The sequence below is a fragment of the Chiloscyllium punctatum genome, chromosome 51 (assembly GCF_047496795.1).
Source record: "Chiloscyllium punctatum isolate Juve2018m chromosome 51, sChiPun1.3, whole genome shotgun sequence".
Classification (NCBI taxonomy): Eukaryota; Metazoa; Chordata; class Chondrichthyes; order Orectolobiformes; family Hemiscylliidae; genus Chiloscyllium; species Chiloscyllium punctatum.
In genome coordinates this window covers 10665527-10737615 of record NC_092789.1, presented here as the reverse complement: position 1 = coordinate 10737615, position 72089 = coordinate 10665527, and positions in this window count along the sequence as shown.

Below are 72089 nucleotides of genomic sequence, written 5' to 3'. Positions count from 1 at the left end.
CAGTGTGGACCTCTCAGGCAGAATGACCTGTTTCCACACTGTAAGTATTTGATGATCACTAACCACCACACTAGAATTTGGCCTTGCTCCATTTCACCTTTTCATTTGGTATTGCACTGAAGAATTCAGATGCCATTTCTTCTGTGTGTTTATTTATTATGGACCGCCTAGAGCATAGCTTGGTCTTATTTCTTATACTCAAAGATACCCGCGCCCATCTGAATGAATTTCCATCATTCACCAACGGGTCAATCAGGCAAGATCACGCTGATTACTCCGGCCCAAAAAGACATTGTCATATTGATGGCATGGCGGTCCTTAGGTGTCCTTGACTGCAGGTGCTGGTAGCATGTAGAGCCCTCCAATTAAGAGTGTAATGCGCTGCTGTATCTATTACTCACCTCAACGTTTCCGTTCGCCCTCTCGATGACATTCCAACCTGATTCGGGTGTGTGTGGTGGGTTGGCAACTACCGGGTTCATTGCTAACTGGCTGTTGGTCGGTGCAGCCTGTCTGGATGATGCAGTATGCGTAATAGCACTGTTATTTTTGTTAATGCTCACCTTAGGTTCCCAGAATTCTTTCTTATTTGTCCATTTTTCTTGAAATCCATCAAAAACTTCATGTTTTTGAGAGGACCCTCCAGCCCAATGCCCTCCTTTTGATCCTGTTGTGATGGATCACAACATGAAATGCAAAGACTGCAGGACCATCCCGATTCAATCTAAGCCCAACATACACTGGAGCAACTAAACTGATGCAAATAGAATATGAGAAAACGACACTTTCCAGAGATTAATCAAATACAAAAAAGGTAAACTTTGGTATCCAAATACGCATTGCTCACGTTCCTTCTCGTCCTCACTTGACAGGCGCATTTAGCTGAGTGGCCTTGATGTTCCCAGTGTGAGCCCACACTGCGTATTTGTGAACGAGGACAGTCAATTCTGGTTCTGTAAGATCGAGGCCATCCAGGTATTCGCGTCCCTTCAGGTGTCGGCCTGTCATGAGAATGTGCGAGGTTGGTTCTGGAGATCAGACGATGGTGTTGCATACCATCGTGAGGTCAAACAGAAGTATTGTATCCCAGCTTTTCTTATTCTGCTGCACCGTCTTCCTAATCATCCCTTTTCGGGTGTGTTTCATGCTTTCCACGATCCCACTAAATTGTTTCGTATACAATGTGGAATGTCTGCTTGATACCAAGCATGGTTATCACAATTTTCATGACTCAGCCTTTGAAATGGATTCATCGATCTGACTTGTTACTGCGAGGTAGACCCCATCCTGTAAATATCTGCTCTGTTATGATATATACTGTTGCTTTGGTTGTATTTAAATAACAAGGAAAGCATCGACCCATTTTGTGTAAGTACCTATGATGATCAGAATGCAGATATATCCATTGTCACACGTTGGCGGTGGAACTGTGAAGTGAATTTAAAGTATTGTCCTGGGCCCTCCCACTTCTTCGTTCTCCCCTTTGCGGGTAATTGTCTGTATTGTTTTAGGCGGAGACAAAACAGTTCCCTTCATTATGTGCTGCATCTCGATGCAACTCGGTCACCAACACACAGATTTTAATCGTTTTGTAGTGACCTTTCTTCCCTGGTGCACGAGCCTATAATGATATTTCTGTATAATTTGGTCCTTGTCTTCAGTCGAGGCGACATGCAATCATGATGTTAGAAATAACCTGTCACCTACGTGTAGGAAACGTTTCCATCTGGCAGAGGCATCTGGGTAAACTCTTCCCATAATTTGTTTTTAAGGAATCATCACGGCGTTGTGCTTGTCTAATGTCCTCTATGTTTTTCTGACTTAGACTGACAGCATTGGCTGCTTCCATCTGGCTGTCCACCAGAAAACTCTTACATAAGCCCGTCTTTTGGTGCATTTGTCTGTTCTGCGTTTACATTATGGGATCCCCTGTGATTAGTTCCATCTTTGATTATGCTGTACTTAACCTCCTGTGAAGCCTGCAGATGTTCACTGAGGGGGCTGATGATAGTTGTTTCACATCAGCAAAAACAAAACCTCGAGCTTCCCAAACTGGTAAGCATTCAGTGAAGCGTTTGCATACTTACATACTGTCTGAACATATATCTGCGTGTGAATGTAACAGATCACGGTGGGTGAAGATACTGGCTGATTGATTGGAACAAACGAGTCATTGGCATCCATGTTGATGGCAGGATGATCCTTCGATATCCATTTCTACAGATGCTCAGTGCACGTAGCCTCTTCTAAATAAGGGGGTAAGCGCCCCTTTGACTGGTAAACACCTCGATGTTTCTGATCGAGCTGACTCAGTTCAACCCCAAATTCAGATTCATATTTTCGGTCTTCAACTGTCATGCTGATTACTAACAACCTGTTGGTCGCTGCAGACAGCCTAGATTCTGTGGAATGTTTAATAGCACAGTCACTTTTTTTGTGTGTTGCCGTAGTTTACACAATTCTTTAGTCCTTGTCTAATTTTAATTAAATCTATCATAAACGTTGTATTTTGAACAGCCCATCAGAACATACCTAGAAGGTCCGATGGGAACAAAGAAGAGAAAGCATTGCTCTGAATGTAATTTGTGCCGATATGTTCTGGGAAATTATTATTGAACAATTTCGTAGGTGCCACGTGATAAAGAGTCGAGGAATAGGGAGAGAGAACAGTTAAATGCATGGCTACAGGGATGGTGCATGAGGGAGGGATTCCGGTTTCTGGACAACTGGGGTTCTTTCTGGGGAAGGTGGGACCTCTGTAAACAGGACGGTCTCCACCTGAAACTGAGGTGCACCAGCATCCTTGTGGGGAGGTTTGCTAGTGCTCTTTGGGAGGGATTAAACTAACGCTGCAGGGACACGGGAAACTGGACTGTAGCTTTAGGGTACAGGACCTTGTAGATAGGGTGGTTAGGAACAAGGCATCGATGACGAAGGAGGGTGCCAGTAAACAGGATGGTGGCTTGAAATGTGTATACTTCAATGCCAGAAGTACAAGACATAAGGTAGGTGAACTTGCAGTGTGGGTTGGTAACTGGGACTTCGATGTTGTGGCCATTACAGAGGCGTGGGTAGAACAGGGACAGGAATGGCTATTGCAGGTTCCAGGGTTTCAATGATTTAGTAGGGTCAGAGGTGGGGGTAAAAGAGGGGGAGGTGTGGCATTTCTTGTCAATGATAGTATTACAGTGGTGGAAAGGACGATGGAGGAAGACTTGCCATCTGAGGTAGTTTGGCCTGAGGTTAGAAATAGGAAAGGTGAGGTCACCATGTTAGGAGCTTTCTACAGGCCTCCTAACAGTCCGAGAGACGTAGAGGAAAGTATTGCAAGGATGATTCAGGAGAAGAGTGAAAGTAGTAGGGTGGTTGCTATGGGGGACTTTAACTTCCTAGGTGTTGACTGGGAAAGCTATAGCTCGAGTTCGTTAGATGGGTCGGTGTTTGTCCAATGTGTGCAGGAGTGTTTCGTGACACAATATGTAGACAGGCCAACAAGAGGTGAGGCCACACTGGATTTGGTTCGAGGTAATGAACCAGACCAGGTGTTAGACTTGGAGGTAGGTGAGCTCTTCGGGGACAGTGACCACAACTCGGTGACTTTTACTCTAGTGATGGAGAGGGATAAGTGTGCACTGCAGGGCAGGAGTTATAGCTGGGCGCAGGGAAACTATGATGCGGTGAGGCGTGACTTAGGATGTGTGGATTGGAAAAATAGGCTTCAAAGGAAGGACACAAATGATATGTGGGGCTTGTTCAAGGAGCAGCTATTGGGTGTCCTTGATAAGTATGTACCAGTCAGGCAGGGAGGAAAGGGTCTTGTGAGGGAGCCGTGATTTAATCAGGAATTGGAATGCCTTGAAAAAAGGAAGAGGGCGGCCGATGTAAAGATGAGGCTTGAAGGTTCAGTTAGGGCGATTGAGAGTTATAAGGTAGCCAGGAAGGATCTAAAGAGAGAGCTAGAGTAGCGAGAAGGGGACATGAAAAGTCCTTGGTTGGTAGGATTAGGGAAACCCTAATGCTTTCTATAGGAATGTCAGGAATAAAAGGATGACTAGGGTAGGTATCGGTCCAGTCAAGGATAGTAGTGGGAAGTTGTGCGTGGAGGCAGAGGAGATTGGAGAGACACTAAATCAATACTTTTCGTCAGTATTAACTCAGGAACAGGACATTGTTGCTGATGTGAATATTGAGTCACAAGTGATTAGAATGGATGGCTTTGAGATATGTAGGGAAGAGGTCCGGGGAATACTCGAAAGGGTGAAAATAGATAAGTCCCCTGGGCCTGCTGGCATTTATCCTAGGATCCTCTGGGAAGCTAGGAAGGAGATAGCGGAGCCATTGGCCTTGATTTTTATGTCGTCATTGTCTACAGGAATAGTGCCAGAATACTGGAGGATAGCGAATGTTGTCCCCTTGTTCAAGAAGGGGAGTAGGGACAGCCCTAGAAACTATAGGCCAGTGATTGTCACTTCTGATGTGGGCAATGTCTTAGAGAGAATTGTTAGGGATAAGATTTATGAACATCTGGATCGGAATAATGTGATCAAAGATAGTCAGCATGGTTTTGTGAAGGGCAGGTCGTGCCTTACAAACCTTATTGAGTTCTTCGAGAAGGTGACCAAGGAAGTGGACGAGGGTAAAGCAGTAGCTGTGCTGTATATGGATTTTAGCAAGGCTTTCGATAAGGTACCCCATGGTAGGCTACGGCAGAAATTACAGAGGTATGGCATTGAGGGTGCATTAGAGGCTTGGATTAGGAATTGGCTGGCTGGAAGGAGACAGAGGGTGGTAGTTGATGGTAAAGGTTCATCTTGGAGTGCAGTTACCAGCGGTGTTCCACAAGGATCTGTTTTAGGACCATTGCTGGTTGTCATTTATATAAATGACCTGGAGGAGGGGCTTGACGGCTGGGTGAGCAAGTTTGCGGATGATACGAAAGTCGGTGGAGTGGTGGACAGCGAAGAAGGATGTGGCACGTTACAGAGGGATTTCGATAAGTTGCAGAGCTAGGCAGAAAGGCGGCAAATGTAGTTCAATGTAGCTAAGTGTGAAGTCATTCACTTTGGTAGATGTAATAAGAAGATGGATTAGTGGGCTAATGGTAGGCTACTTGGTAGTGTCGATGATCAGAGGGATCTTGGTGTCCATGTACACAGATCTCTGAAAGTTGCCACCCAGGTCAATAGCGCTGTGAAGAAGGCATATGGCGTACTGGGCTTTATTGGAGAGGAATTGAGTTCCGGAGTCCTGAGGTCATGTTGCTGTTGTATAAGACTCTGGTGCGGCCGTATCTGGAGTATTGTGTACAGGTCTGGTCGCCATACTATAGGAAGGATGTGGAGGCACTGGAACAGGTGCAGAGGAGGTTCACCAGGATGTTGCCTGGCATGGTAGGAAGATCTTATGAGGAAAGGCTGAGGCACTTGGAGCTGTTCTCATTGGAGAAAAGGAGGTTTAGGGGAGATTTGATGAAGGTGTGCAAGATGATTAGGGATTTAGATAGGGTTGACAGTGAGAACTATTTTCCGCGTATGGAGTCAGCTGTTACTAGGGGACACAGCTTTAAATTAAGGGGAGGTTGGTATAGGACAGTTTTTAGGGGTAGATACTTTACGCAGCGGGTTGTGAGTTCATGGAATGCCCTGCCAGTATCAGTGGTGGACTCTCCCTCTTTATGGTCATTCAAGCGGGCATTGGATAAGCATATGGAGATTATTGGGCTAGTGTAGGTTAGGTAGGCTTCAGTCGGCGCAACATCGAGGGCCGAAGGGCCTGTGCTGCGCTGTATTTTTCTATGTTCTATGTTCTATGCTCTGTTCTGTATCTTATTAGTGTTCGACATGAAACGAGTATCTTGTTGCCGTTGTTATTCAGAGTACAAACACTTCGCAAAAATACGCACATTCTCCGATACTCATATCCAGATTTAAAAAAAATATTTGCACTTCCAACAGAGTACATGGTGAAAAAAATATTCTAATCTCAGCAGCTATTTCAAGAAAAAATATGTCAGGACATGGTGTCCTTCGAGAGCGAAGACGCAATTTTTTATGAATGCCTTGAGGGGTATTTGTGTACCGGGGAGCTGGGATGCTTTAGTTCTCCTCAGTAGTGCGGGGATGATTTTAAGAATACATCGCCAGAAGGTTAGAATCTCCTCATTTCAGACGATTTACTCCGAGCTGGCTCGTCACAGCTAGTGTGCTGTGGGAATGTGAACAAAGAACAGTCGGAAGATGAGTGAAAGAACTTGCACAGAAATAGAAAAAAGCTGTGGACATTGAATCTATTAATAACGTGAAAATTGATAGACCACGTTTGAGAGGGAAGTGAAATAAAGTGTTTAATAAACGCATGTAGTTGCCGTGGTGAACACTCTATGTAACTCTGGCTTGGACGTTTCTTTGGAAAATCGTCGTTAATCGACTTGTTACCTCAAACCTACAATTCCATCCAAACTACCAAACGCTCGCTACTTAAGTTCAATGTGAAATTAAGGTTTTGAAATTTCGAATACCTAGCTGGGATGATATCACAGTCATACCATAAACCACTATCTTCATCTTGCACGGCCAAGTCACATTTATTGTGTTACGACAAGGGGATAGGTCCTCTGCTAATTCAAACCAGACACACAGAGAATGTTATCTTGCAGCACAATTTTTTAAATTTCAAGAGACAAAGAACTGTCCCAGATTTCACTTTTTAAAGTAAAAAAAAAGCACTTGTATTCTTTCAGTCCAACAGAGAACATCAAAACGACAACCTGTTTCCAAATTCTTACTTTTAGCCCTTTCTTTACGTGCCATTCCATGGTACTGTTCGGCTGAAAATAAGCCAATTATGACTTAGGAAAATTAACTCTAAAGTTTCAAAATCCAGCTAGCTATCCATTATTCTTGGTAGATTTTCCTCTGTAGATTCTCGTCTGCATTTTCTGCTTGCGTCTTTTCTTCGGTCGCCTGCTGCACAACTTTAATTAGGCACCGATATCTTTCAGCTGACAGTTTGTTTTGTTGGTGCTGTGTGCCATTCTTCCTAACTGTTCAGAACATTCGGCATTATACGTCAAAGCATCGGTTCATTTCATTGGTTTGATGTTATCAAACAATAAAATTCAAATTCGATTGGATTTCATTAACTGGGGCGTAGTTTAATCTGATTGGCCGAAATTCATTTTGTTTTTGTTTCATGTCAACGCAACTCCAGGTATTCGTTTCAAACAAGTCTGACATTTTCAATTGTTTTAACACAGCCTCTGCTTTGAGTCAGTCCTTACGATCTTTCCCTCTGTCTTTACAGTCCACACCTCATAGTTTCGATATAGAGCTGAATGAAACATTTTTAATTTAGCTATTATAGTCGTGCGTATTCTAATACAGAAGTACAGCATTGCATCGAAAATTGTATACAGTTGCCGTACATAATGTCATCTCAGGTGACAAGGCACCCAGAATTGTAAAAACAAATTCCTTTGACAAAAAAGGACATAGAGAAAGGACGGGTTGAAAAGTTAAGTATTAGTTGATACAATATTAGAAAAATAGAGAAATGAGTGCAGTGTTTTAATGACTTTAATTCCAGGTGTTGAATTCAGTTGTTTTAAACAACACTTGTTGCAGTACTAGGTCGTTGAGTCACTTTGAGTTTTCTGGATTAGAAAAAGTGACTTTGGGGCTTGTAAAAGATGACTAAGGCAAACCTGCTGGAAATTACAGTCAAACAAAAGTCAGAGTTGCCTTCAGATTTGAAAAATGGCGACGCAATTACAGCAATTGCTCGATAGTAAAATTTGCTGGAAATGTTAAAGAATCTTTGGAAATGACGAGAATTTAATTGCAGAATGATGCATAAAAAGGAAACAAAACAGTTTTAATGACCGTTTCAAGAAGAGGATAGAGGAGAATATGACTTACCATGGCATAATAAAAAGAAAAGGAAAAATCGCTTTTGCAAAAAAAATAAAAGTATTGGAAGGCCCCAGGAGAACCACTGGAGAGAGAGAGAGAGCATAGAAAGGGGGGAAAAGAGAGAAGAAGGAGGAAAATGAGAGAGGAGAAAGCGAGAGAGAGTTTCAAATTCAGAAATTTGCACTCACACAGCAGAGTACTGAAATCAATGGAGATGAATGTGGAAGGTAGGTTTAGTGAGGAAGATAGAGATATTGTTCAAACCCAAATGTAGTCGCCAAATGCCTTGCAGGGATCTGTATAAATACATCCAAACATTGCATAAAGTTGAAAGCAGAGATGTCGAAGCTATTCTCATTTCAGTTGAAAAGGTGGAGAAAGAAATTAAGTAGCCAGAGGTCACATGAGATTTGTTGATCCAAACAAAGCTGCTCTGTAGATCTGATGATGTATTTGGATCACGATCAGAAGAGGTTTCTGGGGACTATGAGGCAGTAAAGAAATCCATCTGCAGTGTATGTCAGCATGTGACTGAGACCGACAGACAACGTTTGAGGAAGCTATTCAGGGAGTCTATTCAAACCAAAAGTGAGTGTGAAAGTATCAAACAATGTAATTTTGAGAAGTAGATCAGGGAATTAAAGTATGCCAATCATATGGCGCTCTTAGAGAGACGATTAATTTCTAGGATTTCAAAACTTGACTTCCTGAGTTAGAGAGAATCAATGAGAAGAACAGAGATTTAAAAAAGCAAAATTAGCAGCTGAAATGGCCGTTGAATATGAGTTGGTTCATACATCAAGTTTTGGCTTCCAACATCAATTTCAATCCTTGAGGGATAGAAATCTGTGAAGCAGATAGTCGTAAGGGGAAAGTAGATCTCGATGAAAATAATAACGTTAGCTTACCAGATGGTAAAAATCTGACTATGAAGGGTAGACAGAAGTTAAAAATATCTGGTGTTTTCACTGCAATAAATTAGGCCACATAAAGTCACTTTGAATGGGTGGTGAGAAAATGCTGAGGGAAGGCAGATATCGGAAAACAGGATAGTTAGTGAATTTTGTTAAAGTTGAATAGGAAGGCGCAGTTCTTTTTGAAAAGCTGCACCTGACTTTACAGTCTGGTGGGAAGGTTGCTAATGAGGAAGTGCGCGACCTTCTTAACCCATTTGCTTGCAAAGTTTAGGGTTGTTCATAGGCAGGAGCAGCAGGTGAAGTAATTACAGCATTGACAGATACGGGATAATGTTGAAAGATGAGGTCAAGGAATGCAGAACTAGAGAGCATAGGTTTAGAGTGAGAGGGGAATGATATTAAAGAGGCCTAATGGACAACTTTTTCAGATGGTGGTACGTGTATGGAATGATCTGTCGGAGGATGTGGTGGAGGTTGGTACAATTGCAACATTTAAGAAGCATTTGGATGGGTAAATGAATAGTAAGGGTTTGGAGGAAATGGGCTGGGTGCTGGCAGGTGTGACTAGATTGTGTTAGGATATCTGGTCGGCATAGACAATTTGGACCGAAGGGTCTGTTTCCATGCTGTATACCTCTGTGACTCTTTGACTCTATGAGGAGAAATGTAACTCAGAAGGTCAATTACCAGAAAACGGGGAATTCATGGTGAGACAAGAATTGGTTAATTATGTAGAGTGAGGTTGGAGTGACCAGTGAAATGTGGAGAAGTGAAGGAACTCTCAGAACGAGGAATGCAATATCTCCTTGCTAACAATTTTGTTCGGTCAGAGGTAGGACTGCAGCCAACTATGGTTGAAAAGAAAGTGGAAAATCAGGCAACTTCGGTAATATAGAAAATATATACCGTTTTCCATTCCTCACTATATGGTAACAAGGTGACATATCACCAGTTAAATTGGAAGGAGAAATCAGTGCAGAGATAAGGCAGTTAAAGTAGAATTATCAGGATTGTTTTTACTGCTTCAGACAAAACAGAAACAGCTGGAGGAGAACGTGAACATTTTCAGCCCAGGAAAATTTAACTGTTTTGCAGCACAATGATGAAAATCTGATGCAATTTTCGCAAAAAGCATATATCGAAGTGGAATCTGAGTGTATCCCTGAGTGCTTGGATCTTAAAAATGAGGTCTTGTTGAGAAAATGGCGACATCCCATATTCACGCACTTGCAAAATGGGCAGAAGTTCATCACGTTGTATTGTGAGTGGGTTACAGAAAATAGGTGTTGTGATTGGCACTTGAATTAACAGTAGGAGGTCATTTAGGGTGAAGAAAAGCTCGAACTAAAATACAAAAACATTGTTACTGGCCTGGACTGCATAAAGAGGGAGTGAACTTTGCAGCACGTTTTAAATATCAGGTAATTGGACAACTACAGGTAGCAATAAAACCAAAACCTTTAATACCTATTCCTGCATTTGAGGAATGATTTAATTGATTGCGTAGGACGCCTATATAATGGAAAAATGGGAATAAGTATTTGTTAACAATAATGGATGTGTCCACAAAATTCCCAGAGGCCATTCCATTCCACAATAATTCAGCTAAAAGCATTGGAGAGGCGTAGCTCAAATTATTCCCTGGATATTCACAAACCATACAAATACCATCAGATTTAGGATTAAAATTTAAATCAAAATTATTCAAGGTAATTCCGGAAATCTGATGAGTTAAATAATTCAAATCCACTGCAGACCATCATGCATCATCGGGATCGCGAGAAATCTGGCATCAGACATGAACGACAATGTTGAAGTTTTACAGTCAAGACAATCCTGACGATTTAGATAAGGGAATTCGGTTTTAACTTTTTGCCATTAGAGATGTACCAACTGAATCGACCAAGTTCAGACCATTTGAATCAGTTTTTGGTCATGAAGTCAGAGTACATCAAAATTGATTACGAAGAAACTGAAGATACAAAATTCAGACACTACATATTCGGATCATGTGTCAAATGTTGGAGAGTGTTTAAATAGAATGCAAGGCTGCATTTAAAAGTATCACATTATACGATGAAGCAGGAAACAGATAAGAAATCAAAAACTCGTTACTTTTCTAACGGAGATAAACTCTTAGTGTTACACCCAGTGAGGGGTAAACCTTTGAAAGATAAGTGTAGTGGATCTTATCTGATCGAAAGGAGATTGAGTGAGGTGAACTATTTCATTATGATTCCAGACAGGAAGAAATCTCACAAGGAGTGTTATGTGAATATGCTGAAATGCATTCTGACTGGGAAAGAAAACAACAGCAAATGTCTTCCCGGTCACAGCATACAGTGAAGAATCAAGTTCAAAACATTCAAAATTGGACATTCCTCAAATTACTTTGGAAAATGGGGATATTGTCAATAATTGCAATTAATTATTGAGTTACCCTCAAAGGGAAAAACGACACGAACTAAAAGAATTATTGAGTTTGCATGAGATTAACCTGGGAAGTGTAATTATGTAATTATGTAATGTAATAATGTATGATGCAGTAAAAGGTAATCCTGTTCCAATTAAACGGTATCCTTATCGACTTCAACTTCTAAAGTTGTCAAGTGTTCAAAAACAGATTGAACGAATGCTCTAAGGTAACATATTCGTAGTGAGTTGCCATGACTGGAGCATACCCGCAGTGATATTGTCAATACAAGTTGGAACCAGCAGGTTATGTGTAGACTATCACCAAGTCAATTTTGTGGCGAAGGTCTGATTCTTACCCGATCCCCTGTTTGGAAGACTGCGTTGTGGATGTAGGGCAAACAACGTATAATTCCAAGTTGGAATAACTCGGATGAAACTGCCATGTACGTTCACTGGAAAAAGGAAATTTTGCTTCATCATTCGGAACACCGAATCGATTATATAAATTTAAAATCATCTCACTTGAAATGAAAAAATTTCGCACACCACATTTAAAAGAATCACCAATAAAATAATTTCTGAATAATCCAATTGTTTAGTATCGACGACCTGGTGATTTTCGTAACACATTGAAGAAACATTGGCAGCATATATTAGAACTTTTCGATCGACTTCGGGAGGCAGGCTTGGTGATAAACTGATTAAGAGTGAATTCGCCAAAGCGAAAAGGTAGATAGGATACAGTCAGGTGATGGAAAGGGACCAGGCAGACAGTGCAATGGTTGCATGGGGCCGTTCCACTAAATAGCAAGTACACTGATACGAGTAGTATCGGGAGGTCACGAAACAACAGGAAGAAGCGATGGGATAAAGGTCTCCAGCACAGTCCCTGTACGTGTTGCTGAGATAGGAAGGTCGGAGAGTAGGAGAGCATCAGCCATTGGGGACGCCATAGTTAACAGGACAGATAGGAGACTCTGCACGAATGAGAGAGATTCGCGGTTGATGTGTTGTCTTCCAGGTTCCAGCGTGAGTGATGTTTCGGATTGTAATTTCGGAATCATTAGGGGGTAGAGAGAGCAGTCTTACGTCGGGGTTCATAGAGGCACCAAATACATAGGTAGGATAACGGATGGGGATGTAAGGTTGGGGTGCTATTTGTTGTTTGTTACCCTTGCCACGTGCTACAAAGACGAAGAATCGGTTAAAAAGACCAGTTGAACACGTGCCTACAGAGATGATGCAGGAGGGAGGGATTCAGGTACCTGGATAATTGTGGTTTATTCTGTGGCAGGTGGAACCTCTACAAACGGGATTGTCTACACGTGAACCAGAGGCGTACCAATAGCCTGTGATGGTTGGAATTTCGCTCATGGACTTCGGGAGTGTTTAAACTGGTTTGGCGAGGGAATGAGTACTTGAATTGTAGCTCCAGTGTGCAGGAGGTTGAGAGTAGTAAGGGAATAAGTAAGGTATCAAGGTCGCAAGAGTCCACCGGCAGGCAGGAAGTAAGTTGCAAATATGTCTGTGGTCAACGCAGGAGCATGCAGAATACGGTGGATCAACATGCAGCATTGGTTGTTACTTTCGACTTCGATGCTGTGGCCAGTACAGAGACATGGTTAGAGCAGGAAAAGGAAAGGTTTTTGCAGGTTCTGATATTCAGATGTTTCAGTAAGAACAGGGAAGAAGGTAAAAGAGGGGGAGGGGTGACATTGTTAGTGAAGGAAATAATTACAGTGGCAGAAAGGATGTTTGATGAGGACTCGTCTATTGAGGTAGAATGGGCTGTCGTCCGATTTAGGGAAGCGAGGTAACCGTTAGAAGGTTTCTACAGGCATTCGAAAAGTTCCATAGATGAAAAGGAAATAACTGCAACGATAATTCTGGTTAGGAGCGAAAGTAACAGCACAGCTTTTATGGGGGACTTTAACTTTCCAACTCGTAACTGGAACTGCTGTTGGTCGAGTAGTTTAGATGGGTCAGTACTCGTCCAATGCATAGGAGAATTTGTTGATACTATATGTTAATAGTCCACCAAGCGGCTATGTAATATTGGATTTAGTTCTATGCAAAAAAATTAGTCCAAGTCTTAGATTGAGTTGGAGGTGCACACTTTGGTAATAGTGACCAGAATTCGGTTGCACTTATTTTCGTGATGGAAAGGGATAGGTAAATATCGCAGGGCAAGGCTTATAAGTAGATACAAAGACAACTGTGATGCGATTAGGCAAGATTTAGGATGCATAGGATGGAGAAGGAAAATGCAGGGGTTGCGCCCAATTGAAATGTGGAGCTTATTCAAGAAACAGCGACGAGGTGCCCGAGATATGTGTATACCTATGAGGCACGGAGGAAGTGGTCGAGTGAGGGAACCGTGGTTTACAAAGGAAATTGAATCTCTTGTCAAGAGGAGGATGGCGGATTATGTAAAGTTGAGGCGGGAGGGTTCTGCCAGGTAGCTCGTGAGTTCCACGTTAGGCAGGAAGGTCCGAACCAGGGAGAATAGAAGAGCCATAAAGAGGGCATGATAAGTCCTTGGAAGGTAGATCAAGGAAAACTATAAAACTTTCTCTAGGTGTGTCTGGAATTTAAAAGAAAATGAGTGGGGCACGATCAGGCAGTTGTGAGAAGTTGTAAGTGGAGTCCGAGGATATAAGGAAGGCGGTAGATGAACACTTCTCGTTAGTATTTGCGCTGGAAAAAGATAATATTGTTGAGTACAATGTTGAGATACAGTCTGTTAGGCTAGACGGGATTGAGGTTCATGAGGAGGCATATTCGCAATTCTGGAACGTGTGAAAATCAATAAGTCCCTGGGCCGAATGGCATTTATGCTCGGATTCTCTGGGAGCCAGGAGGAGATTACAGAGCCTTCCGCTCTGATGTTTATGGCGTCATCGTCTAATGCATAGTGCCAGACGGCTGGAGGATAGTAAATGTGGTTCCCTTGTTCATGAAGTGGAAGAGAGGCATCCTTGGCAATTAGGGACCATAATTCGGTTGTGGTCCTGGAGATGGAAGGCATTATAAGAGATAGGATTTATAATCATCTAGAAAGGAGTAATTTAATTATGGATATTCAATTCGGGTTTGGGAGGGTAGGTTGTACCTCACAGAGCTTATTGAGTTTTTTGAGACGTTTATCAAGCAGTTAGACGATGGTAAAACGGTTGCCATGGTGAATATGGAGTTCAGTGAAGCGTTTGCAAATGTTACCCACGCCAGGCAATTGCACAAAATACAGATGCATTGCATTGAGTGTGATTCAGTGATTTGGGTCAAGAAATGACCAGCGGATATAAGACGAACTGTGGTGGTTGATAGAAAATGTTCATCCTGGAGTTCAGTTACTTGTGGTCTCCCTCATGGATCTGGTATGGGGCCACTGCCGTTTGTAATTGTCACAAATGACCTGGATGAATGTATGTTGAAGGATCGGTGGGTTACTTTTCGGATGAAACTAAATACAGGGGAGTTGCAGATCGTGCTGAAGGATGTTGCCGGTTACAGATGTTATTAGATAAGCTATAGAGCTGGGCTGAGAGGTGGCCAATGAAGATTGATGCAGAAAAGTGTGAGGAGATTCACTTTGATAATATACTTCGTCGTGTCGATGAGCAGAGAGATCTCGGTGTCTGTGTGCATATATCTATGAACGTTGCAACCCAGTTTGAGAGGTTTGTTAAGAAGGCACACAGTGGATCAGCCTTTATTCGTAGAGGGATTGAGTTCCCTAGCCATGAGATCATGTTGCAGCAATACCACACACTGGTGCCGTCGCCCTTGGAGCATTGCATACAGTTCTGGTCAGTGCATTATAGAAAGCATGTGGAAGCTTTGGAAAGTGTGCATTGGAGATTTACCAGGATGTTGACGAGTATGGACGAAACATCTTATCGGGAAAATGTGGCAGGCTTTGGCTGTTTTCTTTTGAGAGAAGATAGTTAGAGGTGACTTGACAGAGACAGAACAGACGATCAAATGATGGGATATTGGGGAGAGTGGGAGTTGTTTTCCTAGGTTGGAGATGGCTTACACGAGGGGACAACAATTACATTTAGAATTGAGAGAGAGAGGACTGACGTCAGATGTCGGTTCTTCTCCAAGAGAGTAGCAGTGGAACGCCCTGCCTGCAAACTTCGTAGAATCGCCATCATTAAGGGCATTTCAATTGTTGGGTAAACCGATGGATCGTCATGGAATTGGAGATTTTAACTAGAAGTCAGATTAGTTTCACAGGTCGGCGAAAAACCGAGGTCCGAAAGGCCTGTGCTGTGTTATAGCAATCTACGTTCTATGCATGTTCTAAAGCTCACATGATATTCGTGATCCTTGTTATCAAATACGGACAGATCCCACCATGTAATGTGAAAACAAATGTTATTCGGTTTTTCTCATATTCTCGACGAAAAGAACAGAAATATGATTCTTGTGATTGAGTGGGTTTTATTGGAAATTCGTATTGAATTGAGCAGCGCATTGCTCCACTCACTGAACTACTGGGAAAATGCACAACGTTTCAGTGCACGGCAGACTGGGCAAAGGCATTTGACATTCTGGAAGCTGTGTTAACGACTGCTCCAGTATTAGCTAAACTTAATTAGACAAAACCATTCAAGAGGGATATCGATGAGTGTGATGTGAGTATTGGTGCTGTGCTCTCGCAGGAAGATTACGAGAAGATTGAAAGACCTGTCGATATTTCGCCAGGAAAGTGAACATTTACCATCAGAAGTATTCAACAATTGAGAAGGAGACCTTCAACTCGGTATTGACGTTATAGAATCGTGACATTTATTTTGCTGGGAATGTTCCTGTGACAATTACATTTATCGATCAAAACTCATCAAAGGAGAAATTTTAGAATAACCAAATGCAGATTATTAAAATGGACCTTATTATTGTAGCTATTCAATTTCAAGATTTTACGTGGTAATAAGAGACAGCGCAATTTGCGACGCATTATCGAGACTTGGATGAAAATATGGAGGATTTCAGTGGCAGGAGTAAGCAGCAGAAATATCATGTATATGTACTGTAGTATATTAACAAAGTAAGACTGATGGTTTTAAAAGTGAATTCATCTTTGTGAACAGATTTTTTAAGGGGGCTATTGTGGGTACGCTGTCACTTTAAAAGGTTATTTTCCCTCTTTTTTTTCCAAGAGACGTCGTGATAGCTGATATCCCAAAATGTACAGATTAACAATGGCAAGGGAGTTGCCAATTCTCCGAGTCAAATTTTCTCTCTTCTTTATTTTACTTGTAAAAGTGAGAAATTGCTGTTATGGTGAATGGTTCCAAATTTCAGGTGATGATTCCTGCATGACTTTTCAGTCGGAAATTTCGCCTGCCTGAAATAATCTGTGTATGGATTTAACGTTTGGCCACGGGTGTGTTAACGTGATGTTACGTAAATTGGAAAAGCCCCTTCGTTCAGTTGGTTTTCTGGACAATTAACTTTCCAGTAGTTAAGTTATTCTAAATTTCTTTTTCCTTTGTGGGTGTTTCACAGTTAGTGTTTACATAATTTCTGTTGTGCTTAGCAACGAGACGTTTCACCTGTTGCATTTTACCTGGAATGGCAACTTCACTTCTGCATAAAACTAAGAAGTAAGTGTTTGGGTTACATTCTTAAAATATTTTGAGGGTATCCTGGCCTTGACCATGACATTTACTTTTAGTAGGGACTATGAGTTTCTTCCCATTCAGAGCTTACGCATCTAATTCGAAAGCGAGTATTCTTATGCTAAGCGTTTGTGGCCGGCAGAAGAGGCAAATCCTGAACAAAAAATCGATTTCGCATTTGGCTGCCATCAATATTTTAAAAATGGGTTAGTGTTTGATTATTCTTTCCTTGGTGTGAAGTAACAAGCTTGGGCATCCTGATGATAATCTTTCTAGGATTGCTGAATTAGATTCATACTGTTGCGTGTGGAGTTACTGAATGATTAAAGTCACATCATGATATTCAGCCGGACTCACTGTTTATGACATTTCGTAAAGGTTGGAAAATTATTTAAAAGCTTCTTTCAACTGACCTCTGAATTTTGTCTGTGTCCCTGCATAAATCCACGCATTGGTGCATGAATTTAAGAATTGAAGCATTTACGTGCTTTACTTCAGAATAAACTTGGGGTCATTGGGATTGGAACGGATAGAGTAGCTAATGCCTAAACTTCGCACAAGTCGAAAATGTGCAGCGTACGTTCAACACAAAACAGAGTAAACTGCCCAAGATGGCAAAACGGTGGTCTTTCTCCTGCTCTCCATTTCTGTGGCGCATTTATTAATGTCATTGCTATGGCAGCCAAGTCTCTTTCGGTTTCGACTAACTAATATGTCTAACATTCTGTACAGCAAAATAAGGAGACATGGGGTTGAAATGTGAGCAAAACTGTCAAGCAATTTCCTAACACGTGGTGAATGATGGATCGCTGTTATGTAGCTGTACCAGCCTACGTTATTAATGATATTTAAGGCCTCAATTCGGAAGTGAAATGTAATGCTTTTCCAACAGCATAGCACACAGACTATTCCTATAACTATCGCTGCTACATTTTTCTTTTCAGAACTTCTTTTTGTGCTCCTGGTGACAAATTGTTAGGATCTGATCAAAGTTGAAAGCGACAGTCAACCACACAGTGCAGTTTCAAGAAGCATAGATAAGTAGAATTATCATGTGACGTCCCTGCGTGAGGTTTTGTGAACTAGCTAGAAAACAAATTGCCAGAAGTCGACATAAAAACACTGCAAAGGTAATAACAAGGCAATCCATTGTCACCATGTGACATAGAATCATCGAATCATGAAATATACATGACCGCGGGCATACATGGCAACACTAAGTTGACTACATTACTGCCATAATAACGTTCATAACAGACAAACAGAAGTAATAGGCCACATTGGAGTGAATGATATTGGTATGAAGACATGCAACAAAAATCTGGTAGTTCGGTCTAAAAAGAAGGAACTCTTGGGTAATAATGTCAGGATTACTTTCCATACTACGTGTAAATGAGGCTAGGACTTGAGAAATAGTATATTGAATACGTGGTTAATTTGGTGGCATGTGTGTTTCGGGCGGGGCAAGCTTAATGAATGCAGATCCTTGAGATATCTTCCAGAGATGGTGGGATGTAGAATCATCGAATCACGAAATGTACAGCATGCAAACAGATCTTTCCGTCCAATCCACCCATGCCACGCAGATATTCTAAAATAATTTAGTCCCATTTGCAAGCTTTTGCTCCATATCCCTCGAAACTCTTTCGATTCAGGCATTCATCTAGATGTCTCTTAAATGTTGTTATTTCATCAGCCTCCACCGTTTCCCTGGAAGCTAATTCTGTGCACACAGGAACCTTTGCGCCAAAAGGTTGACACGTAAGTCCCTTTCAAACAGAACGCAGAAAATAGAACAATACAGCTCAGTACAGGTCTTTCGGACCTCGATGTTGCACCGATCTGTGGAAACAATCCGAAGTCTCTTTGTCACACACTAGTCCATTTTCAAACATATGTTTATCCAATGGCCATTTGAAAGCCATTACATTTGGCGAGGGTTCTACTGTCGTAGGCGGTGCGTTCCACTTCCATAATGCGCTCGAAGTAAATACAATAGCTCTAACATCTCTCCCATATCTACTGACCATCAATTAAAAGCTATGTTCCCTCGTGTTCGCCACCATAATTCGAGGAAAATGGCTCTCATTGTCCTAACTATTTAACCCTCTGATTATCTTTTATGTTTCACGTGTCAAACGTCTTATTCTCAATAAAACGCCATCAGGTGCCTCAGCAATTTCCTCGAAAGACCTTTCGACCATACCAGACAACATCCTCGTAAATCTCCTCTGAACCGTTTCCATCGCTTCCACGTCCTTCCTGCGGTGACCAGACATGAACAACATACTCTAAGTGCGGCTGCACCAGTGTTTTATCAGAGTTGCAGCATGACCTCCAGGCTGCGAAACTCAAACCCTCGTTCAAATACGGCTAACACACCATATGACTAATTAACAACCGTCTAAATCTGTGTTGCAACTTTCAGAGATCTATGTACATCGAAACCGAAATCGTTCTACGCATCTGCACTGACAATAATCTTACCATTAGCTCAGTACTCTATCTTCTTGTCACACCTACTAAAGTGAATCACCTCATACATTTCCGCTTAATATTTCTCCTCTGACACTATTCCTGTGCCCTCACTTTCTGGAGTCTCTCAAAACAGCGAAAGGGCTTTGCCTATTTACACTAACCATACTCCGTTTGATTTTATCAAACTCTATAAGGAATCCTCTCAGCCCCCAATACTTGGAGAAAAAACAAAAACGGTACCAGCCCTTTTATCCTCTACCTGTAGCTGAAGACCTCCAATCTGGTAACATCCTTGTAAATTGTATCTGATCCCTTTTAGGTTTCACAAAATCTTTCCGGTAGCAGGGAGAATTGGAGGGAGAATGTTGCAAGCAACATTTCAATACTGGCCGATCCAATGTCCTTTACATCCAAAACATGAGCTTCCAATTCCTGTGCACAATGGTGTGAACAACAAATGATAACGTACGAAATGCCTTGTGCAATATCCTATCGACCTGAGACTACACTTGCAAGAAATTTAAAACATGCGCTCCAAGTCCTCTTTGGTCAGCAACGCTCCTCAGGACCTTAATGTTACGTTTATATGTCCTGCCCTGTTTTACCTTTCCAAAATGCAGCACTTCACAACTATATAATTGAAACTGCACCTTTACGAGAAGGACTGATTGAAACTAAACTGGATTGGCACGAAAATCCTGGGAGTGAAGTTTGATAGCTGCACTCGTGAGTGTTTAAGTTCCAGTGCTAGTGAGGGATAGGTCGCAACCAGACCAGCAGGTCAGAAAGTATGAAGACTGCATTAATGTTTCGAGAGCGTATCACAGCTGTTTTGAGGGAGATATCCTTTGAATGATTTTGCTGAGAGTCAATGTCATCAAACTCCCACTATTGTGGGAACAGTGACCATAATTTCCGCAGATTTTAAATTCTTGTGAAGAAGGACAACATTCGATATCGGCTGGAGTTGTTAAATTAGGGGCAAGGTTAACTGTAATCGAATTAGGCAAGAATCAGATATTGTGGGTTGAGAATAGACTGTTTGAGTGTAAATCAACATCTGACTTCCTGGACTCCTTTACACATCAACGGCTTCGAGTGCTGGACTGACATGTTCCTGTGGAAACGATGGACAAGAATGGCATGACTCTGGAACCTTTGATGACAGGTTTTCAAACTCATCAGATAAGGGAGCACTTACCCAATGTGTGGGCAATCAAGAACAACAGACCAGGTTTTGAAGAATATATTGAACCTAGGAAGGAAGAAAAACCGGGAGGTTCGTGGGTAAAATGAGTCCATGAAATATCCTTGGCCAACAAAGATAAAGGGTTTCCTAAGGCAATTCAGCAGTGTGCAATGTGCATAGCATCTACTGTAATGCAATATCTACTCATTAATAGAATAGATATTTGGACAGTCAAAAGTGAGTACGCTGTGTGGTGTGTGCAGTAATACAAAGTTAAAAAGCACACAACATCAGGTGATAATCCAACATATTCATTTGGGTGCACTCGTTTTCGGAGCGCTGCTCCTTCATCAAGTCTCTGTGGAGTATAAGATTATAAGGCACAGGATTTACAACAAACATTTACAGTGTGATTAAGCTGAAATTATATATTGAAAAATTACCAGAATTATTTTTGAGTTTCTCAGTTTTTAGAAAGAACAGGTTGGTTTCATTTCTTTCATATATAAATCGCAGAACCTCTTTATAATGTACTCCACTACACTTCACTGCACCCTACTGCACTGCACACACACTGACACAGACAGATATACGCACACAGATACACACACAGAGACGCTACAATGACAGACGCACACTCATACAGACGCACACACAGACAGACACACACTCACAGACAGGCGCTCAAATGAAAACACACACGGGCAGACCGACACCCCTTCATACAGACACCCCTACAAACAAATCTGCAGACATACTCTCACACAGATCCTGTCTGATATGCATGGTCTCTCTCATACACTCACATTTACACTCTTCTGTAACATGCACGCATGCACTTCATCACAGTCTTATACCCCTTCGCACTCACAGCCGCACAAGTAGACACACGCTCTTTCACAGACACTCATCAACGCCCCACCCAACAGACACACCCACATCCACACATGCACACACATAATTATGTGGCATAAATTTGTATTTGCAAAATTACATTTGTTTTGCTCAAAAACTGCATGAACCCATTTGCGATTCTGTAAATTTGTTTTGAGATTAGAATCAGTCTGAACATTCTGGAAGAGACAGTCTCACAAAGGGCACCTCACAGCTTAAATGTCCAGCTGGTCCGAGATGGTTCCAACTGTTAAAGTTCGGTTGCGAATGTAACTTTAAAACAGTTCTGCAATTTACATATGAAAGAACTAAAACCAACACGTTCACTCCAAAAGATGAGAATCGTAAGAAATAATCTTAAGACCTTATGTTCCACAACCACCTGATGAAGGAGCAGCGCTCTGAAATCTATTTCTTCGAAATAAACCTGTTGGACTATTAATTGGTTTTGCATGATTTTTAACTTTGCACACCCCAGTCCAATGCCGGCATCTCCAAAATATGGCAGTAATGCAATGTCCACTGTTTGGCATGGCTTCTTACCATTATACAGACTGCAATAAAACAATGCTAATAGTAACACAAAGTTAAAAATCACGCAATACCAGGTTAAAGTCCAACAGGTTTAATTTGAATCGCACGAGCTTTCGGAGCGCCGCTCCTTCACCAGATGGTCCTAGAGGACACATTTGTAAGGCACACAATGTATCACAAAAGTTCACAGTGTGATGTAAATGAAATTATACATTGAAAAATACATTGATTGTCTATGGAGTCTTTCATCTGTTCTAATACCATGATAGTCTCAATTCTTTCATGTGTAAATCACAACTTTTTTAAAAAAGTTGCGTTCTCAGGTGAACTGTAAGAATTGGTGTCTGCTAGACAATACATTGAAGGTGTTATCCACCTGTGTTTTCTGTCTGCCAAGACGTTTAAATTGAGTCTAATAAGAAAAGTGAGATAACAGAGTTTTACATGAAGCCATGCAGTTTTTGAACAAAGTACAATGTAACTCTGCAAGAACAAATTCACGTCACAAACTTGTGTGTGTATGTGTGCATATGTGTTTTGTGTGTGTGTGTGTGTGTGTCTGCCTCTCTGGGTTGGTGTGTTGTGAATATGAGAGAGAGTGCATATGTGTGTGTATGTAAGTGTTGCGTGTCTGCAGTCTGAGTGAATGCATATGAGTGTGGGAGTTTGGGACTGAGCTATCAGCTAATCAGTGGAACTTAGCTATCAGTGGCCGATTAGAGGCTGAGAGCTAGGTTCCATACCGATAAAGAGGGCCTCAACCGCGGGTCCTTGCGTTCATGTCACACAACAGGTGACCACCAGTGCACAATACACACACACAGGCACTCCAACACACACACGCACATATACACACAACACACACACAAATACAGGCACTCTTACATACACACATACACACGGGCACACATATACACAGACACGCACAGACACACACAGTTACATATCCACTCCCACACTCACACATGCATCCTTTCAGTGGCTTAGACCACCCTACACTCATGCACAACATGTACACTCTCTCTTACAAACACTCAGAACCCCCACCCCAGACACATACGTCCACACTCATACATGTATCCCCTCACAGACGTACGACACTCCACACTCACATACACACATATACAATCTCTCTCACATTCACAAACCCCAACCCAGATTGACAGACACACATAGACATACACACACACACATGCATACATATACATACACGTTTGTGGAGTGTTGTCCCGTGATATTTGAACACTCAGCATTGTGTAACCTGTATGGTCTACAGTAAAGCAATGCTAACAGCTTGGGATGACTGTAATTTCATCACGCTGCACTTGCAGAGTCTGTATTGTGTGCGGTAATACAATTTCTCCAATGTGGGAATCCAGATATTTGGATAATCATCATTTAGCAATATTCACATTGCCTACAGAGTCATAATGTCTGCAGTGTGTGGATTTAATATTTGGGCATTCATCTGCGTGCAGCCTGTGTATTTAACACATAATAAGAAAGTGGAACGTTTCCAGTCTTTTCAGTGGAACATTGCAGTCTTTGTGGAGCCCTCAGGTTCTGAATAGAGCACTGTGGCCGTTCGGATCCGGTCTATGAGGCAAATATTTAACAACTGGCCCGACTGCTAAAAGAATCAGAGATTGTTCCACTTGCATCCCTGACAAAGAAGTGGTCCCGTCAATTATGTTGGCCTCCTGGTGTTTAACCTCGTTTTGTAACCATGGGAAGAAATTACTTGACCACTGATTCTCAAACAAAGGTTTCGTCATAAAGAGTCAACAATAACAGGAAAAGTACTGAGAGCTCTTGCGGTTTGAAGGAAGAATGAGTTCTGATCTTCTGACCTTTGACCAAGAGGTGTGAGTTCATATACCATACCTCCACATGGAACCTAGGACACATAAAGCCAAATTTGAAATCATGCCAATGTTTGTTTTAATTTTCAGATGAGAAAATAGTTGCTGTTTGTTGATGCCATGAATGGCATGCGTGAAAGCAGCAACAGACTGAGTCTGGACTTAAACCCAAGAAATGATGCAATTAGGATTTTCAATGTGGCAGGGAGATTATGCGTACAACACCACTTCTCTTTTTCTGAAGGTTCGGCTAAAACTTTCCATGCTGAATGCATATATGCTTCCAACGCTGCATGGCATGACTGCTTCTAAGCCCTTCGCATTGCAGGTTGCAGTCAATCAAGCTTGGAATCAAGTGACTTTTTTTTCAAACTCGGTCTTCACACAGTTCCAATTGGAATATTTCTACAGGGGCCTGAAGCTTCCCAACTTCAAATATCACACGGAATCGAACTTGAAGTTTCCCCCACCAGCATTCCACTGCACCCTCCCACACTGTGAACTGACAACAAAACATAACCCTTCACTAGACCAGCCGTTACGCTGTTGGTAACATTGGAACTGCCTGTGTGCAAAATGGTTGACTTCTACCCCCACCGCCCCGACCAACAAAACACTGACAGCAGACAATAGGAAATGCATGTGAGTCCACCACTCTGAGACGTCATGGGATTCTGGATGGTACAGCCAGATATTCATTACAATTCAGCACCTTTCCCAATATATAAATTTCCCAGCAGCTTACTCTACTTCCCAACTCCCACCCCACCCTCACTCTCCTTTTATGTTTACTTTTGGTTTTACTATTTCATAGCCTCTACTTGATTATTCTGTCAGAGTCTCCCTTTGTTTTCTCTCTCTATCCCATTTTCCTCTTCCTCAATATTTCTCACTCTCTCCCTTTCCGCTTGCCAATTATTTTCCCTGTTTGCCTATGTTTCTGTCTCACTATCTGCAAAAATTATTTCAGATTTTCACATTTCTACTATTGCTCTGCATCGATTTTTAAGTTAATGGTGCAGAGCGATGCCAGAAATTACTTTGATTTATTTTGATTTTATTTGTCACATGCCCCAAAGGACACCGAAACGTTTTGTGTTGCCTGCAGTATGTCAGATCCTAACACAAAAAGACACAAGGGTGATTAAACAGATTGAGAAATATGACGTTTCAGCTGTAATAGTGTCCAGAAAGCAACGTCAACTAAAGATTTCAAGTTTGTAATTTCCATTCAGAACTCTGACAACAGCGGGAATAAGATGCTCTTGAACCTTTCAGTATGTGTCTTTAAGCATTTGTACCTTCAGTTATTCTTTTCGCCAATTGAGGGAATCGAGAATGACAGGGCATCAATTTAAGCTTTGAGGGGACAGGATAACTAGGAACCTGAGGCACCTCTTTTACAAAGCGTGTGCTGCGCATATGGAATAAGCTGACAGTGGAAGTACACATTTGTACAAATGCAGGATAGGAACGATCTTGAAGGATATGCAACAAGTTCAAGGAAATGCGGCTTGTGTGGATGAACATTTTGGTCGGCATGGACCAGATTGGGCCAAAGGGCCTGTCTTTGTGCTGTGGGAATCCCTGACTTTATATGACTGTGAAAGGTTGGAAGAAATTATAACTGGAGGTTGTGGGGGGTGCTTTAAAGATATTGGCTGCTTTTCCGCGGCAAAAAAATTAAGTGTAGGTGGAGTCAATGGATTGAAAGTTGGCTTGAGTGTTGATCTAGACAGTGATCACAGCTTTCAGTAATTTCGTCCAGTCTTCGGGTGAGCAGTTGCCGTGTCAAGGTCCGACGCAAACAAGCAAAATAATTTGTCATGTGCATCTATGAAAGGTGGTCGCAGTTCAATGAAAGTTAGAATTTCTTGCCAAATGAATAGCTTCACCACGTCCCAAATCGTACACGAGTTTTCCTTTTCTTTTCGAATAGCTTTATCTGGCATTGTCTCTCTTTTCATACCATTGCAGGTCCCACCTTCTCGAGCCTTCCCATTGCCTGAGATATGCTGAGTTTCAGGTCAAACCACTATCATTCTCTTCCAGTAGTTACAGGATTCTTGTGAGTTGCTGTTGCTTTTTTCAGTGTTTACTTCAGAAGAGGAGCTAGTCGCCATCCGACGTGACTCACTTTAGCAAGCTGCTGGGATTCGATGCAATTATTGTTTCGGCAAACTCAGATCATTGCTCAAAGAAACAGCAGAGAAATAATAGCCAAACCGTCCTTCTAGAATGCCTTGGTTTTGTGTTTGGAAGGTGTTGTCTAAGGAGTTTTCTTGAATATCTGAAGTAAACAAAAATTACTTCTGCTGAACGTCTGTTAGGGTGGAGTGAATACTTGTTGATGTGATGGCGATCAGTTGCGCTGTTTATCTTGGATGGCCTTGACCTTATTGAGTGTTATTGTAAATGTACTTTTCCAGGGACTTGCAAATCATTCCATCAGACTCCTGAAATTGACTTGTTGATGGTGGACAGGATACAGGGCGTCAGGAGGTGGGCGACTCACTGTAGGATTCCTCGGCTCTGACCTGCCATAACATTCAATGTTGTGATTTTCTGGTCAACGTTACCACCCTGCACTCCCTACCCCGCAACTTATATTGGCAGTATGGGACTCAGTGATTGTGGTGCCATTGAATATGATGGGACAATCATTTGTTTCTTTCTTGTTGCATAGTCAGCGTTTGATAGTTGGTTGGCTTAAAAATGATTTTGCAAGGCCCAGCTAAGTCTGGATATTTTCAAGAAATTTTAGAGATTTGGACACATCAGTTCTCTAGTTCTTCTGATGCTTCCAGACCTGTTGTGCTTTTCCACCACAACACTGACTATCAGCAACTGGTTGTGGGGTTTGATTGTAAAACTCTTCAGAGGATTACATTTACCCAAACCCTGACCATCCGATGTCTGGAGGAAGAAATCCTCACCTTTCAACCTGAGACACTGGAACCGCACTGGTTGAATGCGGATTTCACACGTTTCTTCATTTCCCTTTTCCCCCACCCACCTTATGCAAGTCCCAAGCCTTCAACGCAGCACCCCCTTCTCGATCTGACCACATTCTTTCCGAGTTATCGACTCCACCCTCCTATGCTACGGGTCACCTTTTCCCCACCTTCATCTGCCTGTTGCATTCTCAGCTACCTTTCCCCCAGCCACACTCCCGTCCTATTTGTCTCTCAGCCCCTTGGCCAACAAGCCTCATTAGGCATGAAGGTCTTACTCCCAAAACGTCGGTCTCCCTGTTCCTCGGATGCAGTTTGCCTTTCCACTACCACACTCTCGACGCTGATCTCCAGCACCTGCATTCTGACCTTTCTCCCATAACTAGTTAGGATTGGAGAACTGCAGCATGAAAGGCCATTGGAGCAGAGCGAGTATGGAAAATGCCTAATAGTTGGCAGAAGGATTGCAGGGTGACAAGGACTAATAAAGGCAGAAATTCCCGCGAGCATCTTCCTTCAACCCAATTAATCAATCGTGTGAATGCTGACTGTGTTTTGAGCCGATGTAATGGGTGGGACAGTGGTTAGCACTGCTGCCTCACAGGGCGAGGGTCCCGGGTTCAATTCCCGCCTCGGGCAACTGTCTGTGTGGAGTTTGCAAATTCTCCCCGTGTCTTTGTGGGCAACCTCCCACAGTCCAAAAATCTGCAGATTAGGTGAATTGTCCATGCTAAATTGCCCGTAGTGTTGGGGGAAAGGGGAAATGAAGGGAAATGGGTCTGGGTGGGTTGCTCTTCAGAGGGCTGGTGTGGACATGTTGGGCCGAAGGGCCTGTTTCCACACTGTAGGGAAACCAATCTCGTGGGCGGCAGGGTGACACAGTGGTTCGCACTGCTGCCTCACAGCGCCAGAGACCCGGGTTCAATTCCCGCCTCAGGCGACTGCCTGTGTGGAGTTTGCACGTTCTCCCCGTGTTTCCTCCGGGTCCTCCGGTTTTCTCCCACAGTCCAAAGATATGCAGGTCAGGTGAATTGGCCATGCTAAATTGCCTGTAGTGTTAGGCTAGGGGTATGGGTGGGTTGCGCTTCGGCGGGTCGGTGTGGACTTGTTGGGCCGAAGGGTCTGTTTCCACACTGTAAGTAATCTAAATCTAAGTAATCTGATCCGTTGGGTGTGGGATGACGGAGCACCTTTTTCCGGGCGTTGTTTCACGCGCCTGTGCGGCTCCCACAATTTATCTTGCATGTATTTATTCCAGCTTCAGCAAAACGGTCCCTCATCTGTGAGAAGGTAAAAAGATAAAAACTGCTCCTCGGATGCTGCCTGAACTGCTGTGCTTTTCAAGCACCATTCTCATCTCATCCCTGATATGTGCTTGGTGCTTAATATCGTCTTCATTTAAACAATGCCGATGGGAAACAGAGATTGAACTAAATATCCAGGTCGTGAGGTTATCAATAACGTTTAAGTTCACTTTTGCTTTTCATTCATTGGTGCGACCTGTGTCCCTGTTCGAGGGTGTGCATTCTCTGCCCAGACCTAACTGTCTTTGACAAGGTGGTGGTGAGCTAAATTCCTGTACCACTGTAATCTCATCTTCAGTATTTCTTGGTCCACAGCGTTCCATAGACGCCCAGGTTTGAAGCTGTTCACTTCGTTTGAAATAACTTTTAGCGACGTCGAGAGCACCACCGAATTGCCTCTTTGGGCTGCACAGCAACTGCTAAAATGAACGTGCACCGATTCTTAGAATGCAGCTTGCGATCATAAATTTCCCTCATCTATTCGGTTTACAGACCTATCACGAATGGGAAAGATACAGAGAGAGAGAGAGAAATAGAGAGAGACAGAGAGAGAGAGAGACAGATAGACAGAAAGACAGAGAGAGAAGGAGAAAGAGCGAAAGCGAGAGAGAGAGCGAGAGAGAGAGAGAGGGAGAGTGAGAATGGACAATGATAGTGCAGGTTTGTAATGTTAATATTACTTCAACAGGAATTCGTTGCCTGCACAAAGTCTGATAAAGTGTGATGTAAAATCATCTCAGCCTCTGCTCATCCAGCAAATTTCCCTGAGCTCTCTCGATGAACCTTTCCAACTGTTGCCATATTTTAGGCAGTGTAGATTTCATTTTCCATACGGCCTCTTCTGTACTGCATGTTTTCTTTCATTCTGCGTTTCCATCTCGGTTTCTCATCTTTTCTTAAATTTACTTCTGTCCCGAACTTTCTCGTTATTCTCTGTCTTTTTCCGTCTTCACTCCTTTCTGTCTTTCTTCTTCTCCTTCCTATCTGTCTCTATTGTTCCCACTCAATCTGTAGCTCTGCCTTACTTGATTTCACCTCCTGTCTCTTGTCTCTCACTCTCTGCTTTCCTTCTGTCTCTTTCTCCCACTGTCTCTCCAAGTGTTCCACTGTTCTTTTCTATTGATATCATTCCAATTGTTTGCGTTATTCCCACTCTGTTCTCGTTCTTTCCTCACCATCTGTGTCCTGCTTCATCCTATCCCTATGCGTCTCTGTCTCACCCTGCATTATTATTTTTTCACATTCTTAAACAGTGTTGATTTTTTGTTGGTTTGTTGAATAAATTCTTCCAAATGGCTCTGTCTTCTCGCTGGTCACCACGCAGTTTTTCCATAGGTTGCATGAAATGATCTGTCACTGAATATGATGCAGCAGCGCAGTGTTGATCAGTAGGGAAAAAGCAAAGATCTGAATGGTTGAATATCCGATCATCAGATTAAATCCTAAATATTGTAAAATAATGTGTGTTGATTTTGTAGATAACACATAAACAGAAGCGTCACACAGTCAAACTTTGTGTCTGTCATCGATGGGAAACTGCAGACTTTGTTTCAAGGGCTGTGGTCGATTTTCAGTGAATCTTGTATTTTTAATTCTTCCCAGTTAACCCAGTCTTGGCCATGAAGTTGAATGTATTGCAGCCTCCTTTTGCGTTCCGGCATCCTCTATATATTTGGAGTTTACAGTCTGAGCTGGATGTGAACATAACGAAGAGAGTGATCGTGTAATAGAGGTTTACAAGTATGGGATCCGTGTAATAAACGCACGTCTGAGGATATTAGGACGTGGCACATTTCTCCTTGCACAGGACAAGAATGAAAGGCTTCAAACCAATGATGATGTTAATTAGAGGTGATCAAGAGAGACTGTTTCTCGCTCTTAGACAAACAGAGAACCAAGCTGTGTGGAGTCGGGCATATATTTCAAGTCTCTTAAAAAGCAATACTCCAGATGAAGAAGTTATTTCTTTCTCAAAACACGGAGATTTATTCTTGAATTGCTGCCTGGATGTAAGTTGGAGACAGATTCCATTGAGGTACTCAAAAGGGGCATTTAGTGGAGACTTGAGCAGAATGGATATACAACGTTCGAGCAAAACCAAGGGGATTGCCATTCAGTCATGAGGCACCTTCAAAGATCAACTTGGAACAGTTTGGATTGAGTGGCATCCTGCTGCACCCGAGTGTTTTGTGATTTCGTGGGCCATACGCCAAACATACAGCAAGCTGTGGACTAAAAGCAGAATGCAAGAGCAACTGCCCTTCACAGCATGGTCGTCTTTGTCTGGGTGTGGCTTCAAGGATCGGTCGGGACAATGGAGACCACGGGATCCAATGATTACAAATGCATTTGTCACAGAGCAATGCAGTAGTCACTCTGGAGGTCTGATCATTTTACCACAGGATGTCCATAGAATTGTGCCCTCGGCCCAGTTGCATTCATATCCTTCCTCAATGACCTTGAATGCTAGATGTTTGAAATGTCACACATGTTTAACACAGGTGAAATCGAGCAAACTCAGATGAGTAAGCATTTCTCTTGTTTCCCGGATTCTGCCTGAGCTGCTGTGCTATTCCAAAGGAACGCGCTTGACTCTAATCTCCAGCATCATCAGTCTATACTTTCGCCTACTCTCATAAATTGCAGACGTATTCGCTTGACATGAATAATGTGAAGACTGATGGGAGCCAACATGCAGATTAAGTTAAAATATACACAAGATGAAAATTAAACAAGATCTGACAGTCTACATTGCTTTATCAAGGGCAGGCCATGCCTGACAAAGCTGATTCAGGTATTTGATGATGTTACAAAGTCAGTATATGTGGGAGTACTGTAAGCGATGTTTTTGTTGAAGTTTCAGAATGTTTTTGCTGCCCTTTTAGTTGATAAGTTGATTAGCAAATTGTAAATCTTTATCATTGATTGGTCATTGGCAGCATGGATTAGAAATTGCGAAAAGATTGGAATCAGAGGGTAAGGGAGGTAGTCATGTGTCAGATTGGAGACAAGCGGAAGTGTCGCTGCCAGGGGATGACTTTCTGAATCCTTGCTATTTTGTCTTACTTTGAAGAATCATTCCGAGATAGCTAATGAGGGTAAAATCCCTCAGTTTTGAAATGACATTGATGAGAGTCAATAGTGAATTGTAAGGATACTAAACGCCTTCAGAGTGACATTAAAATAGTAAAATTCACGCAGCGTGTATAAGTTTCTCCAGGTGATTTTAAAAAAAAATTCAGTTCGTAAACTATCACTGCAACATGCCGGAGTGGGTGCAATACTTAATGAAAAAGTGTTCTGCTGGAAATGGACAGCGTGTCAGGCCGTATCCGTGGAGCAGTGATGTCGTCGTTTTGGACATTCGCCCTTCAGCAGGAATTCCTAATGAAGGGCTTATGCCCGAACCGTCGAATCCCCTGCTCCTCTGATGCTGCTTGACCGGCTGTGCCTTTCGAGAACCACAATCTTCGTCTCTGGTCTCCAGCATCTGAGTGCTCAGTTTCTGCTGGATGCAATAACTGCCAAACGCGTGTATTCATTAACTGAAAATACTGTGTGCTCTTATAAATGAAAGCTGGGTTTGGATCATCTCAGTATCGCTTCAAGGAGATCAGCTGAATATGTGGGGAGCACAGCTCTTGGTGTTTGTGCTTCTGGTGCTGGAACAGCCCATCGAGTCTGAATGTGGATTAAGAGGACGTATGACCAATGGGGGTAAGTAAGCCTTTCGGTTTTCAATTTGACGAGCCACTCCGAGAGATGGGAGGCATTGACGGAACTGAAAAGGCATTCAGGTGAACCAGGGATCTCCCTCAATTTAATTCTTCTTGCAATTCGCAGTTCTCAAAAAGGTCTGAGCCTGAATGAAGCACTCTCAGTTTGTGCTGCGAAATGTCACAAAAATAATCTCATTTGTGCGCATTACTTCAGCTACCAAGCAATGCTCTCCTTTTATCTTTAACCTTCTATGTACATCTAAGTTTTTGTTACTAAGGATGGTTCTGGTCTGAGAGTTCATTCTTTATGCTAAACCGAGAGCACAGAGCTTCGTATCTGGCTCCTCCTCCCATGGCCAAATCTCAGAGGAATGACAGTGTGCATTCCCTGTCTGCATTCTCGATAGCAGACCACAGTAGACTACGGTCCACTGACCATGTCGCTACCTCTCCTCATAGAACATGCTGGGAGTGCATCGTTGAGACCCGACCTCTATCGTCCCTGCCCAGTCCACACTCGGAGCACAGTGAACTTTTCCTGTCAAATCTTGCTTTTCCCAAACACACTTGGAGCACCTTGCATAAAGCCTGTCGACTTATACTCTGGAATTGTTTTCCTTTCAGGGGAGACGTTTGGGTGCGAGAGATTGACTGGGACCTGTAGAAAAACGTTTTGTCAGAGAAATGAGTCCATCGTCCCTAACAGATGTTTCTGGGGTTATAAATGCTGCGTGGTCAAATGATGAAAACAACTGGGGAGTTGTTACTTTCGACTGTGACGTCAACAACTTGTCCAACTACGGACAGATAGTCTGAGTCTTCATAACATTACATTTTCTTCGATCTGTATTAATTAAAATCACTTAATTTATCACTAACTCGTCTCAACGTTGTATTTTGATATTTCAGTGGTGGGGAGCTGTCTCAGTGCTCGCAATTGGGCAGACGCTTGCTCCTTCAGCAATGATACTTCCAATTGTACCATGTCTTCAGCACAAACATTCCAATATTGCAGGAACCCCACAGCGCGAACCCTCTAATAGTGTGTAGATCCCTCAGCAGTAACGCTCTAACAGGCCGGCACTCCCTCAGAACTGACCCTCTTTCAGAACAGCGCTCTTCCGGCACTGGCAATTAGTTGAGATGAATATTCTGGAGACAATTGAGCTTTGATTGCATAGTTTCTGGTTGATAACCTTCAACTGCGGAGGTTGGAGCACTTTGGAATTTTCTGCGTAGATATGCAAAGGATTGAGAGTGGTTAAGGTGTGGAGGGATTTGCTCGTGATTGAAGTGGTGCAATTCGTTAGGACAGCTGAGAAGAGCGGGTAAACTATTTCGTACTGTGACCAAAGAACCAGAGCATGTTGGGACAGGATTCATTAAGTGAATAGAAAATATAATGAACAAGAGCACAGTCGTTTGGGGCAGCAAGGTGGTTCATTCTTTCGCTGTGCTGCATCACATTACAAGGCATACGGGTTCGATAGCAGACTTGGGCGACTGTCTGTGTGGATTTTGCATATTCTTACCATATCTCTGTGGGTTTCCTCTGGGTGCTCCTGTTATCTCCCACAATGCAAAGATTGCATGCCAGGTGATTTGGTCGTCTAAGTTGCCCATAGTCTGCAGCGATGTATAGATTAGTCAGGGCTAAATACAGAAAAACAGGGCAGTTGATTGGGTTGGGTGAATAACTCTTCAGAGGGCCGGGTGGACTTGATGGGCGGAAGGCTTGTTTCCACACTGCAGGGAATCTGTACAATAAAAGTCAGAAAATAATCAGTTTTTCAAAGAATTGAGTTTTCTACTGGATTGGAGTCTCGTTGACTCTCATTTGCCTTAATATCCTGAATTCCAAACACTCAATCAAATTAATGCCTTACTTTGAAGGGTAATCACTTTCAACTCACGACTTGTACTTCTTATTTGTCGAAGTTTGGATCAAAGCTGTCATGATTTTAAGGCTAATAATCAAGGCGAGTACTTCTGGATTGATAAAAACTCTTGCTTTCTACATTGTACTCCTTCAGAAAGCAAGAATTACTTCTAGTTTGGTTCTGAGGCAAAATCCCATGACAAGATTTCACATCTTAGATATTTTATGGAGAAGATTCACAGTTGAATCAGCAACATTTGTATTTTGCAGCAACCACCAAAACTGGGTGGGGATTTGAAGGGCTCAGAGACATAAATAAAAGTGGGCGGTTGGAGTGGGGTAAGTTAATTTGAAAGATGATAGGTGAATGTAGGTTTGGGTTTATCGTGACAGGTCGTTGGAAAGGATGCAATGGATAGGTGGAAAGGAAGATGAACAGGTACATCATGTCAATATGGCAGCGCCAAGTTGTCGCATTCGGTTCGGGTTCAGGTGGAGGAACGGCAGCTTTGCAAACTATTGAAGTTGATGTTTACCTTGTGTGGCGGAAAGGTCCCAATGTAGAGGACAAGACGTTCTTCTTTCAGTTGTCTGGTGGTTTGAATTTCGTGGTGGGGGAGGCCCTGAATTTGATTGTCTTTGGAGTAGTGTGAGGGTGAGATGACAGGGTTGGCCACTGTGCAGTGGGTTTCGTTGGTATATGTGCTCCTGAGATGTTTCCAGAAAATCTCCAGGGTTTGCAGTCCTGTACCCAATGTAAAGAAAACCACATCGAGAGCAACGGACACAGTAGATGTAGTGGGTAAACGTTCGGAAAAATCTCAGATGAATTTGACAATTTATTTGTGGCCTTGAACAGTGCTAAAGGGTAAAGGCTAACAACTTTTTAGGCGGTAAGTGAAGGTTCCAAGTGTGGAGGGTGGGTAGATGCGGTGCGTGGACCCAACATGTGAGTTGCAGAGAAAATGGTATATGTATAACACAGGCAGTGGTGGGGAGGGAAGTATACTTCTGCTGGTGAGTGATAATTTTAGTTGGCAGAGATTCTAAACGGACCTTACAGACTACATTTTCACACAGATGGTGGTGCGTGTCGGAAATGAGGAGCTACAGGAAGTGATGGGGGCTGTTAAAATTATAATATTCAAAAGGTATCTTGATAGGTACCAGAATCGGAGGGATTTAGAGGGAGGTGGACCCATTGATGGCAAATAGTATTAGATTAACTTAAGTTATCTAGTTGTCACGGACGAGTTGGAACGAAGGGACTTTTGCTTTGTTACGCATCTCTATGATTTTCTGACTCTGTGTGAAGTCATTGATTTTGGCAGGTCGATGCAATAGGAATTAATGCAGTAACTGGCAGGACCCTGAGGAGCATTGATTTGCAGACAAATAGAGGGATGCAAATCTATTGCTGCCTGAAAGTCGGAAAAAACGATTACGTCGTAAAAAAGATGTGTGGAGTGGTAGTCTTCATTAGTCAGGACATTGACTGTAAAAGTTAGCAAATCTTTCGGCAGCTTGTGAAACATTTTGTTCCGTGACACTTGTAGCATTGTGGACACTTTCCGTTTTCCGCAGCACAGGACGCCTTTGGAGATGTCGCACAAAAGATTTATTAGGATGTTGCCTGGGTTAGAGTGGATTTGCCATGAGTAGAATTTCAATAAATTTTTCACGGTCGATTTAGAGGTTAAGTCGTGCATTCACAGAGGTCGATAAAATTATGAGTGGCATGACCAGAGTGAATTGCACGACCATCTTCACGGGTTGAAATATCAGAAACCAGGTCGAAGATGAGAAGGATAACTTTAACGTAGATATGAGAGGCAAAATTATTTTTCATGCAAATGGTGGCAACTGTCTGTAACACGCTGCCAGCTTGTGAGGAAGCGTTAAAACAGATACGACAGCAACGTTTCAATGCAATGTGGGGAGAAACATGAGTACACAGAAAATAAAAGCTTTCTGACCATGTTCAGACGAATTAGATCAGTTTAGAAACATATTGTATGTCTGCACAGACAGGATGAGTCAAAGGGTCTGTTCTTTTGCGGTATTGGTCTATGTTTGAAATCATAATGGAGGAACTTGTCGATGAGACTGGGACAGCAAGAAGATCAGCGGTCGATTAGAGTGTGAGAAAGAGAGGGAGAGGTTGAGGAAGGAGAGCGTAGCGGAACTATGAATAATGAATGAGTGAGAGTGAGAGGAGAGCTAATGGACGTTTCAGATGAAGTGATGAACGGAGCAAGCCTTCACCAGCACGTATTAGAGCACTGGCATCTTTCAGAGAATTGGTGACATGTTGGTGACTTGCATTGAAAGCTATAAAAGAGGCATTATGACCAGATATTTGTACATCTCAAGGATTGACCAGTCTTTTCTTAAATATGATAAAATAATCACCCTCTCCACATGTCTATATGAGTGGAACATGCAAGGTGGATTCAATGTTGTTACTCGAAATGACAGATTAGGCTGCCACAATGCTCAGGGTAGAATACTGTTGGAACCCTAATCCGATCAGTTCTATATCTGATCCCCACTGTTCGATGTGGTCATGTCGTCAGCCGTTTATGTTGACCAAAGCAAATTCCGATCTGTGCCGTTCACTCGCTCAAAACATTCTATCTCTGGAATTCTATTAACAGGCAGTCGGATTGGCTGGCTGAGGGAGGGTACTTGTTGGAAACTCAGCAAGAGGACTCCATTCCCAGGTCGGGATGTACTTAGTGAGATCACGCAGGGTTAGACGCCAAATTTGAGGACGTCCAGGGCCAGTCACTTTTGACCGTGGTCACCACTGCGACATCATCTCTGGCGTTTTTGTTCTTCCAGTGGGGCAAGGATATACAGGGAATGCTCCTGATCGAACATGTGATTTGGCGGGAAGCAATGATTCTGTAATCCTGTCTGTGTTTGATGTATAAGATGTCATGATGCTTTTGCCTTTTCCGAACTCCCCCTCTCCTTCAGTCGGTATGAACAGACAAAACAGTCACAATGAAAAATGAGTAACGGACAATGTGCTGCAAGCAATGCTTGAAGTTTTAATGCCACAAGTCAGAAGGTAATGCTTCAGCGATGACGAAATTGATCCACTGTAGCTGAACCTGAACAACAAGGAATACAGTTAGTGTCAGTCCCAGCTTCAGAGGGAGTATATGTGGGACAATTCCCAGTCACTCAATCATTACTTTTTAGAGCAGCATAACACTTCGGGGCAATACACAACGATGGAAACGTCTCCTGCATCATAGCGATTTGCACTGCACACTCCTCTGATATATTCAAAAGAGGAGAATCCTTCTATGGAATAGAAAGGGAGAGATTATTGACGCAACAGTCGAGACAGACCAACCCTGACGTCTGCTATCACTGACACACACACAAACCAGAATGCTGTGTAATATTCCAATATTCCCGTTGTCATGCAACTGAAGGATAAGCAGAAGGGAATCATTGCACCACAGTAAAGTAACGGCACAAGCAGACAGAACGTTCATCCCCACATCTTTGTAGTGGTCGAAAGATAAAGTTACCCATTCTAGTTCAACGTTCCAGGACCTGGTGTATATTGTTGCAGTTTCCAGAGTTACCCGTACAGATTCAAGTTCCAATCGTGTACTCTCTCTCGACCAATGATTCGCTCCCTGTAATTTGCTATCAAATTTCCACAACAAACCTCCGGCTGTGTTCAAACCAGTGAGTAATAGAACTTAGTGTTCAATCCTTATTTTCTCGACTACATGCTCATCCAGGGAACAATACAAAACGAAAAATCCAGCATGTCAACTTTTCAAAGTTGATCTAACCGACCTGGCATAGTCGGTTTCGGGAGTGAAGCATCGTCTTCTCTCAGAAAGGCAATGCTGGTTTGAGACCCAACCACCCACCCCGTCGCCCACAACCACCACCCCCCCCGCCATCACTACCACATCATCGCCACCTCCCAGCATATTATTCCGCGTTATTCCATGCGACAGATTGTGATCATTCTGCTAATTCGCTCAAGTACATTCCCCTCGACAGTGTCAGCAAGGTCCATAATCGACAGCAAAAGAAAAGGCCTTTTGGCTCAACGCATCCTCCCAACTGCCTCACTATTCAAATCGTATTTTCCAGCGTTTGGCACACTTTATTGCATGCATATTTGAATATTTCTTTATGGCTTGAGGGATTTGCTCTCCCTAACGTAGACGACCTGATTTTCTCATCCCCACCATTCTCTGAACAAAAACGTTTTTCCTCACATCTAACATAAACTTTCTGCTGCTTACGTGAATATTATGCTTCCTATTCATTGTACCGCCAATGATGGGGCAATGCGTCCTTCCTGCCTCTCATAAATTTGTCCACCTCAATCACTTCCACTCTCAATCTCCTTCACTGAAAAGGAAACAAGCCGAATCTGTTGAAACGCTCTTCAACACTCGAGCCCAAAGCAATATCCTGGCCAATCCCCAGAACCACTGCATCTTCTCCAATAAAATTTCATATCTCATACGATGAGAATGTCAGAACTGCACACAATATAATCATTTGAGAATATCGTACAGGAAAACTTCACCATTCAGCATCCGAGGGGCAAACATGATGCTTGGGCACAAGCCCTCCATCAGGCACATGCTCACTATGGACTGAGGATTATTTGATGCTGTTCAAACATCACCTTTGTTTAACTTTGCACCTCAGCTAATAATGCCAAGTAAAATATGTAACTTCTTAAACAGTTGATCTGCCTGTCCGTATATCTTATGAAGTCAGTTACTGTGTCCTCCCATTTCCTTGTGATCGTTGATGCTTCTGCAGGGACACCCCAATCTTTTACTATGACCTTGTCTTGTTGGGCCTACCCAAGTGCATGCACTCGCACTTATTTGGCAGAACCCCGTTTGTCACTAATCAGCCCACTAAATCCATATTAGAGTCATTGAAATGAGAGAGAGTAGTATCTTGAATTACGAATGGCCTTCATCTGCTCTTCCATGATCCGATTCAGATAAGCATCCACGCTTAAAAAAAGCCTAGCAATATTCATTCTAAAACAGGCATCAGCTAGGCCAGAACCAGAAACCCCAGGAGAATATACATTGCACTTCGCATTTTCTCTTCCAACTCCTCAAAGTCGCCATGAGCAGACACGATGCTCTTTTTAAGGAGTCAGTGCCAATCCGCACATATTATTCATTCTCAGAGAAAATGGATTGATTCCATCTCCTAAATCTCAAAGTTAACGCGTGTTAAGCATTTTCTTCACCAACTCGTATACCTGCAAAACCACTTTCAAGTAACCATGTCACTGAACTCCTGGGTCTCTCTGTTCGGCAACATTCCCCAGACTTCCCATCAACAGTGTAAGTTCTATCCTTGTTTGGCTTACCAAAATTCAATGTATTGAATCTATCTACATTGACCTCCATTGGCCACAACGAAAACTGTGTTGTGAAGCTGGTGGACACATGGTACTCTAATGATGGCAGTAAAAAGACCTGAAGCAGCTTTCGAACGAGTCGTTGTGTTTTTTTTTTAATCTTTTTATGGGTGTGTTTTGCTCTGTTCAATGTACACCTGCTGCACAATACACACGACAAAGATTGAATAAGTAATCTGAGGAGATTTTGAAGTTGAATATAAAGCTGTTGGTCAATGTCCAAGGACACCTCAGTCCCTGCAGCTCACTGAAGAGTGGCAGACAGGACGGAGACTTTCAGCAATTCTGTTCCTCTTCAGAGGTGAATGTTTAGCGAAAGTGCCCGTCGACTCGGTTTTGCTGTCAAATTGACACGACCAAGGCGGAGCGAGCCCCGACCTTGCATGTAAATGTATTGATGACAGAAGTCTCTTGCTGTTCATATGCGGACAGTTTGTATCGCAATTGCAGTCACGAAAACGCTGAGAAGTTCAAAGCTGAGATTTAGGAACACACGAGCTCCCTCATTGGTTTTCAGGTGCTGTTACAGTTCATTAGTGATGACAATGGAGTAGCGATTGAATCTCTCTGCTTTGAAGATCATGCCATATCCAATTAACAATGTACACAATCGTTCATTGAATATGTGTTGTGCCATTCTGCATCTAAGTCGGTAAAATGTGGGGCTGGAATAAAGCACCGCAGGTCTGGCAGATCTGAGGAGCAAACGAGTCCCCGTTATTAGGAGGACCTGATGCAGGACCCTTCATTCTGTCACCAAGGTCTATCCTGACTCTTTATCAGATACAGGTTGCTATGTGTCTTACCACCATGCTTGTGTGATTGTGCAAATCCCTTCCAAACCAAAGGTGTCACTCTCATGTTTGAAACTTTTCTGAAATTGTGATTATGCAGTTTAACATCTTCTTTAATGATTCACTCAAAGAAAAAAAAATTGCACACCGCGCCCGCAAATGATCTCTCCATAGGCACTTCTTATTTCACACCTACCTCATGCCACCGGGTGACATTTAAAAGTACATGATTTCCAATTCATCCATGGACTCATCCCACTTTAATCTCGTTCAGTTGGAAATTCCTATGAGATACCTGAGGTCCTTTAATAGCCATCCTCCTGAACCATTGTGACATAATGCAGGATATAATAAGAAAGGAAAATTGAATCCTGAATTTACTGCAAATGGACTGAAATATATTAAGGCACATTGTTATTACAATTAAACAGACGTCATGAGACCACAATCTTGTCCAGTTTGGTTACTTTTCTTGAGGAAAGATTTGGTGGCACTGGAGGCAGTTCAGAGGACGTTCATCAAGTTGCTTCAACACATGATAAAGATGTAATGAAAGGAGTGCAAGCAACTTTGACTTGAAATAGAACCTCATGATGGAGTACAGAAGGGTGAGTGTTTATCTGATTGAGGCACTTTTAGGAGAAAGGCAATTGATAAGGTGGACATTGAGCAAATTATTCTTTGTTGTGGGATAGTTTCGACCAAGAGAACTGGGTTACAGAGTCAAAAGAGATAGTTTGAAAGCTGAGATGAGAAATAACTGCTTCTTTCAGAGCATTGTGAGTGGTATGAGCTCACTTCCGCAGAATGCAGTTGGGGGAATCTAGAATTAGAAGGTGTACTCGATTTAGAATTAGAATTAGAATTGGAATTTTTGTAAAGTGTGCTCAAACACAGAGAGAGAAAGAAGCAAAGTGAGAAGTGTGTATTGTCCACATTCCCGGCGCCCATCTTAGATACAGAGGTGTCTCATGACAAATCCTAAAAATTATGCAGAAAGGGAAGGAAATGTAATTAAAAGTCAACATGAAAGCCTTAAAAAAGCACAATTAAGAAATACTGTCGAAAGGTCAACATTGAATATCAAGGAGCAGTGATACTACTATCTCTGATTCAAGGTCAGAAGTGTGGCACGAGAAAATCACAGCAGGTCAGGCAGATCAGATGAGGAGGAGAGTCGATGTTCAGCGATAAACCCTTCATCAGAAATGTGATATTCCTGATGAAGGGACTTTACCTGAAACGTCAACATTTTTGTTCTTCTTTTGGTGCCTGACATGCGAAGATTTTGAGCTGCACACTACTTGACACTGATCTCCAGCATCTGCAGTCCTCACTTTCTCTCTTATTGCAGGAGCTTACTTCCTGGCACTAGTGCAGGGCAAAAGTCACTTGCCACCTGTCAGCTCAAGCTTGTGTACTCTCTAAATATTCTTGTGGTGAATATGGACTCTTCAGTAACTGAGGAGTCATGGATGGGTGCTTAATATCGTACAATCATTGGCGAACGCCAGCATTTCCTTTGAGGTGACAAATTGTTGGAGGGTGTCCTTTTTGGGTAAGGAAGTCAACCCTGCAAGAGAGATTTTAAGGAACATCTTCTGTTAGAGGTTAGTATGGTGTTTATTACCACAGACGACTATGCGGTTCATTCATGAATATGGGTGTTCAATTAATAAGGGGAGGAAGTGTCTTGGGAAAAGAAAAGGAAGTGGAGTGAAGGATGATCAGATCGGCCATGATCTGTTTCAATGTCGGGAAAGGCTCAATCAACTCTATGGTCTAATTCCCCCTCTGCCTCTTCCGGTCATATGGGAAGAAATTGAAAACTAAAACGTTCTGCTATTGTTCACATATAAAATATACTAAAAATATTGACTTGTCAATGATAAATCTTAAAATACTGGAGACAAGTGCACAGAGACTTGACAAAACACTACCTTCAAAGTACAGCAGGAATGAGGATGGGAAGAATTCAGCAATTAATTTGGCTGCTGAAAGCACAGTTGCTCAGGGTAGTTCTCATCATGTTCAGGGAATACCGATGCTGAGGAGCATACTTGCCAAAAAGTGTTTTTCAGGCAGCGAGCGATTGCAGAGATACAGAGGGTGTGATGGACTGAAGGGATATCGCACCGTGATGTAATAAAACCAGCTATCACAGGCAAGCACTTATGGAATAGCAGGAGCATTTGAGGACTCAGAATGGCCTCATTCGTTCTCCCACCTCATTTTCGACCTTTTTTTTGCATATCTCAAGAGACAAAATTCTGAATTCTTTTGTGCATATTTTGGAAATCGAAGCAAATGCCAAAGGAGAAACTGAGCAGATGTGGCATAATCTATGGAGAGACAGAGAGAGAGATCAAAACAGCGTCCATGTTCAGGCCAATCTGACTTACATCAGAGTTTCTTCAGAATTTGAACTCGAAACGCGAACAAGTTTGTCTTGCACTTGGGAAGCTGCCAGACGATCTTGGGATTTTCCAGCATTCTGAGTGCTCTCCTTTCACTTTTAACTGTGTCCACACCTCCTATCGTAACCCACAGTTACTCGAGTCTATGAGCAGTGAAGCGCTCTGTCACCATCAGTGACTTATTTCAGCATATACAGAATTTTCCTGCCTTATTTTCTCACCTCAATCCTTGGGCATCCAGGGAACTTTGGATAGCTTTAGATAGCCCATATTTATTTCTCTTTAGTCGGTACACAGACACCACCCTACTCGTCTCTTTTTTGAAATGTGTTCAATTTCATCCATAGTTTTACCATTACAATGCATTTCCAATCGATGTAATCCTGTTCAACTTAAAGATCTCTATATATCTCCACATTTCCAATCAAAGGTCGTAATTATTGACAGACGATTATCGTTTTCCAGCTTCAGATTGAACCTTAGCATGTTATGCTCGCTGTTTCCAAAATGTTCCCGGCCTGTGACTTTTCCATGTTGATCTGCTTAAATTCCAAAGCCCCGATCCAGTATGTCTCCCTTGCTCGTTGGATTCGAAATCTGCTGCTTTAGAAGGTTCTGCTGCACATCTTGCAGAAATTACTCCCCTTCTCACACCACGCGTTGTTTTCTCCGGGTGTTGCCTCGGATAATTAAAATTACCAACAAGCTCAACTCAACCAATCTTGCAGGTTTCCAAATTCTTCCTCCAAATGTGATGTTCCACGTCCTACCCATTGTTTGGAGGACTGTAATAAATACACAAAATAAACCACCGTCCCCTTTTTGGTGATCACCTCAGGTCCATTACAACATCATAAGCCTTGTTTTGGGCAGGCATGGTGGCTCAGTAATTAGCACTGCTGCCTCACAGCACTGGAATCTCAAGTTCGATTGCCGCCTCAGGCGAATCTCTGTGTGGAGTCTGCACATTATCACCATGTCTGCATGGGGTTCCTCTGGGTGCTTGGGTTTCCTCCCACAGTCTGAAGGTATGCTGGTCTCATGAATTGGCAATGCTAAATTGCCCATCGTCCGAGGAGCATTAGTCAGGGGTAAATGTAGGATAGGCGAATGGCTCTGGGTAGGTTACTCTTCGGATGCTGGTTGTTGTTTCATTGGGTGAAATTGCTTGTTTTGTGTACTGTAGGTGATCTCAGCTAATCTGTTGAAAACTCCACTCCCCATTCCCACTGCACGAAAAATAGTCCTAACCTGTATAGTCTCTTACCATGTGTCAGTCCTGCCAACCTGCCAATCGGTCTGCCAAATCTTCATTACTCTCCATGTATAAGCAGAACATCCTCCTCACTTTAAATGCTCAATATTAATTGCCAAACTGCAGGTGTCATGTAATCGTGGTCAGTACAGAGGGATCACTACATCCTAAGTGGGCCAATCTGAATAAATGTTATGCTGCCAGATGGTCTGTCCAAAAACAGAGTAAGTGGCGGATATTCCATCCGAAAGACGGCACTTATGGTGATTGAGTCACGGCTGAGGGAGCATCACACTACAATCTGCAAGCACGGGAAAGGTATATACGATTGCGGGAACGGCTGTAGATGTCATAACATGGACATTAGTCAGGCGTCTGATAAAGTTACCCATGATACACTGATGGAGAAGATGAAGGCGCATGGATTCCAGGGTGTTCTAGCGGGATGGAGAGTGAACTGGCTGGACAACAGGAAACAGAGAGTAGCAGTGGAAGGGAGTTTCTCAAAATAAGACCATATGACCATGATACATAGGAGTGGAAGTAAGGCCTTTCGGCCCATCGAGTCCTCTCCGCCATTTAATCATGGCTGATGGGCCTTTCAACTCCGCTTCCCCGCATTCTCCCCGTAGCCCTTAATTTCTTGTGACATCAAGAATTTATCAATCTCTGCCTTGAAGACATTTAGCGTCACAGCCTCCTCTGCACTCCGTGGCAATGAATTCCACAGACCCACCACTCTCTGGCTGAAGAAATATCCCCGTATTTCTGTTCTGAATTGACCCCCTCTAATTCTAAGGCTCTGTTCACGGGTCCTAATCTCCTCGCCTAATGGAAACAATTTCCGAGCGTCCACCCTTTCCAAGACAGATATTATCTTGTGAGTTTCTATTAGATCTCGCCCTAACCTTACAAACTCGAATGAATACAATCCCAGGATCCTCAGCCGTTCCTCGTATGTTAGACCTACCATTCCAGGGATCATCTGTGTGAAACTCCACTGGACACGCTCCAGTGCCAGTATGTCGTTCCTGAGGTGTGGGGACCAAAACTGGACACAGCACTTCAAATGGGGCCTAACCAAAGTTTTATAAAGTCTCAGTAGCACATCGCTGCTTTTGTATTCCAACTCTCTTGAGATAAATGACAACATTGCATTCGCTTTTTTATCACGGATTCAACCTGCATGTTTACCTTTAGAGATTCCTTGACGAGCACTCCCAGATCCCTTTGTACATTGGCTTTATGAATTTACTCACCTTTGATAAAGTAGTCCATGCTTGTATTCTTTTTTCCAAAGTGCAAGACCTCGCATTTGCTCACATTGAATTTCAACAGCCATTTCCCAGAACACTCTCCCAAACTGTCTAGATCCTTCTGCAGCCTCCCCACTTCCTCAGTACTACCTGCCTGTCCACCGAACTTCGAATAATCGGCAGACTTCGCTAGAATGCCCCCAGTCTCTTCATCCAGATCATTAATTATATAAAGTGAATAGCTGCATCCCAAACACTGAACCCTGCGGGACACCATTTGTCACGAGCTGCCATTCCGAAAAAGAACCTTTTATCCCAACTCTCTGCCTTCTGTCAGACAGCCAATCCTCAATCCATGCCAGTAGCTCACCTCGACTTACTCAGCAGCCTCCCGTGTGGCACCTTATCTAAGGCCTTTTGGAAGTCTTGATAGACCACATCCACTGGGTCACCCTGTTCTAACCTACTTGTCACCTCTTCAAAGAATTCTAACAGGTTTGTCAGTTACGACCTCCCCTTACTAAATCCATGTCGACCTGTTCTAATCAGACCCTGCTCTTCCAAGAATTTTGAAACCTCATCCTTATCGATGGATTCTAGAATTTTACCAACAACCGAGGTTAGGCTAATTGGCCTATAATTTTCCATCTTTTGTCTTGATCCTTTCTTGAACAAGGGAATTACAACAGCGATCTTCCAATCATCCGGGACTTTCCCTGACTCCGGTGACTTTTGAAAGATCTCAACCAACGCTTCCGCTATTTCTTCAGCCACCTCCCTCAGAACACTAGGATTTAGCCCATCGGGCCCAGGAGATTTATCAATTTTCAGACCTTTTAGCTTTTCTAGCACTTTCTCTTTTGTAATGGCAACCATACTCAACTCAGCCGCCGACTCCCTTTAATTGTTGGGACATTACTCATGTCTTCCACTGTGAAGACTGACGCAAAGTACTTATTAAGTTCTCCAGCTATTTCCTTATCTCCCATCACTAGCCTTCCAGCATCACTTTGAAGTGGCCCAATGTCAACTTTTGCCTGTAGTTTGTTTCTTATGTATTGAAAGAAACTTTTGCTATCATTTCTAATATTACTCGCTAGCCTACCTTCATATTTGATGCTGTCCTTTCTTGTTTCGCTCTTTGTTATCCTCTGTTTTTGTAACCTTCCCAATCTTATGATTTCCTAGTGCTCTTGGCCACTGTATAGGATCCCTCTTTTTCTTTGACACATTTCTTGACTTCCTTTGTCAGCCATGGCTGTCTAAAAACTCCCCGGATAATCTTCCTTTTCATAGGGCTGAACCTCTGTACTGTGTCTTCAATTATATCCACAAACTCCTGCCAGTTTGTCTTCTACTGTCTTCCCCGCTAGGCTCTGCTTCCAGTCGATTTTCGACAGTTCCTCTCTCATGCCCTCATAATTGCCTTTATTTAACTGTAACACCATGACATCCGATTTTGCTTTCTCTCTTTCAAACTGCTGACTGAACTCTACCATATTATGATCGCTGCTTCCTAAGTGTTCTCTTACTTTAAGATCATTTATAGCACTAGGTCCAGAGTATCCTGCTCCCTTGTGGGCTCCATGACAAGCTGTTCCAAAAAACCATCCGGTAAGCATTCCATGAATTTCCTTTCTTTGGATCCACTGGCAACATTATTTACCCAGTCCAACTACACATTGAAGTCCCCCATGAACACCATGATCTTGCCTTTCTGACATGCCTTCTCTATTTCCCAGTACATGTTGCGCCCCTGGTCCTGACCACTGTTAGGAGATCTGTACATAACTCCTACTATGGTTTTTTGCCTTTGTAGTTCCTCAATTCCACCCACACAGTCTCCACATCAGCCGACCCCATGTCCTTTCGTGCTATAGATTTAATTTTATTCTTAACTAACAAGGCCACCCCGCCCCCTATGCCCACCTCCCTGTTTTTTCGATAAGTTGTAAATATTTGGATGATTAACTGCCAGTCCTGAACCCCATGCAACCACGTTTCTGTGATGCCTATCACATCATAATCATTCACGATGATCTGTGTCGTTAGTTCATCTACTTTTTTACGAATGCTATGAGCATTCATGTAAAGGGCCTTAATGCTAACTTTCTTATCATTAGAGATATTGTAAGTCATAAGATATCCTAAGTTATCCTTCCTTTTTGCTGCATTCCTAGTCTGCCTCAAGCTTAAATCCACCTGCACACATGCTATCCTGCTGCTTATCTTTCCATTTAACTCCATACTCCCTGTCGCTTTCACTTTTCGCTCCCCGCAACTGAGAACTTTAAAGTCCTACTGACCACCCTATTTATCCTCTTCGCTAGAACATTGGTACCAGAACGGTTCAGGTGGAGACCTGTGACCTTCGGTATTCGATAACCATCCATGCTGGGACATCTATTGTTTGTGATATATATAAATAATTTGGAGAAATGTATTTGTTGCCAAATTAGCAAGTTGCAGATGACACTAAGTTTGGTGGAGTAGCAGTTTGTGAAGTGGACTATCGAAAATACAGCTGAATATAGATAGATTGGACAGATGGCGAAAAGAAAATGTCAGGTATAGTTGAATGCAAGTAAATGCGACGTGATGCATTCTGAAAGATCCAATCCAAGAGCAAACTATGCTGTAAACAGAAACGTCCTGGGGAAAAGTTATGTACAGAGAGACTTGAGTGTTCAGGTCCATTATTCCCAGAAGGTGTCAACGCGGGTCAGCAAAGTGGTCAAGAAAGCATACGGCATCCTTTCGTGCATTAGATAAGGGACTGAGTACAAAGGTTGGTAGGTCATGTTATGGTTGCATGGGACGTGTGTTCGACCTCATTTGAAATCATGCATACATTTCTGGTCGCCATCTTACTAAAAGAATATATGGATGTTTTGGAGAGTGTGCAGTGAAGATTCACCAGAATGTTACCGGGCGTAGAGGAAACTTGGTAAAAAGAGAGATGGTTTAGAATTATTTTCATTGCAAAGAAGAAGGTTGGGAGGAGACACTATGCGGTCTAAAAAATCATGAGATTTAGAAAAGGTGGACAGCAAGAAGCATTTTCTCAGAATGCAGATCTCAATTATTCGGTGTCAGGAGTTCAAAGTAAGGAGGGGAAAGGTTTAGGCCAGCTATGCAAGGAAAGTTCTCTATGCAGAGAGTGGTGGGTGCATGGAACGCTTTGCCAATGGAGGTGGGAGAGGCGGGATCGATAGCGCAATTTACGATGCATGAAGGGACACGGAGCAAAGAAATGCAGATCTTTAGAAGATAGGCATCACAATTAGATATCGAAATTCGATCAGTGCACGTTGAGCAAGGTCAAAGGACCTTTTCCTTGGCTGTAAATTTCTTTGCTCGTTGTTCTTGGCGCCTTGCGATTGAGGGCTCTCTGCATTGTCGGCTGGTCAGTCCTTCAGGATTGGACATTGTTCCTAGTATGTTAGACCTAGTATTCCGGGGATCATCCGTGTGAATCTCCGCTGGACATGCTCCAGTGCCAGTATGCCTTTCCTGATGTGTGGTGACCAAAACTGGATACAGTACTCCAAATGGGGCTGAACCAGAGCTTTAGAAAGTCTCAGTAGCACAACGGTGCCTTTATGATCCAACCCTCTTGAGATAAATGACAACATTGCATTCGCTTTCTTAATCACGGACTCAACCTGCATGTTTACCTTTAGAGAATCCTCGACGAGCACTCCCAGATCCCTTTGTACTTTGGTTTTATGAATTTTCTCACCGTTTAGAAAGTAGTCCATGCTTGTATTCTTTTTTCCAAAGTGCAAGACCTCGAATTTGCTCACAATAAACTATTTGAACATCTGAATGAGACAGAGCGATCACACAATAAAAACAAGAAGAATCATAGTTATACTGAATGCGAGAGCAAGTATTCCCGCCTTGGCATTTATTGCGAAATGCTGGACTCAGCGTCATTCCAGAAGGGGATACTTACAGCATCCTTGCATTATCTGTTTCATTTCCAAGTTTAGTCTCAATTGGATGCGAATCACAGGGGTTTGAAGGCGTACATTGATACCGAACGTCTCAATGTCCAAATGCAGGAAAACCCACACAACGTTGACGTTTGGTCTGACGAATTGCAAAGGGACTTTTGTGCCGTGCGATCTTCAGAGAAAACAGAATCTCCAACAGAATTAAATCAAATCATGACACCTAAGTAATTGATGATGTTTCCAGCGGTCAGTGGCACATGATCAATATCCTGGAGGTGACAATTCATTGCTCGCTCTCAACAAGTCACAGCATAAATCTGAGGGCGCCATTAGCTTTGGCATCAATATTCAAAGTGCATTGCTCAGTCCAGAATTGAAAATCCATGAAACATTGACTCTCATCAACATCTCCAAACAGGGACAGCAACGAGGGTTCACCAATTTCTGTGGCAGTTCATTCCATATGGACAACACCGTCTGCGTGAAAAAGTTGTCCCTTCGGTTACATTTATATTTTTCCCCTCTCAGCCTTAAGCTGTGCCCTCTATTTCTGGATCCCTCTCCCCACCCCTTGTCTATCCTCTCCATGCCACTTGTGATTTTATAAACCATGACAAGTTCACCACTCAGCCTCCAAATTTCCAGGAAAAAAAACGCCGCAACCTGTTCATCCTCTCCCTATTGCTCAAACCCTCCGACCTTGGCACATCCTTGCTAATCTTTTCTGAAACCTTTAAATTTTCACAACATCTTTCCGTTTGGAAGATGACAAAAATTACTTGCAATATTCCAAACCTTGCCTAACCAATATCCTGTACAGCCACAACATGACCTCTCAACTCCAATACTCAATGCTTTGACCAATAAAGGAAAGCCCTTTTCACTATCCTGTCTACTTGGTGCTCGACTTATTCGGAGCTATGAACCTGCACTCCAAGGTCTCTTTGTTCAGCAACACTCCCTCGGACCTTACCATTAAGTGTACTACTCTTGCTCTGATATGTTTTCCCAAAATGCAGCCCTTCGCATTTTCTGAATTAATCTCAATTTGTCACTCCTCAACTCATTGGCCCGGCTCAACAAGATCCTGTTGTACTCTCAGGTAATCTTCTTCGCTGTCCACTACACCTCCAATTTTGATGTTCGCTACAAAATTACTAATTAGAACTCCCATATTCATTTCCAAATAATTTATACAATAATGAAAAGGAGTTGTGCCTGCACGGATCCTTTTTTCACTCCTCTGGTCACGAGACCTCCAGTCTGAAAAGCAACCCTCCACCACCACCGTCTTCGAACCAGTTCTGTATCCAAATGACTAGTTTTCCATATATGCCATGAGGTCTAACCTTGCTAACCAATCTCCCATGGGGAAACTTGTCGAACGCCTTACTGAAGTCCATACAGATCACGTCCAATGCACTGGGATATCAATCCTCTTTGTTACTTCTTCAAAAACCTCAATTATGTTTGCGAGACATGATTTCCCACGCACAAACCCAAGCTGACTATCCATAACCAGTCCTTGCTTTTAAAATGCATGTAAATATTGTGTCAACCACTAATGCCAAACTCACTGGAATAAGGTTCTCTGGCTTCTTTCCACCACCTTGCTTAAACAGTGGCACCACGTTAGCCAAGCTCTGGTCTTCCAGCACCTCACCTGTGACTATCGACGATACAAATATCTCAGCAAGGGGCTCAGCAATCACTTCCCTGGCTTCTCAGATTTCTCTGGTGACCTATCCACCATTATGCATTTCAAGACATCCAGCACCTCCTCCTCTGCAATATGGACATTTTTCAAGATTGTACCATCTATTTCCCCACATTCCATGTCTTTCTCCACAATGAAAGCTGATTCAAAACATGTGTTTCATGTCTCCCCATCTCCTGCGGCTCCAAACGAAGACTGCCTTGCTGATCTTTGAAGGGCCATCTTCTCTCCACAGTCACCCTTTTGTCTTTAATGTGTTTATTGAAACCTTCTGGAATATCCTTAATCCTATTTTCCAAAGCCATTTCTCTCATCATTGACCATTCCCTGTACCTACCTCCTTTTCCTTTCACCCTAATAGGAATATACTGCCACTGGACTCTCGATATCTCATTTCTGAAGGCTTCCCATTTTCCAGCTTTCCCCTTTACCTGTGAACATCTACGATCCCCCACCCCACCTCTTACAAAAGACTTTTGAAAGTTCTTGCCTAACACCGTCAAAATTGCCCTTCCCCCAATTTAGGCCTTCAGCTCTCAGATCCTGTCCAACCTTTTCATTAACTACTTTAAAACTAATTGGAATTATGGTCGCTGGACTCAAAGTGCTAATCCAATGACACCTCAGTCATGTCTGCCTAATTTCTCATGTACAGGTCAGGTTTTGCTCCTTGTATCTTACGAACAGCCACATACTGAATCTGAAGGATTTCATGTACACACGTAACAAATTCCTCTCCATCAGAACCCTTAACACTATGGCAGTGCCAGTCTATGTTTGTAAAGTTAAAATCCCTAACATAACTATCCTGCATTTCTCACAGAAAAGTGAATTTTCCTTCCAAATTTGTTTCTGAATTTCCCACTGACTATTAGTGGGTCTATATTGAATCCCAATAAGGTGATCACCTCTTTCTTAGTTCTCAGTTCCAGCTAAATAATGGCCCTGGATGTATTCCCATGAGTATCCTAAGTACAGCAAGTAATACTATCCTTTATAAACATTGCTACGTTTCCCACACCCCCGCCATCCCGCACCTGCCTTGACCCCCTTCCCATCCTTCCGACAGTATTTGTATTCTGGAACATCGAGCTGCCAGTCTTATACACCCCCGGGTCACATTTATGAGATGGATATGCTATCCCAGTGCTATATTCCTCATCATGTGCTGATTTCATCTGCCTTCTCTTCTCGGCCTCTTGCATTGAAGTAAGTCAGTTTAATTTATCAGTCCTAAATTGTTCTTTTTTTGATTTCTTCCTGCTCTGACTGGTTGACTTGCTTCCTTTCTCAACTACACCAGTCTTAGATTAATCTCTTTCCTCACTATCTCCCTAGGTCCCCCCAAGCCGCCCCCATGCAAGTCCTTAAAGGAGTGGGAGGGGGAGTTGAAGTCTTCAGCCACAAATCTTTCAGCCACGTCCTGAAGCAGACTCGCTACCACAGCCACATCATCTTCCTCAGTGCCTGCCTACTGATACCGCATGGACTCCTGAAACCACACAGTGGCTGGACATTTCAACTCCCCCTCCCACTCCGCCAAGGACCTGCAGATCTTGACCCTCCTCCACTTCCAAACCCGAAACACCCGACGCCTAGAGCAATAATGCCTCATCTTCCGCCTTGGGACTTAATGCGGATTTCACTAGTTTCTCCCGCCACCATGTTACCATTTCCCCAAGCTTCCAACTTGGCACTGCCCTCTTGTCCTGTCCATCGTCTTTCCCATCTATCCACTCCACCCTCCTCTCCAACCTATCACCTTCTCCCCCACCTTCATCTACCTTTCACATTCTCACCCACCTTCCTCCAGCCTCAACATCCTCCCATTTATCTCTCAGCCCCCAGCCCACAAACCTCGCTCTTGAGAAAGGGCTTATGTCTGACACGTCGCTTCTCCCGGTCCTCGGATGCTGCCTGACCAGCTGTACTTTTCCAGCTCCACACTCTTGACCCTGAACTCCACCATTTGCTATCCTCACTTTTTCCTGGTGGATGTTATATTCGCATGGTATTTCCAAATATGTACAGTCTGACCAAAAATGGCATAGTTCAACCTGATATTAATCTAATGCCTCATCACATTGCCAGCTCTTGCCTGGAAATCACCCTTTTTTAATTGCAAACATTATGAAATGACGTAATTGTGTTAGCCAGGCAAACGAGTGCGCCAAACTGACCGAGTAAAGGATGACACAAACACACGCAGGCATTGCTCGAAAAGCTCGGCCGGTCTGGTAATATGAGTGTAGAGAAATCAAAGTTCAAAATTTCGGGTCGAGTGACCCTCCCTCAGAACAGTAACCGATGTCAATGTCTTTTACAGAGTGGGAGACATGGATCTCATTTTCTAGATAATGTTCCCTTCCCTGGATTCACGTTCTGAACGTGCAATTCTTGCAAGTCAGCAGTTTAACCCCAAATCAGAAAAGAACAGAAAAACAATAAAATGCTCCCAGATGATTTCCCACAGGAGGATGGTTCAGTCTTGTTGAAGCTCCATCTTCATTCAGTGAGAGATGAGGAGGAGCAGCACCTTCTCTGGGCACCAATCAGCAAATTCATTGTCCAACTTCCGCATTCAGATAACAGCGGAGCGTTGATTGCCTGGCAGCCCAGCTTACTTCTGTCCTCCATGGATTCCCATTGGCCAACGGTGATGCTCGTCAATGGAGGGAGCAAACTAGCTCCTGCGTGAGCGCGATTCTGATGTTTAGCTAAATCAATCTATTTCTTTGTTTGTAACTAAATCAATTTATTGAGGTTGTCCACCCCAGCATTTCCACATTATTCCTTTGTACAACCTGTTAAACCTCTGTGTACAATCATCCAGATCAATGAATCGAGGAGCAGTCTCGTTTGAAGGTAATGGATGCTCAGGTTTTTTTCCAGAGTGGATTCACTACAGTGTGGAAACTGGCACTTCAGCCTAACAAGACCACACTGTCCCTCCGAAGATTAACCCACCCAGATTCAATTCACTCTGACTAAAGGACTGAACACTACGGACAACATATCATGGCCAATTCACCTGAGCTGCACATTTTTGAACTGTGGGAGGAAACCCACGCAGACACAGGGAGAACGTGCAAGCTCCACACAGACAGTCGCCTGAGGCTGGATTTGAACCAAGGTCCCTGGTGCTGTGAGACAGCAGTGCTAACTAGTGAGCCAAGACAGATGTGGAAACAAATGTTTATTTTTGATCAGACATTAATCTCAGTTTAATCCTGGGGTTAGTATTGGGGAGCATATTTTAATTAAGTGGAGAGGAGCGTTTTTGTACTTTATGTCTGTTAGACTGGTTCCTGGATACATACAAGATAATTCATGGTGCCTTTTTTAATGTCTTTCTGTCTCTCGCACTGTCGCTCAAGCAGATTTCTGCTTCACAACTCAGAGCTCATCCAAGCACTTTTGAACTGCTGGATCTCAGCTTCCTCGTGTACGGGGCAAACCAGGATTAATCTTTGTGCAATTACTTAGCTTACTTACAGTTTTTGAAACAGGTCCTTCCACCCAACAAGTCCACACTGACCCGCCTAAGCGCAATCCACCCAGATCCATTCCCCTACATTTACCTCTTCACCGAACACTACGGGCAATTTAGCATGGCCAATTCACCAAGCCTGCACATTTTTGAATTGTGGGAGGAAACCGGAACTCCCTGAGGAAACCCACGCAGACACGGGGAGAATGTGCAAACTCCACACAGAGTCGCCTTATTAGTGTTCTCCATCTCTCTATCTCTCTCCATTGCGGTCTCTGATGCTAATGCTGAAGGAATCTCACTGACACACTACGGAAGGAACTTGAGATTGAGTAGCAGGCGTCTGCAATGTAAGCCTGACCCACCCTTTAATACGACTGTGACTGATCACACCTCAGCCTTAACTCCACTTGTCAATCAGTTAGTAATGAACACTCTGTCTGTGTCCTCTTTTCAATTTAATCAATGAACTGACATCTAACACACTGTGAGAAATGAATTCCATTGTTTCAAAACCAGTTGAAGGAATAATTCCTCCTCATCATACTTTTAAATCTAATGCCTCTTAGCCTTTTTTTCTTATATCCTCTCACGGTACATGGACGTGGCAGACTCAGCGGGAATAAATTCCCAGTTCCTTGTTGCTCCTGAGAATGTGGGTGAGCTGCCTACTTGAACTGCTGCAGTCCATGTGCTGTGGCTTAACCCAAAATGCCCTTGTGGTGGGAATTCCAGGAGTTTAACCCAGTGACGCTGAAGGAATGGCTGACATATTTCCAGGGTGGTACCTCGCTTGGAGGGGAACTTGCAGGGGGTGGGGCTCCCATGCATCTGCTGCTCTAATCCTTCCAGATGGAAGGGGTCATGAATTTGGAAGGTACTGTCTGAGGATCGTTGGTGACTTTCTGCAGTACGTTTGTAGATTGTTCCCACTGCTGTTTCTGAATGTCCGTGGTGGCGGGTGTGGATGTGGTACCAATTAAGCAGGCCTGGTCATTGTCAAGTTTAAGTGATGTTGGAGCTGCAGCCATCCAGGCAAGTGGGGCATCACACTCCCTGACAGACAACAGCAAAACACAACTGATGTGATCTGTGTTTGTCTCTCACTCCCTCAGAGTCTTTCAATTTCCCTTTATGTCTATCAGTTGCCAAATCTCTTGACTCTCTCTTTCACTTGTTCAATTTCTATCCCTCGCTCTCTGCTGTCTTGATCTCTCTCACAGATTCTCTCTCTGGATAAATGCGAGCTCTTGTATTTTGGTACAACAAGCAAGGGTAGGTCTTGTAAAATTAATAGTGGGACTGAAGGCAGTGTTGCAGAACAGAGAGATCGATAAGTTCACGTTCATTGTTCATTAAAGTCTGTGTCACAGATGGACAGGATGGTTAGAAAAGGTGTTTGGCACGCTTGTTTTCATTGGTTAGTCCTTTCTGTTTAAGGGTTAGGATATTATATTGAGATTTTACAGAATATTGGTGAGGCCTCTTTTGGAATACCGTTTCCTGTTCTGGTCGCCCAGTTACAGGAAGGATGTTAGCAAGGTGAAGGGGGATCAGAACTGATTTACCAGGATTGTGCTCGGTATGGAACATTTGAGTCATCAGGATAAGCTGGGACATTTGTCACGGGAGCATAGGAGGTTGAGAGGGGTGACCTGACTTAAGTTTGTAAAATAACGAGAGGCCTAGATCGTGTTAATGGTTCGTTAAGGTGTGGAATTTCAAGACTAGTGGGCACATTTTTAAGGAGCGAAATATAAAGCAGACATCAGAAACATTTTTCTTACACTGAGGGTGGTTCACATGTGGATTGAACTTCCCATTGAAGTGGTGGATGTGGGTGCAATTACAACATTTAGAAGACATTTGAATGGACATACGAAAAGAAAGGTTTGGAGGTATAAGGGACTGCAGCAGGCAGGTGGGACTAGTTTAGTTTGGGATTATGTTTTGTATAGACTGGATGGACTGATCGATCTGTTTCAGTCCTCTCTGTCTATCTGTCCATCTCTCTCTCTCTCTCTTTCCATAGCTGTCTTTCTGTCTCATGTCTCTCTCTGTCTTCCTATAGGAACAACAGTGTTGATCTGAACTGTGATTTCAAGCTGCCATTTCCTGGCCCGAGGTGACTTGGGCTGGAGTCCAGGTGCCCAGGCTGTGTCTGTCCATACCCATTCCTCTTTGGCGAAGATGTACCAGACTAGCGTACAGGGTGCAATGAGGTGTAAACTTCAGCTAATCCCTGACTGTCACATCACACAGCTAATCACACATGGCGCACCAGGAGCTGTGAACACGCAGCTTTATGATCTCTCTCGCTCTATCCCTGCTCCGTTTCAATCACTCAGTGTCTCTCTTTCTTGTGGTCCCTGTTTGTATCCCACCTTCTCGCTCTGTCTGTCTTGATCTCTGTCACAGTCCCGCTTCATTTTTCTCACTGACCTTCTCTCTTTCTCTCCCAATGGCTGATTTTCTCTATCTCCCCCCTCTCCCCTTCAGTCTTATGGTTTGTCACTGCCATCGAACTGCCCTCTTACTCAGTGGCTCTCAATCCTTTCTGTCTCTCGAATGTTCTGTCCATCCTTCGCTCTATCTCTATTTCACAATCTTTATCCCTTGAGCAACAACAACGTCATACTTTGCATACCATTAGCTCTCCTGAAAAAAACTTTTTCATTCTTCATTTCCCACCTTCTCTCCATGAAAGGTCATTCATGACGAAATCATTCAGTGACATTTCAACAGACCCTCAGTGAGTAAAGTGATCTGTCTACTGCAATACCACCTTCGCCATCTGTCTCTCTTTCGACTTCACCATTCATCCCTGCACTCTACTCCCGTTCACAGAAGGAGGAAAGGACAATGTAAATAACTCACCGTGACACTCGTCCCTGAGATCATCCTCCACCAATTTATTCTCTTTGCTGAATCTTGAGAAAAAGTATTCGTTTCGGATCTCACCAACCTCTTCTGATTCCAACCATGTATTCCACCCATGATCCTTGAGTTGCCCAACCTTTTCCCTGGCTACATTCTTGCTTTTTGCACTATCTTAAAAAACGCTCAATTCTCCTTCATCCTGTTCGATAATGACCTTTCATGACCCCTTTTAGTCCTTCTAATTCCATGTTTATGTTATTTCCCAGTTTCCTTACACACTTCATTGGCTTCATCAGTTTCCATCGTCGTCGACCATACAAATGCTTCCTTCTCTTACTGTCTAAGGTCTTAATATCCCTGGTCATTGGAGGTTCATGTAACTTGCCATTCATATCCCTCATTCTCCCAGGAATGTGCCACTCGTGAAATCTTGTCAACTGCTGTTTGAAATAATCCAACATGTCCGATGTAGTTTTACCCTCAAATACCTGCCTCCAATCAAAATTTTCCAGTTCCTGCCTAATATTTCTATAGTTTGCCTTCCTTCAATTTAAGAGTACTGCTGTTATCGCTATCCGTTAACATCTGAGAGTCGTAGAGATGAACAGCATGGAAACAGAACCTTCGGTCCAAAACGTCTATGCCGACCAGATATTCCAACCTAATCTAGTACCACCTGCCAGAACTCGGACAATGTTTCTCCAAACCCTTCCCATTCTTATACCAGTCTAAATGTCTCTTAAATATCACAATTGTACCAGCCTCCATCACTTCCTCTGGCACCTCATTCCATACAAGTACCACATACTGCGTAAAAAAGTTGCCCATCAGGTCTCTTCCATATCTTTCCCCTCTCACCTTAAACCTATGCCCTCTAATTCTGGATTCCCCGACCCCAGGGAAAAGACTTTGCCTATTTTTCCTATCCATGACCCTCATAATTTTGTAATCGTCTAAAGGCTCCGACACTTCAGGGAAAACAGCCGCAGCCTGTCCAGCCTCTCTACGTAGCTCAAATCCTCCAACTCTGGCAACATACTTGTAAATCTTTCCTGAACCCTTTCACGTTTCACAACATCTTTCCGATAGGAAGGAGACCAGGAAGGAGACCAGATTTGCACGCAATATTCCAAGAGTGACCTAACCACTGTCCTGGAGAGACACAACATGATCTCCCAACACCTGTACTCGGTACTCTGACCAATAAAGGAAAGCATACCAAATGCCTTCTTCACTCCCTCATCTACCTGCGACTCCGCTTTCAAGGAGCTGTGAACCTGCACTCCAAGGCCTCTTTGTTCAGCAACACTCCCAGGACCTTACCATGAAGTGTGTAAGTCTGCTAAGATTTACTTTCCTAAAATGCTGAACCTTGCATTCAACTGAATTAAACTCCATCTGCCATTTCTCTGCCGATTGGCCCCTTTAGAACATAGAACTATGAACAATACATCACAGAACAGGCACTGCTCCACGTATGTACCTCAATTTTCTGTTACCATATGCATGTGTAATAGTCTCTGAAATGTCCCCAATGACCCTGATTCCACAACTGCTGCTGGCAACGCATTCCATACTCTCACAACTCTCTGGGTAAGGAACCCGCCCCTGACATCCCTTCTGTACCTTCCTCCAACCAGCTTAAAACTGTGTCCCCTCGTATTAGTCATTTCTGCCCTGGGAAATAGTCACTGGCTATCGACTGTATCTGTGCCTCTCATTATCTTGTATACGTCAATTAGGTCCCCTCTCCTCCTCCTTTTCTCCAATGAGAAAAGACCGAGCTCAGTTAACCTCTCTTCATAAGATTAGCCCTCCAGTCCAGGCACCATCCTAGTAAACCTCGTCTGAACCCTCTCCAAAGCATCCAAATCTTTCCAAAATAGGGCGACCACAACTGGATGCATTATTGCAAGTGCAGACTCACGAATGTTTTATAGAGCTGCAACAAAATCTCACGACTCTTAAACTCAATCCCCTGTTAATGAAAGTCAAAACACCGTATGCTTTCTTAACAACCCTATCCACTTGGGTGGCCATTTTAAGGGAAATATGTACCTGCACACCACGATCCCTCTGTTCCACCACACCACCAAGAACCCTATCCTTAATCCTGTACTCAGCTTTCAAGTTCGATCTTCCAAAATGCATCACTTCGCATTTATCCAGGTTGACCTCCATCTGCCACATCTCAGCCAATCTCTGCATCCTGTCAATGTCCCGCTGAAGCCTACGACAGCTCTCTGTATTGTCAACGACACCTCCAACCTTTGTGTCGTCTGCAAAGTTGTTGACCCATCCTTCAATCCCCTCATCCAAGTCATTAATAAAAATTACCAACAGTAGAGGTCCAAGGACAGAGCCCTGTGGAACACCACTCACAACAGCCTTCCAGGCAGCATATTTTCCTTCTATTACCACTCGCTGTCTTTTGTTGTCCAGCCAATTCTGTATCCAAACAGCTAAATTCCACTTTATCCCATTCCTCCTAACATTCTGAATGAGCCTACCATGGGGAACCTTATCAAATGCCTTGCTGAAGTCCATATACACCACATCCGCAGCTCGACCCTCATCAACGTTTCTAGTCACATCCTGAAAGAACTCGATCAGCTTTGTGAGGCATGAACTGCCCCTCACAAAGCCGTGTAAACTGCATTTAATCAAGCCATGCTCGTCCAGATGGTCATAAATCCTATCCCTCAGAGTCATTTCTAACACCTTGAAGAAGACAGACGTGAGACTTACTGGTCTGTCGTTGCCGGGGATTTCCCTGTTTCCTTTCCTGAAGAGAGGAATTACAATTTCCTCTCTCCAGTCCTCAGGTACGAATCCAGTGGAGAGCGAGGATGCAAAGATCTTCGCAAGTGGCGAATCAATTGCATTTCTCGTTTCCCAAAACAGCCGAGGACAAATCTGGTCCGGGCCTGGCGACTTGTTAATCTTAATGTTTGACAAAATGTTCAGTACGTCAGCTTACTCTATCTCTATCCATTGCAGCATGCAGGCTTGCTCTTCAAAGGTTTCATTCGTACAAAGTTCCTTTCTTTCATAAAGACAGAAGCAAAACACTCATTTACTGCTTCCCCTACCTCCTCAGACTCCACACACAAATTCCCTATGCTGTACCTGAATGGCCCGACTCTTTCTTTGACCATTCTCTTATTCCTCACGTCAGTGTAAAATGCCTTTGTGTTCTCCGAATCCGTTCTGCCAAGCCTTTCTCGTGCCCCCTGCTGGCTCTCCTCAGACCACTTTTGAGCTCCTTCTTCGCCTCTCTGTAATCCTGCAGAGCTGCGCTTGACCCTAGCTTCCTCCACCTTATGTAAGCTACCTTCTTCCTTTTGAGGAGAAGCTCCACTGCTCTCGTCATCCAAGGTTCCTTTATCTTACCACTTCTTGCCTGTCTTAGAGGGACATATTTATTCATCACTTGCAACAACTGCTTCTTAAACAGTCACCACATGTCTATTGTGCCGTTACCATGGAACAATTGCTCCCAATCCATGTTTCCTATCTCATATATCATTGCCTCATAGTTTCCTCTTCCCAAATTAAATATCCTCCCATTTTGCCTCATCCTCGCCTTCTCCATAGCTATGTAAAATGTGAGGCAGTTGTGGTCATTATCACCAAATTCTCTCCCACCACAAGATCTGATATCTGCCCCGACTCATTTCCGAGCACCAAGTCTGGAATGGCCTCTCCCCTCGTCGGCCTGCCAACGTACTGAGTTAGGAAACTCTCCTGAACACACCTTACATAAACAGCTCCTTCCAAACCATCTGCACGTAGGAAGTTCCGATCAATATTGGGAAAGTTAGAATCACCCATTACAACAACCCTACTACGTCCACACTTTTCCACAATCTGCCGACCTATGCTTTCTGTCATCTCCCTGCTGCTATTGTGGGCCTGTAGTAAACCCCTAACGAGGTGACCGCTCCCTTTCTGCTCCTAATTTCCACCCATACTGACTCGGTAGGCAGATCTTCCTCGACAATGGAAGCTTCTGTTGCTGTGATAACCTCTCTGATCAGTAGTGCTACACCCCCTCCTCTTACACCACCACCCCCATCATTTTTAAATGTTCTAAACCCTGGAACATCCAGCAAACTTTCCTGCCCCTGAGAAACCCATGTCTCTGTTATGGCCACAACATCAGACCTCCAGGTACTGGTCCGTGCTCTAAGTTCATCACTTTTATTCCTGATTCTCCTTGCGTTAAAGCAAACACACTTTGACTGATCCCTTGGTTCATTCCCAGGAAAATCCTTCCCAGTAGCTGGTCTTGCTCTTGCTGTTGCCTTGTCTGGATCAACTCTCACCTCCGGTATACAGCTCAGGTTCCCACCCCACTGCCATACTAGTTTAAACACTCTCGAACTGCTCGAGCGAACCTTCCACCCAGGACATTGGTCCCCTTCCAGTTCAGATGCAACCCGTCCTTCTTGTACAGGTCCCAACCTTCCCCATTCGGCATCCCAATTATCTACATACCTGAAGCCCTCCCTCCTACACCAGCTGCGCAGCCACGTGTTAAGCTGTGTCCGCTCTCTATTCCTCGCGTCGATATCTCGTGGCACTGGTAGTAAACTAGAGAACACTAATCTGTTCGTCCTGCTTTACAGTTTCCATCCTAACTTCTTGAAATCACTTTTTATATCCTCGATCCTTTTCCTGGCTATATCATTAGTGCCAATATGTAACACGATTTCTGGCTGTTCGCCCTTCCCTTTTAGAAGCTTATACACCCGATCGGAAACGTCCTTAACCCTGGTACCAGGGAGGCCACATACCTTCCGGGAATCCCGATCCTGACCACAAAATCTCCTGTCGATTCCCCTAACTATCGAGTCCCCTACCACAAGTAGTTTTCTATTCTGCTCCCTTTCCTTCTTTGCCACAATATCAGGCTCAGTGTCAGAGAACTGACTGGTATGGCTTTCCTCTGGTAGGTCATCCCCCCAGCAGTGTCCAAAACGGTATACTTATTGCTGAGGGGATTTTCCACAGGGTATCTCTGCACTGTCTGTCTGTCCCCTTTCCTCCCATTAACTGTAACCCATCTATCCTTGTCCTGAGCCTTAGGAGTGACCAACTCCCGGTAACTCCTCTCAGTTACCCCTTCAGCCTCCCGAATAATCCGTAGTTCCATGCTTTGTGATTTCACGTTTCATATTCCTGAGTTTTAAGTAATTAATCTTGCACTGCTCTTGCTTCTTTCAATCTGCACTTCAGTATTTATATTACACCGGGAATTGTATCTTCACCAGGAACTATATGTTTCTCCTCCACACACCTTGCAAAGCATTGCAGAGACATGCCATTACTCGATCTAAGGCCGAGCACTCATTTTACCAATTTCACCCGGTGTATGGCGGTTCGAGCACCAGGCAGGGAAGTGAAGCCCTCAGGCTCCATTTCCAGCCAAGCATCAAAATTAACAATTTCATCCAGTGTGGGACTTTTGGAGACCCAGACAGGGAGGTTTAGACGTAGGTCCCATCTCAGGCTCATTTTTGTTGATCCTTCATGGACTCTGGGACTGAGACCCCCCACATGTATGGACGTCCACAGCAGGAACCTTCCAGGTTCCACCTTGGCTTTGTACCACCGAGAATACCAATCTCATTCCGAACCAGAGAGAGTAAAAAGACGATTCTGTTTTGAAGTAAGCCAAGTGACTCATTCCAGTATGCATTATCTGCCAGTTTTCTTGACTTTTCCTTCCGGGACTGACCAAGACCCACAATTTAGTGAAACGAACATCTAGGTATCATCTTGGGGATTTGACCTTACAGAATGCTGTGAAACTAAGGACCTTCACACTCACAGCTAAAAGCAAGTGCACACAGAGCAGGAGAGTCCCAGGCTCCATTCTAGGGCCCTTTACTAAATCGATCTCTCATTCGATGATGTGGGATGAATTGGGACCCGCAGTGCTAAGAAGTTTAGGCCTAAGATCCAGTTCCTTTGCGTAGAACTTCCAGTTGTTCTAGAGTTAGCTGAACTCCATAAATCAGGGATAGAGAGCGCAGGTTGAAACTTGGGCCTAAATGAGCCACATCCCATTCGCACCCTGACCGTGGTGCAGGTCTCGGATGCATCTCAGACCACGTGCTGTGTTTGTCAATTAACCAATATCTTCACAATTCAGTGAAATATCGGCTCAGAGTGCATCGTCAACCTAGAGCTGGGATAGCCAAATATCCATTTTCCCTCCCAGTAGTGGATTTAATGCAGGAGCATATCGGACTGGGATGCATAATGGTCCTGGTACGAGTGAGCCAATAAGAGTGAAGGACCAATCTTGCTGCTTAGTGCAAGGAAATCTAGGATCTGCCTCTGTTTTAGTTTTGCCTTACCAATTGGCCGTGCATTTGACTCAGGCCTCAATCTGACCAAATTGATATGGTGTGCCATTACTGTTCCACGCCTGAGTGCAGCCTCGCCTGCCCCCGACTCGCAGTTTCCATGGTTACCATCAGAGTGTCCTGAATGCCCGGCTCCAGGTACTTGCCCACTGCTAGCTAAAACATGGAGGATTGAGAGCCCGCTAGCCATCTGTGTCAGCACGGTCCCTCCTGCACCATGTCTTCGGTGAGCAGCAGTAGCTGAATAACACCCAGCACTACCTCCACCAGCAGCTGCAGCTCACCAATCACCGTCCTCCAGGGCTTGGATGGCACCGAGGCTGCGTCTTGGCGTCAGTGGGCTCCAGCAAGGAGGGGTCAATGTGCGCCCCCAAGGGGTACTCTGGCCCATCATCGGCATGATGCAACAGTAGGCCACGCCAGGGCCGAAAGCACCACCAGTGTGTTGGGCTGACGTGTTGAAATTTTGATGTCAAACATGGTCCAAAAGCTTCAGGCCTAGTTTTAATAAGAGCAAAATTTCTGAATTTCATCGAGGCTCTCTGACAAACCTTCCCTTCCCACCTCAGCACTGCAAAGGAGAGAGAATCACATCTGTTCCCGACCTGCAAACTTCCAACAAAACCCCCACCATCAAACTCAAAAAACAGGGAGAAAGCGAAAGACCTGGTCCTTGGGAGGGAAGGAGGAGAAATGGGATAATGGAGGGTGTGCTGGGCTGAGAATTGTGTTTGGGAGCGGAGATTGGGGTGTGCTGGGCGGCGAACAGTGTTTGGGTCGGGAATTTGGGATTGCTGGGCATGGCACAACGTTTGAGAGTGAAGTTTAAGGTGTGCTGGGCGGGTCATATTGATTGGGGTGGAGTTTGGGGTATGCTGCGTGGGTCACAGCGTTTATGGGCGGGTTTTGTGGTGTGCTGGGCGCGACAAGGAAGTCAGGGCGTTGATTGGGGAATTGGTTCTGTCGAATGGGAAACTGAAAACAACAAAATATTAGAGACCAGAGTGGGTCCAGGACTGTCTCCCTGGAGAGGGAGTAAACTCAAGTTTGGAGTTTAGATGTTGCTGTGTGGAGAGAGCAGCATTTATGCAACATTGCTTGGGGGATGGTTGGACTGCTGAGGTTTAGAAAGAATGTTGATAATTCAGATTATGTGATCAGACTGTGTGAATGATAAAACAACTCTGTTTCCATGTGCCAAACTGGCAAGATTAGACCGTCCCATTGCTGTGGGAGTGATGGGAAAGACGGCGGGAGAAAAAGTAAAAAAAAAAGCTAAATGGAAATGAAGGCATGAACTCACAATTTAAAGGTGTTGAACTAAACATTAGTCCAGAAGTTTATGAATATGCATCGTTTGAAGATGAGATGTTGCTTCCCCAGCTTGTGCTGTGATTCACTGGACTGTGTTAGTGTACTGAAGACACATGGGCTTGCAAGCAGTGTGCTGTGTTAAAATGACTGGGCTACGGGAAGGTTGGGTTCATGCTTGTACATGGACGAGAGGTGTTCTTCAAATGGGGATTACACTAAATGTTGAGCAGGGCCTCAGTGCAGAGTAGATGTCACTTTCATGCACGAAACTAGAGAGTCTGAAAAAAAAGCTGCAATTCACAATGACAGGCAGCAAGATTCAGAGATAGAATGAATCCCACTTTCAATGTATGACTCAAAACACAGTTGCACCGAGAGATTCGTAAATCTGACAGTGTGAAGTGGGGAGAAAATGAAAGGCTCTTGGTCATAAACAGTACCAGGCACTGGTTAATGCAGAAGGTATTCAATATTCTCTTGCATCGTCGGAGATTGACACAATGTATCAAACACAAGATGCTTTGCACAAACATCAATCAAAAATCCTTGACGTACTGCCTGAATTAATGTTTTCTTGTATAAAACCGTTCATCAAGAAGGAAACCACCACCAAACGATATTCAAACAGGTATTTCATTGAACGACATGAACCTACAACTCGCCTTCAACTTTATCATTCCCTCAAGGACCTGTCCAAGATCATCGCAATTCATTTATCTGCATCGTTCTCTAATCTGTAACTGTCAATATTCATGAGTGTGAGGGCAATCATTGGCCAGAGTTAAGGACTATAACACAGTTGGTCCAATTTACATTACTCTCAGTATGATAGAGACAGGACAATGTGTCATTTGAGCATAGCTCCTGTCTTATGTTGAACAATTATTGATGAAAATTGCTTTGAGAAACAGCAGAAGATTCGAAAAATAATGCAAGATTTTCGTCACTCATTCCATAACTGGAAATTTCATACGTAGCTTTTAATAGCGATGAAGTAAGATTTCTGTCAGATTTGTCAGAACAGTTTTCTGAAATAACCCAATGACAAATAGCAATGAAAGCTGATGGCGAGTCCGCAGGTTTCACAGATTATGAAACTTGTACATGGCTGTGGAGTGCAGTAATAGAAAAATGCAGTAGAATGAGAAAATGTCGAAATGATGAAGTGTCTAAGCAGAGTCTGTGTTATGTACGTGGAAAAGGGATCCTCACGGAAACAGCTGCATCTGACAATGGTGTTGTTTGAAGATACATCTTCAGAGCATCAGCATAGGATCTCTGAGTTCAAGGACGATTCGACAAGGACACGTGTTGTGACTTTCATTCAGAGACAAATACATTCGTATTATCTTTACTGTCTTTGTAGATTCCAAGTCGGTATGCCTATCTCTCCCAGTCCAGTTGGTGCTTGAACACTGCCGAAACTCCGCATGCCCGAGTACAAGACCCAATGCACAAAAATCGAAAGCACCCCTGGTACGTTTTCGCATTTTGACAATTTCTCGAAACGCTTGTGTTATTTCTGAAACTTCCTCTGTCTGGTACTTCGGGGTGGGTTCGCGTGGTGCAGTTGGAATCCTGCACCGAACTCTCCGCTCAGCACGCTTTACCGTTTGGAAGAAATGTTAAGTGAATCATTTCCTCCCCCATTGTGCAGAATTCTCACGATCAAACAATTCCAAGATATCATTATTCAACCCAATGTAAGCAAGATTGCAATAAATCACTCTATGGATTAGTTTCCCTCAAACCACAACCTCCTCAGCAATCTAAAGACTGAAGACCATACTGAGGACGGTATTCAGGTGAAGGATTTCCAGTGATATCTGGATAACTGCTTTATCAGGACCTGTATATTGAACTGCATTACTTATGTTTATGTATCTCTGGGCAGAATCCTGCTCTGACGTGAAATTTAACTTCATTTAAAAAAAAAGGTTTACCAGTTGAATTCCTGCTGCATCAGTTGCGAATATCACGGATTGTTCGAGCTGCATAAATCCAGCAAAAAATGCGAATATCTCATTATATTTCAGACGTCTGCCTTCAAGATGGTGGATGCGCATTGAGGGTGGCGAGGAGTTCCTCACCAAATAAATCATTGCATCTAATCTGTTCCTTTATCAATGGCGATAATATGATGAATAAAGTTCAATGCCTGGTCGATCCTATCTTTCTTGAATTATTTTGCCCTGTCTGACAGAAAATATTTTTGCTGATTGCCATGTAAGGAATAGTATCCTGCAGCACACAAGCTTAACCCATCATTTTGTTTCCTCGTATACACATTACAACCGAGTTTGCAGGACTGGTGTTATCTATAGGACTTATCTTCTTGTCACTGGGATGTGAGAATGTTACTGCTCTTTTGCCATAAGCCATACAAGTTCATGTAGGATTAGCCTTGCTGCTATTGGGGATTTGGGTTATACCTGCTCATTTATTTCAGGCCTTCTGAAGGTTTCTGTTTGACCTGCTACTGCCGTTCTTTATTAGTTCCTCTGTTCCTCCATGTGGATTGTTCACGACACCTTAATACATCTTGCTTCTCGATTTTCTTTCCCAACGATGTTCTGCTAAGACACTCTTTCCATTCGCATATCATCATTTTAGTAGCTCTCAGTTGGTTCCTTTTGGAGTTAGTTTCATAATTAATGTAACCGGATATTTTATCATGTTCTTCAACTGTTCTCTGAACTTGGACTTTGCTGCAACATAAATTAATGTGTTTGTGCTGCAAGTTAAATTTCACAACATATACGCGACTTTCTCAAATATATATTCAGAATTATCATCGAGGAGTTCAGTAACGTTAAAAATGAACAAAATATACGTAAACCACCGCAGTATGAAGCTGCACGATATGGTGAGGAGAAAAATCACAGAATTCCGTCTGCTCTCCATCTCTGGATCATTCTGTCCCATGCTATGACCCTTCAGTCCCTTACGGACTCGACTACCAACTGATATATGCCTGGCTATTAGAGTATTGAGGAACAGAATTAAATCAACTGTTAACATTGGCGTTAAAACCTTATCAACCATTCTAAATCCAATCCATTTTGGGTCAGTAAAATAGCTTCGTTTGTTAGAACAATACAGTGGAACTTTATTAATTATTCACTTGGGCTGAAATCGAAAGTAAATGGGAATGTTTTTTAAACGAAAAAATATACCGACTTTTTCAAGAAGTACTGCTGCAGTTTTAATGGTGCAATATTTAAATTTAAACCTCTCGCAATAAATTGCAATAAATCAATCAAACGTAAAGGCGACAGTGAACCAGACTGAACGAGCTAATCGAGCTAGGAGGTAGTTAACTTTGCACACAGTAGTGAATTCCAGGAGAGGCAACGGGCAATAATAACTATTGATTCGGATTAGCGTGACCTCAGTGATAATCGTCATTCGATCCGTCAATGCTCTGGCCACCATGTAACGAGTCGTGCAGCTGGAGATTCCACACTTTCCTTGGGGTTGGATGACAATTGCCACGAGATTTGCTGGAAGAAAAAGTAGGCAGAAGGATCTCAATTTTGTTTATATTCGTGAGGATATAGTAAGCACTGAGATTTGGTTGGCGACATGGCCACCAGGTGTTTTCACTGTTTAAGCCATAACTAAGCAAAGTCACGTAATTGCTGCTGCATTAATTTTCTTTCTAAACATGGAAATTGTGATTTCAACGAACATACTGATAGGAAGGACTGAATATTTTTATGTCCAAATAATCATTGATTAACTACGGAAGCTGCTCGGCTCCTCAAGACTGAACTAAACCTCGGAAGAACATGCCAGGGCCCCCATCCCTGGAAACCCACAAGAGGTTTCCACCTCTATCCGGTAATCTCGCATTTCCCATGGAAAATTCACCGAGTGGGCACATCCCTGAACCCGAAGGCTCAGTGGTTAGCACTGCTGCCTCACAGCGCCAGGTCAGTTCACACCAGGAAATCTTGAGCGCAGCAAATGATCCAATCATCTGAGCAGTTCCGACATTGCAGACCTTTTTTCTTTTCCAACTTCCTCATTCAAGTCTGTTCTCTGTGTTTAGCACTGCACCAGGGACCCGGGTTTGATTCCAACTTCGGGCGATTGTCTGTGTGGAGTTTGCACATTCTCCCTGTGTCTGTGTGGGGTTCCTCCAGGTCCTCCAGTGTCCTCCTATAGTCCAAAGATGCGCAGGTTAAGGTGAATTGGCCATGGTCAATTTCCTATAGTGGTCACGTATGTTTGCCTTAGGTACATTAGTCAGGTGCATTAACAAATGCTTCAGGGAAAGACAACGGAATGAGGACATGCCACAACGCAAAGGACTAGCCACACTGCCATACATCAAACACATTTCTGAACTGACAACCAGACTACTGCGACCGCTCGGACACATAACAGCACACAAACCAACAGCCACTCTCAGACAACAATACACCAGGGCGATGGACCCGATACCCAGCATGATCAAAACCAAGGTGGTCAACAAAACCCCATGCAAGGACTGCACAAAACACTACATAGGACAAACAGGAAGACAGCTAACGATCCGCATCCATGAACACCAACTAGCCACGAAACGACATGACCAGCTATCCGCAGTAGCAACATACTCAGATGACAAGCAACGTGAATTCGACTGGGACAACACTCCTATTATAGGACAAGCCAAACAGAGAATAGCAAGGGAATTCCCAGAGGCATGGCACTCATCCACAAATTCAATCAATAAGCACATCGATCTGGACCCAATATACCGTTCACTGCAGTGGACAGCTGGATCTGACATCGGAAGCAGCAGATAGAAATCATTATAAATGCCGGCGGAGCGCTTCACAGGAGGCTCCCAAGCACTGAGGATGTCACCTAGACAGTGGACGAAACGTCTGCAACACAAATTCCCAGCTCAGCGAACAGAACCACAGCAACGAGCACCCGAGCTACAAATGTTCTCCCAAACTTTGTTCCTCCAATTTTGGTGAAATCTACAAAATTACCAACACACCTCCTATGTACATATCCAAATAATTTACATAAATGACTAAAAGTAGTGAACCCAGCACCGATCCTTGTGGCACTCCACTGATCACAGTCCTCTAGTCTGAAAAACAACCCTCCACCACCACCCTCTGTCTTCTACCTTTGAGCCAGCTCTGTATCCAAATGGCTAGTTCTCCCTGTATTACATGAGATGTAACGTTGCTAACCAGTCTCCCATGGGAACCTTGTCGAACGCCTTATTTAAGATATTGATCGCATTCACCGCTCTGCCGTTATCAATCTCCTTTGTTACTTTTTCAAAGAAACTCACTCAAGTTCGTGAGACACGATTTCCCTCGCACAAAACCATGTTGACTATCCTTAATAATTCCTTGTTTATTCAGATATGTGTAAATCCTGTCCGTCAGGATTTGCTCCAACAACTTGCTCCCCACCAATGTCAGGCTATAATTCCCTGGCTTGTTCCTACCATCTTTTTTTAATAATCGTACCATGTTATCCATCCTCCAGTCTTATGGCACCACACTTGTGCCTATCGATGATACAAGTATCTCAGTAAGAGGACCAGCAATCACTACCCCTTCTTGTAACAGAGTTCTAGGGACCTGACCAAGTCGTGGGGATTTATACACTTTTATGCGTTTTAAGACATGCAATAATTCCTCCTCTGTAATATGAACATTTTTCGAGATGCTGCCATCTTTTTCCCCACATTTTATATCTTCTATGTTCTTCTCTCCAGTAAACCCTGATTCCAAATACTCGTTTAGTATATCTCTATCGTCTATAGCTCCACACGAAGACCACCTTACCGATCATTGAGGGGCCCGAGTCTGTCCCGAGTTATCATTTGTCGTTAATGTATTTGCGAAAACACGTTGGATTCTCTATAACATTATTTCCCAAAGCTATCTCATGTCCTAATTTTGCCTTCCTGATTTCCCTCTTAGGTATACTCCTACAGCCTTTATACTCTTCTAATGATTCAGTCAATATCTCCTGTCTGTAAATGATATATACTTCCTCCTTGTTCTTAACCAAACCCTCAAAATCTTCCGTCATTCAGCCTACCAGCCTTTTAGTTCACGCTGGACTCTCGTTACCTCATTTCTGAAGTCGTCCCATTTTTCAGCCGTTCCTTTACATGCAAACATCTGCTCCAATCAGCTTTTGTAAGTTCTTGCCTAATCCCGTGAAAATGAACCTTCCTGAAATTGAGAGCTTCAACTGTTAGATCTGGTTTATCCTTTTCCATCAATATTTTAAAACTCATAGGATATCGGTCGCTGGTCCCAAATTACTTCCCCACTGACTCCTTAGTCACCTGCCCTGCTTCATTACCCAAGAACAGGTCAATCTTTGAACTTCTCTACAAGGTCCATTCACATACTGAATCAGAAAATTTTCTTGTACACTTATAACAACTCTTGTCCATCTAAACACTTCACGCTATCACAGTCCCAGTCTATGTTTGGAAATTAAAAGTCCCTTATCATAACCCCCATATTATTGTTATGCATAACTGAAATATTTTTACAAAAGTGTTTCTCAATTTCCCATTGACTACTAAGGGTTCTATAAAACAATCGAAACAAGGTGATCATCCCTTTCGTATTTCCCCGCTCCACGCATATAATTCCCTGGATGTATTTCCGGGAATACCATCCCTCAGCACAGCAGAAATACTATCCCTTATCAAAATCGCTACTCCACTGAACTGAGAGACTATTTAAAGCGAATTCAGAGAGTATTAACAATCAATCAAATTGTTGTGGGTCTGTGGGCCAGAACAGGAAAGGATGACCTGAAGGCCATTAGCAAACCAGAGGCGTTATCAGGACAATCCAAGAGAGCTCCGGGGTCACGATCATGATTTGCTTTCAGTTCCAGATATATTAACTGAATTTAAATTCCGTCAGCTTCCGAGTTCCACCATGCACTACTGGACAGAAGAAAGATCATTGGGACAAAACGAAAATTACATGTGTAAAACACTGCAGTGAAATTTTCAATTAAGAAAGGACTGCCATTAGCGGAAATCCACACGTTCTTTGGGAATGCGCCATTGTATCACTAACGGAGTACCCTTGCACATGCCCCATGTCAAGGTACTCAGGTGGTTGGGAAGATGGAAAGGAAGTAACATGGGAATACATGAGATATAGTTAGTAAGATCGCAGATGACACCAAATTTAGAGTTGTAGTGGATAGCCAAGAAGGTAACTTGAGAATAAAATATGATGTTAATCAAATGGGCCAATGGGCTTAGGTGTGGCAGATGTTTAAGTTAGTTAATGTCCATTTTGCGAAAGCATATCAGATAGGTTGTATTAGGTCCTTGGGGGGGGGGGAGGAGGAGGAGAGGTGCTGAGCAAAGAAACCAAGGAGTGCGGGTTCATAGTTTCTTGAAAGTAGAGTCGCAGGTAGATAGGATGAAGGCGTTTGGTATGCTTTCCTTTATTGGTAAGAGTATTGTGTACAGGAGTTTGTAGGTCGTTTTGCGGCTGCACAGG